Source organism: Teleopsis dalmanni, chromosome 2 (genome assembly GCF_002237135.1).
Source record: "Teleopsis dalmanni isolate 2A chromosome 2, ASM223713v2, whole genome shotgun sequence".
Taxonomy (NCBI): Eukaryota; Metazoa; Arthropoda; class Insecta; order Diptera; family Diopsidae; genus Teleopsis; species Teleopsis dalmanni.
The window spans coordinates 143,427,025-143,478,887 of record NC_051847.1 but is presented as its reverse complement, the minus strand read 5'-3'; the positions used below and the strand labels follow the sequence as shown (position 1 = coordinate 143,478,887).

The window sequence follows — 51,863 nt, the reverse complement described above, 5'->3', positions numbered from 1 at the left end:
TGTTGTTATGTAAAGTACTTTTTAAATATTAATTGCCTGGCAACTCTGGCCTGTCATTATTCTATATTCCTTTTGTAATTATTATTCATTATTCATTTTTAGTATAGTTAATAAAGCGAAGTAAAGAACATGTTAAAAATACATCGGACCGTGTTTCACTTTTGCTAAAAATATATAATAGGTTATGGGCCCAGCACGCTTCCACTGCGAAGTAAAAAGCACGTGCACATAAAAAGTAGATTTAATACGTGTATAAAAATGTCGGGAACGGTGATTCGAGTTGAACCGCTTAACGCGGAAAACTACGATACATGGAAATTACAAATGAAAGCTATTCTCATAAAAAACGATTTATGGTCATATGTCGAAGGTACTGCGTCGTGTCCAACGGGCGAAGGGGCTGCAAAATGGATCAGCTTTGATCAGAAAGCGTGTGCTGATATAATGTTATCAGTAAGTGCATCAGAATTAAGATTAATTGCAGAATGCACAAATTCAAACGAAATGTGGATGAAACTACAAGCCACATATTCATCAAAAGGGCCTGCGCGCAAGGCGACGTTGCTGAAAAAGGTTGCACTTTCGCGCATGAAGGAGGGTGAAAAGGTTAGAGAGCACCTCAACGATTTTTTTGAAGCCGTGGCAAAATTAAAGGAAATTGACGTCACCATCGGGGATGAGCTTCTGGCCATACTGCTCCTATATAGCCTACCCGATTCTTTTAATACTTTCAGGTGCGCGTTAGAAACGCGCGACGAGCTGCCAAAGCCAGACATACTTCGAGTGAAAATATTAGAAGAAGCTGAATCGCAAAGGACAAAAGAAGACAGACATAGTGATGAAAACTCTCTATACATAAATCGAAATAAAAGCCGAAACGCAAAACAAAACAAACGATACAGTGATTCTAAACGAAACAAACAATGTTTTAATTGTGGCAAAATCGGACATTTTGCACGTGAATGTAAAAATAAAGCAAAAGCTGAAAATAACACGCAATTGAAAAATTCGGAAAAATCTGTAAACAATAATTTTAGCTATCATGTTGAAGATGCATTTATTAGCTCAATAAAAGACAATTATTGGTGCCTAGATAGTGGATGTACTGCCCATTTAAGTGCAAACCGTGAATATTTTACAGACTTTCAAAAATCGAATAAAGTGCTTAACTTAGCAAACGACAACACAACAAATATAAACGGCGTCGGTAAAATGAAAATAACTGTAGACGTATACGGTCGTGATAATAACATTGATCTTAAAGAAGTTCTATATGTCGAGGACTTGCGTACAAGTCTACTTTCTGTATCAAAAATAGTAGACAGCGGATATGAAGTGCATTTTCGCCCTTCAGATGCAATCGTATTGGACAAATATCAGAAGGTTATAACTAGAGCGAAAAGATGTGGAAATTTTTTTATTGTTGAAAATAAAAATCATTTTGCACAAGTTGCTGAAGAAAAATGTGACATTGAAAAGTGGCACCAGAAAATGGGCCACATAAATGAAAACGATCTTAAAAAATTGGCTAGTAATAACCTAGTACACGGATTAAAATTAAATCCTAAACAAAAACTTCCGACTTGCGAAATTTGTATTAGTGAAAAACAAATACAAAAACCATTTCCTAAGAGTAAAGAAACTAGAACAAGTGATTTATTAGAGATCGTGCATAGTGATGTGTGCGGACCAATGAGAACAGCATCAAATTCGGATGCAAAATATTTCGTAACATTTATTGATGACAAATCACACTATTGTCATGTATATTTTATAAAACAAAAATCCGATGTATTAAATGTATTTAAGCAATACAAAAGAGCAGTAGAAACATTTACGGGTAAACGAATTAAGGCTTTACAATCAGACAATGGTAGAGAATACGTTAATTCTGAATTTAATTTATTCTTGAGGAAATTTGGTATACAAAGACGCTTAACTGCTCCATATACGCCGGAGCAAAATGGTATTGCTGAACGTAAAAACAGAACTCTAGTTGAAATGGCCCGTTGCATGATGAAACAAGCTGAAGTTCCGCCAAATTTTTGGGCAGAGGCCATAAATACAGCGTGCTATATTCGGAATAGGTGTCCTACAAAAGCATTGAATGGTGTAGTACCGCACAAGTTGTGGACTGGTAAAATGCCAACTATTGTACATTTTCAAGTATTTGGCTCTAAAGCATATGTCCTAAAAAAGGATAAGACTAGAGATAAATTCGATTCTAAGTCAGAACCTTACATGTTTGTTGGATATTCAAACGAAGCGAAAGCCTATCGGCTGTGGTCACCTACAAAACGAAATATAACAATAAGCCGTGATGTCGTGTTCGTAAACAAAAATATCTATCATAATAAATACGAAAACATTTATATTAACAATGAAAACGACTGCCAAAAAAATGATTATATCGATATTGCGTTCGAAAATTGTGAAAATCAGAAACTGTCGGTCAATCCGAAAATTGTAGAAAATACAGATACGCGAGAAGAAAACTCCATTCGTAGAAGAGGTCGTCCGAGACTTATTCGCACAAATTCACGCGGTAGGCCTCGAAAAGAATATTACACGTCAAATCGGAATGGTGAAGAATCATCCAACGAAGACGAAAATACAAGTTCAATAAGAAAAATTGCTGATAAAAACCATTCAGATGATGAACCTGACAACAACGTTTTTGAAGATTGTGAAATGGCGTTTCTCACTACATATCAAACTCCAGTAACGATTTTGGAGGCACTTGAAAGCGATGAAACAAATTCCTGGTCAAAAGCGCTAGAAGACGAAATGGTGGCACAACTAAAGAATAAAACATGGGAAGTGGTCGAAAGACCGAAATCACGAAAAGTTATTGGGAATAGATTCGTGCTTCGAACTAAAGATGACGAAAAACAGAAAGTACGATTAGTAGCGAAGGGTTTTGCACAACGACCAGGTGAAGACTTTCATGATACGTTTTCTCCAGTCGCTCGTTCAACATCTATAAGACTACTTGCGGCACTGGCAGCAAAAATGGATTTGGAGATCCATCAGATGGATGTCATTACAGCATACCTAAATGGAGAGCTCGAAGAGAGTGTCTTCATGGAAATTCCCGATTATCTTATACCATTCCTGAACAAAGTTGTTTCATCAAAACCAGTGGGAAAAACTTCAACAATATTGTGTGGAAAAGTTAAAGAAACAGCGCAGCATTGGTTAAAGGCGATTAAATCAAGTAAGTCACCTGTATGTTTATTAAAGAAAGCTCTTTATGGACTCCGTCAGTCTGGGCTATCATGGTACATGAAATTGACAAAGAAACTACAGAATATGGGTCTAAGTGCAGTACAACAGGATCCTTGTGTATTCACTAAGCGAGAAGGCAACGACATTGTTTTGATGACAATATATGTAGATGATTTACTAATAGCGTCCAATAATAAGTTTCGTATAAAAGAAATAAAGGCTGCACTTGCGAATGATTTCGAAATGAAGGATTTGGGAATAGTAAGTAATTGTCTTGGCATCGAGTTTCATCAAAATTTAAGCAAGCATCAAGTTTTTCTTTCACAAGAGAAGTATGCAAAAAGCATCATTGAAAAGTTCAATATGAAAGACTGTAAACCAGTGAAGACTCCCATAGAATTGAACATTAAGTTAACGAAACCAACAAAAATTGATGAAGGTGTTATGAAGATGTATCCCTATCAAAGCTTGATAGGAGCATTAATGTACTTAGCTGTTACAACTCGACCTGATATTGCGTTTGCTATAAACTTTCTTAGCCAGTTCAATTCAAATTATAACGTGGAACATTGGAAAGCAGCAAAACGAATTCTAAGATACCTTAAAGGTACAAGCAACTATGGTCTATTGTATGAGAAAAACAATGAAGAATTGTATTGTCTGGTTGACGCTGATTGGGGCGCTGACTTAAACGATAGACGTTCATATTCAGGGTATGCGTTCATTATATCAGGAGCAGCGATATGTTGGGAAGCTCGAAAGCAACGTACAGTAGCGCTTTCAAGCACTGAATCAGAATATATGGCCATATCTGAGGCCACAAAAGAAGCGTTATATCTAAAGGCAATCCTTGATGATGTTGGCATTACAAGTAAAACAATTGAAATCTTTAATGATAATCAAAGCGCTCAAAAATTAACGGAAAGCTTCAGGTATCATCCACGGACAAAGCACATTGATATTCGTTATCACTTTATTCGCAGCAAGGTTAACGACGGCACTGTTAAAATCAAATATATGCCAACAGAAGAAATGCCCGCAGACGTCCTTACCAAAGGACTCACTACAGAAAAGCATGTTAATTGCTTACGGAAATTAGGAATGAAATATTAAAGTCATATTTTATACATAATAAAAGCACTTTAAGAGGGGGTGTTGTTATGTAAAGTACTTTTCAAATATTAATTGCCTGGCAACTCTGGCCTGTCATTATTCTATATTCCTTTTGTAATTATTATTCATTATTCATTTTTAGTATAGTTAATAAAGCGAAGTAAAGAACATGTTAAAAATACATCGGACCGTGTTTCACTTTTGCTAAAAATATATAATAGTCCTTTATTTCTTTCTTTGCTATTCAAAATCCCTCTAAATTTTAATAAGGCTTCTTTGTCACCATACAAAGAAAGTCTAGCTTTACAGCAACACGAATACTTTATTCAATTATATATTTTATTTATAATAAAAAACAAATGTTTAAAAAAAATTCTTACCTGTTGTTTGTTTTGAATTTTGATTGTTTGTTTATGTTTACATTTTGTTTCTTGTGTCAAATATGTCAAATTTCGATCATTTCCAATGTTGCATTCGTGATATTTGGTATAATTTTGGTCGAATTCTGTTTACTATATTTTATAGTAAATAAAAAACCACGGAAGCTCTTTGTATCGTTAATGCAATTTACTCAGTAAATGAAGCTTACTAAGTACGTAGTGGAAACGTACTATTACTATAATAAGTTCAATCATATATTAAGAGTGCTGTCGTACTTTCACCAATACAAAATTCTAGAATACCATATTTACGTTACGAACTTTAGTGAACTAACTTTGCTAAAGTTGATTTCCAAACGTTTACATTGACATTTTACAGAGGGCAAAATCATAACTACTTTGAAATACTTTACATTAGTAGCAAATGTGATTTGCTAAAACACATTATCAGTAAATCATTTAAAAGAAAGAATTTCTTATTACTAAATATTGAATTATATTATTAATTTGTTAAATTAGTCAAAAAATCTCCTAAATAAAGTTAAAACTAATTTTTTTAAACTAATGCAATTATCATCTATATTTTCTAATTTGTTTCACACATCAAATTAATTTTGGATTCAATTCAACTGCTTTTGTTTTATTCATAAGCTGCGATCATTTTTGAATGATCAATGCTTTATTTAATAATTTAACATTTTATCGATTTAATGTGAGTTTAGTATGCTAAATAAATATTGTGAAGACATTTTTTTAATTTTTTTACTTCTATACTTTTCTAGACTTATTAAAATGCATTAGTTTATATGAATTAAATTAACTTTAGAATTTAATTACATATGTATTAGTATTAGAATTGTATTAGTAATAACTGATCTCAAAATTTTCATAATAGATTATGATAATACTAATCCAAATGCCCTATTTGAAAATATCAAATTCATTTACAAAATTGCAAAAGGTTAATAACAAATTGCATAAAGTATATAAAAAAATTAAGTAACACTAATTTAAATCCATAAAGTTAATTTATGTGCTAGAATATCAATGTTAATGATATATACAGCAAATGGCGTCAGGAAAGTATAAAAATTTTTTATAATTTAAAGTTCTGGTAACCCTGAGTAAATAAAAAGTGCTGATCGGCAGTTCTGCATTATTTTTAAAACAACAAAATCATTATTCGTTGAGCCGGTGATTTTCTTTGTTCATTGTGCAATTATATTCTATCGTGTTACTTTGTCGTTTAATATAATATATATTATATAAATATTAAATTTTAAAGAGGAAATTTGTATTTAAATATATAATTAATAAGTAATTTCAACAGACACTATTAAAACGGCAATAAAAATAAATTATTGCTGCGTAATTTTTTATAAATATATTGTGGATAAAATCATATAGTTTTTAAAACTTTTTATTGTATTTTAGCAGTATGAAGTTCATCATTTGTTGGGCGTCGCGTCGTTCGCTTATCACAATTTTATTTGTTTTAAGTATTGCTTGCAGTTTGAATAATTTTGCTACCGCGGAAAAAAACGCCAATCGTCGAAGTTTTATAAATCCTTATCCAAGATATAAATTATATAATGATGGCGATGATCCTGGAGAACCATTGTTTTTGACACAATATATTAATACACTACCGCCTGAACAGATTCGCAACATGTCACAGGTAAAAGGCTCGCAATTTCTTGGTGTAGAAAGTTACTCTGGCTACCTGACAGTTGACGTTAAATTCAATTCGAATATGTTTTTCTGGTATTTTCCTGCTTTGGAGAGTCCGGCTTATGCACCTGTTGTATTATGGTTACAAGGTGGACCAGGTGCTTCATCATTATTTGGACTTTTTACGGAGAATGGTCCTTTTGATATTGTATCAAATGGTCATTTGAAATTGCGGAATTATACTTGGTCACGTACACACAATCTAATTTTTATAGATAACCCTGTTGGTACCGGATTTAGCTTTACAGACCATGAAGAGGGTTATGCAAAAAATGAGAAAGATGTTGGCCGTAACTTACATGAAGCTGTTCAACAGCTCTATGAAATTTTTAATTGGAAGACTACGAATGGTTTTTGGGTTACAGGTGAATCGTATGCTGGCAAGTATGTACCAGCATTAGCATATCATATCAGTAAAGTACAAAACTCTATTGATACGCGCGTATTTATACCGTTAAAAGGAATTGCAATTGGTAATGGTCTATCTGACCCACAACATCAATTGAAGTATGGCGATTATTTATATCAACTGGGTTTGATTGATGACAATGGTTTGAGTCTATTCCATGAATATGAATTGAAAGGTATAAACTGCATTAAAAGACATGATATGAATTGTGCTTTCGATACATTTGATTATCTTATTAATGGAGATTTAACTAATGGTTCACTTTTTAAAAATCTTTCCGGTTTTGATTTTTACTTTAATTACCTTAAAACTAAAGACAATGGTATTGGTGAAGTTTTGGGAAAATTTTTGCAAACTACTGCAACTCGACGTGCCATTCATGTTGGTAACAAAACGTTTCATGATACTGACGTAGTAAATAAGGTTGAACTTCATTTAAAAGAAGATGTAATGGATACTGTTGCCCCTTGGATAGCAGACCTTTTACAACACTACACAGTATGCATTTACAATGGTCAATTGGATATTATTGTTGCTTATCCCTTAACACGAAATTACTTAAACCAACTAAAATTTCCAGGTTCTGACATATATAAAACTGCCAAACGAGAAATTTGGAAAGTTGGTGGAGAAATTGCTGGGTATGCAAAACATGCAGGCCATCTTATAGAAATAATGGTAAGAAATGCTGGGCATATGGCACCATCAGATCAGCCAGAATGGATGTTTTATTTAATTGATCATTTGACGCATTATAAGAAAAGTGGAGAAAGTACTAAAACATCAAATTAATTACTGTTAACTTTTAATGTTTGACAAACCATGGATTAGATTTATATATAAATATTGCTTTTTTTTTTAATTTATTCGGTTATTGTATTTACTTAACAGGTTAACTATAAATAAATTATTTTTAATTTGTTTAAATATGTTTACAATTAATTGTTCTATGTCACGGTTGGAGTTCTTTTTCTCTTTTCTCATTAATTTCATCTAAACCTTTAAAATTTCGTGCTACTAAAAAGTGTTCAGCAGAATCGGAACGACTTGATTGTGGCTTAACACGTTTTACTTTATCATAAAATCGAGATATATCTTTTTCAAGTTTCGCTACATCTCCGTTGTCCCATACTTTAACAACGAGGTTTGCACCTTTTGCAGACATAATTAAAGCAAACCGTAAAACAGAGTAACACAAATTGATTATATTTTCCTGATCCAACATGCGTATACCCGTCGCATTTGGCGCCATATCTGATAGAACACAATTTACTGCACGTCCTGCTAAGGTCTCTTTAAGCCGTTGTTGGGAAATTGGTTTTGTAAAATCCATACCACCAAATATGGTAGCTCCCTGCAAAATAAAAAATTAATTAAGTTTATTGATATATGTATTCTTAAATTATAAACCGGTATGCCATGGAAGTGTAACAAATCCATACTGTACACTGCACCTTTAGGTTGCTGTTGTTGAGAGCCAGTTGAATTAGATTTTGCTACTGCAATTTGAGTCCAACTTCCAGGCGCAGCTCCACAATCAATAACAACATCTCCTGGTTTTATAATTTTGTACTTTTCATTCATCTCGAGCAATTTAAATGCGCTACGGCAACGATAATTTAACATACGTGCTTTTTCTACGTATGGATCTGACAATTGTCGTGTTAGCCATTCTTGAGAACTTTTGCTTTTGCCTTTAAGATTTCTGGGTATTTGTTTCGCAAAAGGACGAACAAAGCTTATTTGTATATTGTGAATAATTTTTAATGAATTCATTTTTTGACTATAAATACTAATGTGAAAGAGGAGATCACAACAAAAACAATTCCATTGCAACAGCTGTTAAACAGTTGGTAAGATTCATATAATTTTAAGTGTTGCAAAGTATAGTAATTAATTAAAAAATAATTCCTTTTAGCAAACAATTCTTAACTACGTCAGTAGCTAAACCCAATTAAGAGAAGGCCGCATTGAATCACTTTGCAAAGATTTGTTGGAACTAAAAAATATAGTCCGCTAACGCGAATAGCTAACGTCGCATGTACTGTCTTTTAAGCAAAAGTAGTTAAAATTGGTATTTGCATCACATCAAATGCCATTATTATAGCAAATGGTTTTTATTTTCGGATGTTTAAATTATATGTAATAAATTATTTTCATAATTACAAAACGTTTAGTACGAGGGCGATTTGATAAGTCAGTGGCTTTTTGGTCTTTGATAGCCGTTTAAAGCAGACAACCTCGTGAATTTTTATGAAAATGGAAAAAAGTGAATTTCGTGTGCTGATTAAGCATTCGTGGCCAAAAAGCGTTTAGCATCAACTTAGCCTAACTCGCACACGACCTAAGTATTCAAAAACTTATTTAGGACGTGTGCGAGTTAGGCTAAGTTGATGCTAAACCAAATGGGAGATTTTTTAGGATTTTTTGCACTGCACATATTTAGCCATTTATCAACACGTATCGACACATCACTACATTATCGACACAACTTAGAATTTCCCTCATTTAGAACCCAACTTAGCCTAACTCGCACACGACCTAAATATTATTTGCTAACAATAGAATTGTAAGCTCTTTTACATGTATTAAACTGTGCTTATTTAAGTATGAACACTAAATTGTGGTCTGCAGACATGTATGGCTTAAAATTACACCTTGTTTCAAAGTGTATAGGAATACGTATACTTGGTTATCTTACATGCAGAATCGTCTATATCATGCTTTAATGTCGGTCTGGTATTATGCAGTTAAACATATATTTAAGTACAAATGTAATATGAGCGATTTCTGTAATGTGTTTTTCAACACTGTAAAATTATATGCATTCCTTATGAACTGTTTTGCAAAAAACGTCCTTCATTTTGTTAAGTAAGTTATTTTATTTGAAACCGAGTAATTAGAAGCCGAAATTTAAAATGTCGTTTGGTGATACAATGGGATACCTGATTTTTGGCAATCCAATAAGCCAAGGGCTAATAGGCGTTGTAAGCGGAATTGCCAAGAGTACTGTAAGTAGTAGTGTTTAGACTGATAAAAACATTGTTAATAAATGTATATTGTTTGTAGGGTATAACACCGAAGAACACGAATGTAAATAATGCTGTCGTGCCTGTTCTACCACCGCCAAAAGTAAATCTTCAAGATTTGATTGGTGGAAATTATAATTTTGTGCGTCTAGCCGGCATCAGTGGCGGTGCAGCTGTAATAATGGGTGCATATGGAAAAGCGATTATAGATCGCATGGAGGATCCAATGGACCAAAAAGAAGCTAGAACTCTTTTAAAAACAGCAAATCGTTTTCATTTTTTCCACACATTAGCTTTAATGACAATGCCGTTAGCAAGAAAGCCATATTTGGTAAGTATGATATGCCTTTATATTTATATATTCAAAATTTTATGAGTGTAATAGCTTAAAATTTATATAAAGTTATTCAAAGCTTAAAATGCATTTTAGGTATTTAATTAATTAATAATTATTTAATAATATTAAATATATACATTTTTTTATGTTTGCATCAATTTGATAAATATCAATTCAAAAAATTTATTTTAACTAACTTTTTTATATAATTACATTAAAACTCAAACTAAAACTTTATTTTGCATATAGTAATCAGTGTTACTTATTTTGAAAGATTGGTCATGTAGTACTCAATAGTTTTGCACTATTCCATTAAATTGTTGTTGTAACCAACAGTCTCAAAAAATACGGTGATTCCCCATTTACAATTTTATTGAAAAAGTTTTACCTTAACATCAATAAAAAAACTCTTTCATTGGTACTGATAACTATCTATCAGACACTGAGAAAAAGATAAAAACAACACAAGCATTCTAATTTTATAAGTATTTATGAACAAAACGGTTAATATTTGGTTAATATATTTCGATTAATATCTGCTCAAACAAAAATTATATCGTCAGCATTTTTAAAGTATATAGCAGTATTATTAGAAATATTCATGCTCTATTAATGGTTTATATTCTCCTTGAAAGGAGGAACTTTTACCTAGCTTTTACTAGAAATAAAACTAATAATACAGTAGAGGCTCAAAAATTAGAACCAGGAATTTCAGGAATTTGCGAAAAGTTTTAATTTCTATGAAAAATCATTAAAAAATTAATACTTTACATAAAAACTTTATTTTACAGTTGAAATCAATTCTTATTATGCATTATTGTATAAAATATTCAGTAATGTTTGTTTGTTTTTTAGATTTAGTTACATTTTTTACAATGTTATCGTTACGGTTATTGTTACTTTGTGAGCTATTCATTTCTTGTTTTGAACGCTGATGCATTTTTATCAGAATATACATCGTTCGTCTTTAACATTAGTCCATTAAGTGTACACTTTACTCATATAAAAACCATTTAAACAGATATGTTTCCATCAGAAAATATTCGGCATCAGGCAAAAAATTTTTTGTTTCCATTTCCTAAGTATAAGAAGCAGCAGCAATTATAGCACCCTTTTTGGATCTAATATAAGTGATAGCAGATTTTATCATATTGTTCTCCAAAGCTAAATAATTTGCTTGTACGCCCTTATCAAGCTTTTCTAATATCTCTGCTTTAGTTTTGCAAAAGCAATATATTTTTTATACTTATTTTATATTTTTTTTATAATTTTTACTTTTAATCAAAAGTGTTTATCTCAGTACATTTCAAGCAATTATAAAGTAATGCACGTCTCATTAAAGTGCGCATTTTGGGAATACCCTTTGTTCTTTTTGAAACAAAGTACGAACAATTACAGTTATCAACTTAAAAATTTATACAGAACTGTAAAAAAAAAACAGAAAAGAGAATTCGTTAAAAATTTGAATCAAAAGTACAACCCATATTAACATATTCCATCATCTTATCGAATATTCAAACCCCTAATTGGAAGCCTCAACTAATCGTCACATATGAACAACTTCGGAATAAACACACGGCCAATCTTGCAGTCTTGTCAACATCTTTGATGCTATTGGAATTATAGATAGAAATTGTATATGTTAATGTTGATTCTGAAGAAAATAATACCAAATATATATTGCAGACATATAAAATTTCATACATATAGAGGTAGACACTAAAGATTTTCCAGTTACTGACCAGGAAAACGATTGATATCTCCAAAAAGGTTTTCCTGGTAAAAAACAAAAGTTTTTATTTTTATACTTTTTAAACATTTATTTAAGCAGCTTTTTTTAGAGTTGCATGATTCGATTGTTAATTTTTTTATATAAAATATTAAATGTATCTTAATTGTTTTATATAAAATAATAAATATATCTTAATTGTTTTATATAATTTTACTTGATGTTTAAATTCATGTAATTATATATTAAATGAAAAACTTATTTTAATTTATATATATCTGTATTTCTATAATTTACAAATGAATGTATTTAGTAAAAATGTTTTATGCAAATTCAATTTTTTATTGTCTCATTTACCTTTTAGCATACATTTTTTTAATGTATAAATTTTTAATCATATATTATTTTTAATTTTAAGTCGAAACATTTTTAAAGCTTAGGTTTTTATTTAATGTTTGTATATATAAATAATATATATATTATTAACTTTAATGTATTAAAAAAATATTATTTGAACGGAATTTTCGACAACTTTTGTTACTTGTGCAAGTTTATTTAAAAAATAATAATATTCTTATATAAATCAACTTACTAATAATTTTTATTTATATTTTCTGATTATAATTATATAATTGACATGTTTTAATATTTTTTTTACAGTTAATGCTACACAATTTTTTAAGCAATTATTTAATTTTAATATTGTATATTTAGGTATATATATGTATATGTAATAATCTAGACTTTTCCTTTTTTAACAACCCTAAAAAGACTTTTATTTTATCTAATATTTATATATATATATATATATTGATATATATATAAATATATTTAAAAAATTACAAAATATTAAACATTGTTTTTTGTGTAAGTGAATTAATTACTGATTTTAAAGTAATTCATTTGTTTTTATCATAAAGCTAATACGTTAAGTTTGTTACAAAAATGTTTTTATAAAATTGATTTGAGTTTTTGAGCTTGGTTATAAAAAAAATAAATGCTTTTTCATAATAAGTTAAGGTCTGAATGTATATTAATGTATAAGTTTGAGTGATATTGTTATATTTTCAAATTAAACTAGAAATTCATATAAACTATTTTTTGACTTTTTAATAGACCGGCACTTTGATGGCAGTTGGCACATTTCTATTTGCTGGTCCAATGTATTATCGTGCCCTCACTGGTGATAAAGCATACGTGACTGCCTCCACAGTTGGAGGATTTTGTTTAATCGCATCATGGTTATCGTTAATATTTTAATTTTTTACTTTATAACTATTTAAGCTAAAAAATGAATATGCTTTATAAATAGTTTTAGTTAAAACCGAATTGTTATGTAATTAAAATAAATTAATTTATTGATAATTTCGTATATATTAGTATATCTTGTTATTTCATTTTAAAAATGTACTGATAGTATCAGTTAATGGAAGAGTTAATACTGAAAATTTACATATTAAAAATGTTTTTTTCTTATAAATTTATATAATTTTTGTTTTTTTAAATATATATATATAATTGATTTGTAAAAAGTGTTAATTTTCATAAACACTTTTTTTTATTGTCACACAAATAACTACTTTCATATTTTTCATCATTTTCATATGCGTTCTATACAATACAATGTGTATTTTATCAGTTGTATAAAAAAATTTTAAATAAATCTATATTTTAATTATTAAATCGTTTTATGTATTTTTTATATCTTAAACATAGATTATTGTCAACGTGGAACACATATTGCTAAATTCTTAAAGGAATTTTATATGTATCTATATATCTCATATTTGTTACTGTACAACATCGAGTTGAATTAGTTTATATTATTAAAATATAAGCTAATTTATATATAAAGCCATAAGAACATCGTATATGAATAAATCTTTATTTTATAATTATAAGTCCAATTTACTTTTTAGTATTTCTCACTTTATAAATTAAATAGGATATGAATTAAAGCATTTCAAAGCATTATGCATTTTAATTATGAATTAATATTAGCCCTAGTGAAGTTTAGCAAGTCAAATACTCGTACGGAATTAAACAATAACATAATAAGAGTAAAGGATGTGTAAAAAATGAGTTATTTGAAATTGTAGGAGATTAATAACTTGAATAGAAGTTATAAAAGCAAAGTCATAATATATACTTTCATCTTATAAATAAACAGTCATAGTTCTTAAATGTTCTGGAAAACATAACTGTTTCTGAATAGTATATAGTAAACATTAATTTGATATATAAGTTTTAAGACATGTTTATGTATATAAACGAATTTAAGTTGTATATAGTAATTTTTTTTTTCAAATACACTACTAAATACACTTCCTAATTTCAAAACATGTTTTCATACCATGCGAAAAACTATAAAGATAGACGTTGACTTTAGAAAGCATATATATATATATTGATCACTGATTGGTCCATTATTATTTTATAAAAGAATATTTATGTAGATAGAATTGCAAAAGATTGAACTTAGTTTTTAATCATGGTTAATAATTTTCCAGATATGTGGTAAAATTTGAACTTATATTTTGTATTCAAATTGTATATATAATATATATGATATAGCTTTAATCGTTGATACACAGTTCGTAAATAGTTTACTATATAAAATAATATACATTATGTAATACAATTATTTAAATTTTGATTAAGTGTTTTGGACATATCTTCGTTTTATAGAAATGTTATTTTTCTGAAGTGGATTAAACATTTCTTATAAACATTTTTTAGATTCTTTTATACATACATATCAAACTCTAATTATTGGATTATTTAATTTTTTTATTAATATATTTGTGATTTTAGAATACAATCATTTCGTTTTTGTACAAAAGCCGAATTTATTTCTGACTGTACCCGTTCAATATTTTAAAATGTACATTGGAATTACATATTTATATAAAATTTATATATAAAAATTTTAATTAACATTATTTTATTGTCAATGGAAACAAATTTCACTTTACGTTACTTCAATAAAAAGTACAAATAATAAGAATAACATTATTATAAGTAGGTTTGGCAGCACTGCTGTTTTAATAATATTCAAATATAATAATTATGAGTAATTGAAAATGAATATTTTATTAGAAAAATTTAAAAAATTTCCACCTCAGTTGATTTTAATTCAGTCAACTAAACTTTGGCCAGCAATTGAGTACTTGACTTGACGTAAATCAACTTTTGATTGATTTTTTCGGTATTGGTTCATTGTTAACATTTAAGTTATATCCTACTTACAAAATGCTATCCTTATATATTTTTAAAATTTAACAATAAGTATTTCATATACTTTTAGTATTTAACAAATTGTACATAGTTTACATTTTGATATATTTGTTTACAATTTTGATATATTTTAAAGGATATCCAGCAACAGGATCTGTTACTCAAAGTATTTATATTATTTTTTATTTTTTTGTATATTTTTCGATACTTTATTAGCCTAAGAATTTTTGCTGTGCTGTTTCAAAAAATAATGTTTTTTGAAATCTAGCATTAGCCGGGTGGTTTGTTATTGGTTCTAATATTTTAAGTATATAATCTTTGAACACTTTGGGTACAGAAAAATGTCAAGAATCTTTTTTCGCTTTTAAATTGTCTTCATGTGCCTGAAAGAAAATATTATAAAATATTTAAAACATTAAATAATTATTAATATTAAAATGTTAAAGTTATAATGTAACAATTTGAAAATAAAAAGATAAAATATGTAATTAGAGAAACGAATACATAATTGCTTTTAAAATATATTATTGAGATATTATTTTGTTTCGCCTTATAATACAATATGTATTAGTGTACAAATTCTAGACATAAACAAATGATTAGTTTCAATTTAAAAATATATATATAATATATATTAAAATATATAATATATATTAAAATATATATTATTAGCCTAACATATCGATCTAATGTATTTAAGTATCTCTTAAGCTTTTTCTCTGTTCTGTTTATTAATTATGTGGGGTATTGTATTTACCCTTAAGGATTTATCATTTATTACATTCATTGACCGTTATTAAAACCATATTTTATATCTTATTAAATAATATTTATTATCTTATAAAATAAACATTTTTAATAATGCGAAGTTTTTTTAAAGCTTTTTGAAATTATTTAAAATATTAATTTATAATTTTTTAATTTGCACCGGGCTTAAGTCATTTATATAACACACGTGAAAATGCTAAAAAAATTACAATTATTATTTGTGTTAAATATTTTTAATTGAAGTTTAAAAAATGTAATAAAAAGTTTTTAACAAAAATTAAAAAGTGTAATTTTTTTTAACATTTTTATGTATTAAATAAACAACCAAAGTCTGGTGAAAATTAAAAATCATATTGATAAAATTGGTTGTATTAACAATTATTTTTTATTTACCTAGTTTAGTTTTATATAAGATTATTGCCGATGCTTCGAAGTTTGTATTGCCTTCGTCTTCAACGCGGAGCATAAGAACTTATAGTATAGTACTTATATATAAGTATATTGAACCAAGTAAGAAATAAATTAATAATAAAAACTATAAATTAGTTCCAAAAACCCTTTTAAAATAATTCAGAATTATTTAATATTTTATGAAATAATATTTAATACATTATTAGATTTAAAAGCAAACTATAAATATAGAATTATGAGTCTTATATAAATTGAATAGTATCTATTATACACAGTTATTAATTTCAAAATAATTAATTTGAATTAATACAGTAAACTCTCAATAATATGCGCACTAAATAATTCGGATATCACAATAATCAAGGTACATTTTTCATAGCAATCTCTATAATGCATCGAAAAAATTACAATAATCCGGATACAAAACATTTTTATACCTATTCAGTACACAGTACCAGCAATATTTCCTACTTATAGAAGATTTTTAGCTTAACTTTAATATTTAATTTCTTTAAAAAATAAAGTTTCTTTTTTATACTTTTATTTACTCACCTTCTGTGCTACTTTTAGGAGATTATCAAATGTTGAATTTCCGGTTTGTTTAACCATATCGTAAAATATCTGTGATTTACTTTGTGTTAACAACTCAAATGGTGAACCGAATTCCACTACCTGTCCAGCATCCATGACCAACACTTTGTCTGAATCCATAACTGTATGAAGACGATGAGCAATTGTTAAAACTGTGCAATTTTTGAATTTATTTCTTATTGTTGTTTGGATGAGTGCATCAGTTTGTGGATCTACATTGGCTGTAGCTTCATCCAGTACCAAAATTCTATTTTCACGTAAAATAGCACGTGCCAGACAAACTAATTGACGTTGTCCAACACTAAAGTTACCACCACCTTCTGAAATTTTACTCTGTAAACCACTGGGAAGTTCAGCAATTACAGATTTTAATTTGACCTATATAAAAAGATAATATTATTTAAACAATTAATACATAATAAATTTTAATATGCAAACCTCTTCCAATGATTCCCATAATTTGGCATCAGAATATTCGTCGAATGGGTCTAAATTGTAACGCATAGTGCCAGAGAACAAAACCGGTTCCTGTGGTATAATTGAAATTTTACTGCGTAAATCATGTAAGCCCAGTTCATTTGTATCTCGACTATCAATTATAACCGATCCATCATTAAATGATAAACGGAAAAGGGCATTGATCAGTGATGATTTGCCTGCACCCGTACGTCCCACAATACCGACTTTTTCGCATGATTTTATTTCAAAATTAAGAGATTTAAGTACACATTCAGACTTTGGATCTGGGAAGTAACGTAAGCTGAGGTGATCGAACTTAATTTTACCCTGTTCTGGCCAGGTTTTTGGTGGTTTCTTATTTGGTTTTGATTCAAATTCACCTTCGGGTTCTATATGCTCATACTCAACCACACGTTCAACTGCTGTCATGTTATTTTCCAATTCAGCTGATTGGCGCATACCCCATTGAACCATACCAGTCAAACCCATAGCTTGCGTTATAGCTAAACCGACATCACCGCCATTTTCTGGTGAAAATATGAAGAAACTCAGTGTTATGATTGCAATATAAAGGACACAAAAGCAATCCAGCCAATAACCGAATGCACGACTCGTAGCCAAAAACATAAAATAGCCCGAACTGTGCACATCCTGGTAGTTATCGAATTCATGTATGAGTATTTGTTGTGCACCAAAAGCACGTATAGTCGCTAAGCCGTTCAGTGATGCGCCAAGATGTGAATAAATTGGTGAACGATCTATAAGTGAAACAAATATGTTTTTAAATATATTTGCTGTCAGATAAATTTATCAAAGCTTACTTGTTGCTTCCAAACGTTTAACATCGCGTGAAGTATTCAAATAAAATGCACGTAGAAAATAAAATATCACACCAAGTATTGCTGTAGCTAAAAGAAACCATGGATTGACTATTGATATAACAATAACAATGCCCGTTAATGCTAAAAATATTTGTAAACAGTCCATCATCACTGAAGGCAATACTTCATCAACTTGACCCAAATCTTTAGAAAAACGATTCAATATACGTCCAGAGGGATTAGTATTAAAGAAATACATAGACGCGCGCGTTATGCCGTTATACATGGCGTTGTGTAAACTAGTTGATGAACGCATAGCTAAATGGAAGAAGAGTACGCTGCGAGATAATGCAAAAATTATTGTAGCAACTATAATCCCAGAAAATATATAAATATCTACAGGGTCAGTATTTTCGCTCAAACGTTTATCAATCTGGTTACCAAAACGATCTTCGACACTTTGCGTATTGCCATTTTTGTTGACCCTATAATAAATTGTAAGTAATTTTTGTTAAATTTCAATTTAATAACAATATCACTTACCAATATGACAAAAAGTAGTCACCACCTGAAGCGAGAACCTGTGCTCCAACACAAAATAACATCATAATGCCAAATAATATATATGTTCCATCCGCAGCGAAATATTTTTTGTAAAGTTTTAAACCAATTTTACCCTCTACTCTTGTTTCCTGCACTTGCATTGGGGACTCACCAACAGCAGAATCCGCTACTGAACTCATAGAAGACACACTATTTTGTCTGGAACGTTGTTTGCTATTCTGACGCGATATATTTTTACGATCAGGCTTATCACCTTCACCAGCATCTTCTTTTTGTTCTGGTGCAGTTAACAACTTTGCAAAATCCAAACCTGTTTTACGCATTGATTCATATGTACCCACTGCACTTATTTTACCTTTTTCCATTATGACTATTAAGTCAGCTTGCTCGAGGAACTGCAATTGATGCGTGACTAATATTACAATTTCTTCACGTAGGAAGCCACGCATGCATTGATCAAACAAATGACGTCCGACATGTGTATCAACTGCACTCAGTGGATCATCTAGTAAATAGAAATGTGTTTTACGGTAAACAGCACGTGCTAAACTTATGCGTGCCTTTTGACCGCCGGATAACGAAGCTCCACGTTCACCGACAATTGTTTTATCACCAAATTGAAGCAATTCAAAATCACGTTCCAGTGCACAGTTCTTCACTACACTACGATAACGTTGTTTATCCATCGGTAAACCAAAAAGTATATTCTGTCGTACTGTGCCAGTAAAGAGCCAAGGATCTTGTGATGCATATGAAAACGTGCCATTCACATTTATTGAGCCTGATAAGGCGGGAAGTTCACCCAGTATAGCTTGTATCAAACTGTTAAATAACAGATTAGTCGTTTTTACTTCATTTCTTTATGATATATATTATATAGGAAACCCTAAACAGTAATTTTAAATACAACTTACCTTGATTTTCCGGATCCAACGGGACCAATTACTGCAACAAGTGTTTTTGGTTTAATTTTTAAGTCTATATTATCAAGCGTGTATTCTGTGATATTGGGATCCCATTTAGCTTTGAGTTTGCTGATAGTAATACCAGGCTCTCCTTGGATTTGAGCAGGAGTATTTAGCTTTGTTACACCATTAATAGGTTTTCCGTTCTCATGTAAGATCACGACAGTATGTTTATTATTGTCCTCATCTGTGCTTTGTGATTTATCATGTACATGAGTCTCTTCATGCATCATGTATTTCTGTATTCTTCTAAAGGATACTAAGGTTTCAGCGAATTGTGATATACCATTTGGGAAAAATACAGTCATGGTTATGCGTAAAATATTGTAATAAGCGGTAATAACGAAAGCTTTCTCAGCCGTTAAAAATTTACCCAGCAAAACATAACCGACCAAACTCGCGAAAACAGAAACGCGCGTTAAAAACATAATAAAAGACTGTAGTATACCGCGTATGTAATTGACGTAACGAATGGCACTCATTTCCTTCTTCCTTACGTACGCCACCATTTTCCCAAATGGTAATTCCCAAGCGTACATTTTAATTACTTGTATACCGGAAATAATCTCATTCATCATGCGTACACGCTCATCGGTCCGAAGTGCAGTACGCAAACGGAGTACAGATGTCTTTTTGCCTAAATATGCTTGCAGTGGTAAAAAGAGCAACATGAAAGCAACACCAAAAAGCGCTGAAACTCCAATCTGAAAAAGTCAAACAAAAGTCAAAAAAATATTTGAATTTATATTTATAGAATGTTATTTACTTCTCTAGACATCAAATAAGTAACTATTATAATTTCGAGTGGTCCAAGCCATAAATAATGCATATGTATCACAGATAAATCCAAACGCCCAACATCGTTTGATATTAAATTCACAACTTGGCCAGACGTGGTATCGCCCAACGCCGTTTTACTTAAACGCAAAGCCTTGCGATAAATCATACTGCACATGGCAATCCGAATTTTCATGCCCACATGAAGTATGCCCAGCATATAAGGATGCATTAACAGTACATTTACGCCACTGCATAATATTACACCGAGTGCATACAAATACGCAGTGGTAACATCTTTGTTTTCCTCTGAGTTTGCGTAGAATGAAACCAAGCCACCAAGAAATAGAGGTTGCGTTATACTATAAATGGATTAAGTAAATTAATATTTTTTTTAATGTTTATTATTTCAGCATATTTCGTTATACTTTACCGTAAGCCCACTTCGAGTAAAAATAATATGCAACCCATTAAAGCAAAACGCCAACCAAAGACTCGTAATGTAGCTTTTATTAAACTTGGCTTCTTGTGTTTACTCTCCTTGGTTGAAATTTCTTCTTCCCATGCTTTGCATAATTTATCACCGAGAAAGTCTAAAAAAAAATAATACATGATTATAGCCATCAACTAAAGATGAGATACCCTTTACACAAAATTTTAAACTTAATTGGGTGTTTGACTTTTACTTCAATGAGTTACACAAATCTTCATAAACCCTTTATACAAATAAAAGGATAATAATATAAGGTTTTTAATAAAAAGTTTTTTGATTCAGGTTCTACACTTGATTTTTTCAAAACAATTCTATGTTAATGATTATTTTTTGGTTTATTTTTCAATATGCCTATTTGTAGACTTAATTTAGGTAATATAAAATATTAGTTAAATATAAATCAACTACTTCTACTATTACATTAATACATACTAGACATATATGTTCATAACTACCTTAAATACCGCATTAACGTATTCTCCAATAACTTTTATTTTTTTTAACTTAGTGGCATATTTATATTACTAATCTGTTTGATATGTATTTAACATAATATCCGAGTACGTAGTCACACAGTCCATTAATTCCAATAGTAATATATTAACACTTCTTATATTTTATATTTTCAAAAATTTTTTTTATATTTTTTTTTTTATTTTTTTTTGCTAATACTGTTCTGTTATCTAATTTAGTTTAGTTTTGCATTAGTGTAATCTATATATTAGCATAGAACAGTGATTCTCCACCAATGGTCTACGGACCACATGTAGTCCGCGAGATTATTTAAAATGGTCCGTAAATAAAATTTAGCAGATATGGATACATAATTTGTAATTTGCCACTGAGACCTCACTTATCATATTACAAAATAAGCACAAAAAAAATTTTCAGGTATTATATACCTATTTTATAATCTATATATTATATATATCAACTTCTACATTATACCAGAGATGCATATTCAAATAATCATATAATTTATTATTCTTAAACTTTGTGGTTTCTAAAAAAAAAATTGGCAATTGTCCTAAGGATTTTGTATATATGAACTTCAACTATGAAAACCCTAAGAATAAAATTGATCTTACTTAATAATATTGAAAACATAAATATATTTAAATCAATTATAGCATCGAACTAACAGTAACAGCAATAAATAAGAACTATACTACTCTATCTATTAACACATACAGTTCATAGTAAGGTTGAAAGATTGGGCTAAATAAGACCCGCTAAACACTTGCAACAAAAAAAACAAGCGTGCACGAAAGTAACAACAAACACTAAAGCTTGAAAAGAGGCCAGTACACTTCTGCGTATTGATTCATATGGGTGTAATACAAAGAAAGTGTGGATCGGGTCTAAGATGATATATGAAGTGATAAATGCAGAACGAGTGCATATCATATTGTATATTCGCAATTTTACAGGAGAAGAAAAATCTGATTGAATACAATATGTATGATTTTTTAAGTACACAAGAGATCTTGCTTCCGAAATTACATTTTAGATCCCATTTTGCACAGAACAATTTTTGGCATTTTTTTAATTGTATTTAATAAATTAAATAAAAAGATAACAATATGCAAAAAGTCTCAATTGTATATTCGTTTTCCGAATCTTACTAATTGTCACCAACAGGCCAGTTGTAAATTTTATCCCAAAACTTATTATGTTCGATTACATATAGAATAAGTTTTAAGATAAAACCAGCTAATTTTTATCTAAAGTAACAATAAATACGTAGTATTCCTTTAGTTTTATGATTACTCGTAAAATAAAATCACTGTCCTTAGTTATTTGAAAGATTATTTTATCCCCTTTTTGGCACGACCAATGTCTAGTTCTCATGGAAAAATGTAAGGTAAAATTTTAAGTTATTTTCTTGAATGCCTCAAGATTTATCATGTTTTCTCTATTTTCTTATCATTGAATATTACTAAATCTGCAAATGCAAAGGGGAAACTCCTGGATTGTTATATTAGCTGACATTTTTGCTGTTAATACTCCCCACTTCTTCATTTATAGTACTGCTATGTTAGTTGCTAATTTGGCTGTTGTTTATTTAAATATACAGATATATTTAAATGGAGTTAAATATTAAAGGCATGCATGAGTGAAATGACGTACATAATATGATGATATATGATGTGTGATGATTATATGCCAAATTTTACATGATGTGATGTAAAATAAAATGAATTTAAAATTAATATTGTTTTTTTTTCATATGTATTTCATTCAAACATTAAAATATATTTGAGTATAGATAAGCAACTAAATCCACTTTCTACCGAGAACATTTTTAATATCACAATTGATTGCATAGGTAAATCATGGTGAGAATTTTTTTTTTTATACAAGTCATCAATTTAAAATAGTACTTCAAAATATTATAAAAAAAAATTTTTTAACAGTCTTTTTGAGTATTTTGTCAGTATAAGCATGTTTCATATGACTTGACATTTATTTCAATATCTTAAAAACAATTATGATTTGCAAATTTTTAGTCTTAACAATAGTGATAATCCATTTTAGTAAAATATTTTGGTAAACATTAATATTCCTTATAAATTTCAAGTAATTTTTTATCAGTCACGTACGTTATACGTTTTAATTTTTATTATAAAACGTGAGTGTAATAAAAATATTTGATATGCAATAAAAACTGCCAAAAAATAGTTATATTAATTATTAATAAAGCGCCAATTTACCCAATTGAAATATAAACATTTCCAACTTTAGTACAAAATACGTCACTAATTTTTTTAAAGTAATTACTTTAATAACAAAAACATTTATTTTTAGGAAAGAAACTTAAACAGTAATTGGTCGAATGCAATGCATAAACATTTCAATTTGAATTATCCTTTTGGAGGTAGTTGAAAAATAATTCTGCCTATTAGAAGTGGAAGACCACTTTCCATATGAAGCGATAACGCTAGTTAACGTTAAGGTCGTGTGCGAGTTAGGCTAAGTTGCGTTCTAAATGAGGGAAATTCTAAGTTGTGTCGATAATGTAGTGATGTGTCGATACGTGTTGAAAAATGGCAAAATGTGTGCAGTGCAAAAAATCCCAAAAAATCTCCCACTTGGTTTAGCATCAACTTAGCCTAACTCGCACACGACCTAAGTATTCAAAAACTTATTTAATTAACAATTAATTATGCAAAATTTTATAAATAAGTATCAACGTTCATTGTTCATGTTAATATAATTAACGCTTTTAAGAAACATGGTTAGACGATGCTTAAGACCTTATCGTGCTTAAGTTTAAAATAATGTATTGGTGACATAATTATGTATATAGGACGTGTGCGAGTTAGGCTAAGTTGATGCTAAACCAAATTGGAGATTTTTTGGGATTTTATGCACTGCACACATTTAGCCATTTATCAACACGTATCGACACATCACTACATTATCGGCTTATCTTAGAATTTCCCTCATTCAGAACGCAACTTAGCCTAACTCGCACACGTCCATATTTTCTTATTTTTATAATGTGACAAATATTATAGTAAAAAATATAGATCATTATATTCAAACTTCATTTGTTTTCAATTAAAAATAATAAAAATTTATATATACTGAACTTAGGTGTAAAAAGTTTTTACTAAAAACAGCAGTCTCCGACTACTGTACCAAAAAAAAAATTTAGCTCCCATCAGAAGAAATTTATTCAGATGAAAAGTTTTTTGTGATTGATTTAGTTAATAGCAAAGACTTGGAAAAAAACACTACCGATTATTTATATCTTCCTGTCAACTCATTACCTCATGACTTGCTTCAATAAATCAAGCACAAGTCACTCAATTTCTTGCCATGAAGCTTCTTGACTCCTAATCTAACTCACATAATTAACAAGACGTCTAGTTATTCTACTTTATAACTGTAGTCCTTACGACTCAAAAAGTAGATTAGAAAAATAATGTAATCTAATAATATAACCGCTTTCTTGGTTTCGTGATTTGCTAAATATTGTTATGTAGGACACGTCGCGCTAAAGATAACTGTTCCTTTTTATTGTAGAAGATAAACAATATATAATAGAAGTAGCACTCGAAAGAAGACGAGGTTCATGTAAGAGATGTGATTGCTTTTTTTTATTCGAATAACCTATATTGTTTAAATGTACGTTGAATATTTTGAATAAATATTTAAGAAAACGAACAACTATGTAGAAATTTATCCTTCTGCATATATTTGGCAATGACAATGGAATTATTTTATACTTATAGGTATTTAGAACCGAAGATCAGTTGAAGTTAAGCAATAACATCTTAGTTACTGTTTCAGATCAGTCATATCATATTACTGATACTCCCGTTGATGGTTTAAAAAAAAAAAACAACAAAAACATTTACTTAGTTTTACCGTCACAACCGTCGCACAGTGTGACAAAACACAAAATTAGGCGGTCATAATTCGATATTTTCGGAACCAGTAGAGATATTGATATGAAATTTTCCTAAAATATAGTTTTTGAGTTGATCTTTCTTTTAAATCTAAATTGAGCCCAATCGGCCTACCGGAACTACCCGAAATTTTTGCCCAAACATGGGGATTTTACTGTGGTCCCAAGATTACTTAAAAACTATGATAGGTAGAAAGCTGAATTTTGGTGTCCGGGAAACTTACGTTATTATCTAGATTTCAACATTTTTTTAAGGTTTTCCGCCCACTGCCACACCCACCCCCCATACAAAATTTTCATTATAAATCATTTATTATCGTTAAAAACACTTTTTGCACTTATTGGACTACACATATACGTGACTTACATAGCAACACAACATTACGCAAAAAATGGGTGTGATCCGCCCATTAGTTCCTCAGTTATTTGCAGTTTTATGCAATTTTAGCGAAATTACGATTTTACAAAAATTGAACCAACTTTAAACCTTTATAGCTTTTTTACTATTTATTCAAAAATGATCATTTTTCATTTTTTTTGAAGCTTAGGATATTGTTATTCATTATGTGTAAAAAAAATTTCAATTTTAATTATCAAAAAAATTTTATTAGCGAAATTGCACAAAAAGTCAGCATTTTTTTCATGGCCATTTTCACTTCTATCTACGATACCCAAAAAATGTATCCGAGTTTTTTCATGAAATTTTTCCTATTAATAGCCAAATAGTTACACTTTACAATAAAACAAAAATTGGCCTGCGCACTCTATGTTTTACACCTATTTCAGGCCTCAGAAACCAGCGAAAAATTACGAAAAATATTATCTACAATAAACCCCATTTATTTCAACAACAAATTCAATGAGTAATAACAAAAAGACATTTATAATTTTATAAATATTTAATTTATTTATATTTCAAATTTCAACTAAATCGGTTGAAGAATAACGAAGTTATAACACATTATGTTCAGACGCCTGACCGGAAGTATGATCACAGCGTTTAACCTTGAATGTACAGCTATTCAATTTTACACAAGCAAGTAATGCGTATTTGAAATATGAACACTTCCAGTCAGGCGTCTGAACATAATGTGTTATAACTTCGTTATTCTTCAACCGATTTAGTTGAAATTTGAAATATAAATAAATTAAATATTTATAAAATTATAAATGTCTTTTTGTTATTACTTATTGAATTTGTTGTTGAAATAAATGGGGTTTATTGAAGGTCATATTTTTCGTAATTTTTCGCTGGTTTCTGAGGCCTGAAATAGGTGTAAAACATAGAGTGCGCAGGCCAATTTTTGTTTTATTGTAAAGTGTAACTATTTGGCTATTAATAGGAAAAATTTCATGAAAAAACTCGGATACATTTTTTGGGTATCGTAGATAGAAGTGAAAATGGCCATGAAAAAAATGCTGATTTTTTGTGCAATTTCGCTAATAAAATTTTTTTGATAATTAAAATTGAAATTTTTTTTACACATAATGAATAACAATATCCTAAGCTTCAAAAAAAATGAAAAATGATCATTTTTGAATAAATAGTAAAAAAGCTATAAAGGTTTAAAGTTGGTTCAATTTTTGTAAAATCGTAATTTCGCTAAAATTGCATAAAACTGCAAATAACTGAGGAACTAATGGGCGGATCACACCCATTTTTTGCGTAATGTTGTGTTGCTATGTAAGTCACGTATATGTGTAGTCCAATAAGTGCAAAAAGTGTTTTTAACGATAATAAATGATTTATAATGAAAATTTTGTATGGGGGGTGGGTGTGGCAGTGGGCGGAAAACCTTAAAAAAATGTTGAAATCTAGATAATAACGTAAGTTTCCCGGACACCAAAATTCAGCTTTCTACCTATCATAGTTTTTAAGTAATCTTGGGACCACAGTAAAATCCCCATGTTTGGGCAAAAATTTCGGGTAGTTCCGGTAGGCCGATTGGGCTCAATTTAGATTTAAAAGAAAGATCAACTCAAAAACTATATTTTAGGAAAATTTCATATCAATATCTCTACTGGTTCCGAAAATATCGAATTATGACCGCCTAATTTTGTGTTTTGTCACACTGTGCGTCGGTTGCAACCTATATAGAAATTGTTCTAGCATAAGGTAGGTTTAATGAAAAATGAGATACTTAATAAGTGTGGCTGCTGACTTTCACTTAAAGTAAGCGATGACTATGCAATATTGGAACATAATGTTAAATATATTTTAAAGTTATTAAGCATTTTTTCCTGAATCAAGACAACGTTTAACTTGTGCTTTTTATATCATTCCAAAATAAAAGTTGATTTTCTCTACAAATGAGCTACATTTCTATTCACTGTTTCTATTTGAAAGTAAATAAACTATTACAGTTTTTGAAAGTAAACGCAAATCTAGTTAGCTAAAATATTATGTATGGTACATAGTTTCCGTAAAATTAAGGGCAGTTAGGTAAAGAATTAGGCAAGTTTCTACCATTTCGTTACGCCTATTTGGGAGAATGTATAGCGCTTAAGTTCAAAACAAGAATTTTCAATCACTTTTTGACGCCGTATAAATTTTATAATATTGTGGTCCTACCAACATATGGTACTTATTCTTTAACAAAATACTATTACTTTATTAATATTTGAACGAACTTATCTTTGTCAATTAACTAATACTAAAGCTATTATTTAGTATATAATTTAATAATATTCATAATAATATTTATTCCTTATCAATACTTAAATATTTTGCTAATACATATGGTTCATACTTTTACAATCGGACCGGCTTTGACCTCATCATCTCCAATTTAGTTGACCTATAGGATTTTGAACATTTGCATTTTAGACCAATTTTTAAATGACCAAATCAAGCTCTATACACATTCAAGTATTTTAAAAAAAATTAATTAAAAACATACTTCACATCAAGTGATATTTCCTCTTAAATGAAACTCCGAGAAGTATGCTACCAAAATATTTGTTTTTTTCATTAGGTCAAGTGCATGGATAGTTAATTTTTTATTTTTAAGAATAATACAATATTCTTGGAATTAATTTCATTAAAAATTAATTCAAATCTGAATAAAATATGAAAAATAAATATTTTCAATGATATATTTTTTAAAATTTAATTTAACTGGAATTAAGAGCGTATATGCAACAAAAATAAAATTTTTAAGCAAAATTTATTAATTACCTAATAAAAAATAAATAAAAAATTTAATAAAAACTAATAAGAAATACTTAATATTAGAAATAAAAAATCAAAATTATTTTTGGTAAGTTTTTTACCAATTTTTACATTACATATACGTAACGTGTAAAGTGGATTTTTCCACGTAATGTGTTAAATTATTTTTTAAAAAACAAATTAAAAAAAATTATCATTCTGAAAATTTTAATTATTAAGTAGAATAGAAGTAGATTATTTATTATGGTATATTTTTCAAAATTTTATTTAACAGGAATTTAGTGCGTATACGTATTATATGAGATACACATAATAAATTAAATTAATTAAATTAATTTTCTTTAATGCTTCTAAAAATAATCCCAACGGGAAAATTTCGTTTTTTAATAAAATTTCATAATGATTTGAAATCAATATTGAAAATGATTTTGTTTTAAAAATGAACGATTAATATTAGTACTTCAATATAAACAAATTTGAATTGTTTATATTATTATGGTAACGACCAACGCAAAAAATTTAAGTCGTTATAATTAACAGAGCTTAAGATATTATAATTTAAAAATATTATAATTTAAAAAAATTTAAATCTAATTCTCAAAATACTATTAGTCATAAGATATTACTAGTCCTAAGATAAAAAAAATTTTAGTCTAATCACAGATTTCGAAAATTTCGTTAATTTCTGTCAAAATCATTTTCGCTAGTAAAAGATATATGTATATAAAAGAAATATATAAAAGAAATATGCAAATTTTACGTAAAGTTTAAAGTTATATATAATTTTTTTAACCGTGTTGTATTATGACTACCATAGACGTATATTTTGCATTGTCACTTATACCTTTGAACTAATATTATACGAGTAACAGAGTAATACCAGCTTCCATTAAATTTTTATCACATTAATATCTGGTAATAAATCATTGTTGTGTACATAAGTCTATTATTATAATTTTGCAGGAAGAAGAAGATTGTCTTTCGCAAAAACACAATGATTTTATTTTGCAGTGCCATCATATCATCTTATCAAATTATTCTCTATCAGCGTTTTAATGTCTGACACGTACATTTTTTTTAATTTTATTATAAAGATATTCTATTAAATCCACACATTCGAATATGTACCATACATTTTTATGGGCGTATAATGACTCTTCAAATTTATTCAAAACGGAATAACTACAATTATTATCTTAAGAGATGTTATCTAATCGAAATGAAAACCAATATTTCGTATAAATATTTGTAAAGATACTTCAGGTAAATAAAAATAATAATCTTTAAAAAATATTTTTGATTATTATTGAACTTTAGACTTTTGTTAAGAAGAGAAAAATGATGAAATAAAATATACATAATTTCATAATTAAGTGAAAACTAATAAATATGTTGCAACATCCACTAAATTTAAATTAGTGGATTTTGAGTTTCTATTTCTTAATGGATATATTATTATTTTTGAAATATCTAATGTTATAAATCTAAAAAGTTTTTAATAATTGTTCAAAATTTAACATCAACCTTTAATAAATAAATTTATAACATTATTTAGAGCGTATATTATTTAGAATAAAAATGAAAATAACAGAATTCTGAGCTTGCACTGAAGCAGTGTAACCATAGCAGATCTTCTGCTCAAGCAACTGATATTATTCGAATCAAACGCATACACACTTTTAAATAAATGTCTTTCGTTAAGATTTTTCTAATATCAGATGTAGATAAGATTTACATATTAGTATTCCTATCTTACATTAAATCAAATCTGGGTAGTACAGAATGATACTAGAATCCTCATCCTCTTCCAAACAGAGACGACATCTCAGACTAACCCATCTTATCGATATAATAACAGTAAAGATTGTCACACTTATTTTCTTATCTTATTCTAAATCAAATCCGAGTAATAAAGATTGAGACTAGAAGTCTCAACCATCTTATCGATATAGTAACCCAAATAAAGATGTCCTGAGGGGTAGTCTGCTAGCAGCCTTAGCTCTGTCATATTTAAGACAAACATCTTTTTGTAAGAAATAAAAATACCATTTTAATCTGGCGGTCATCTAAAGTTTCACCTTCTTGAGATCATAATCAGAATTTTAGTTGTGCATAAACTAATTCCATTATAAGGTGACAGTTCATAAATTTTTATTGTTAAATCAGTTCTACAGACATTTTCTGTAGATTCATAACGGATCCAAAATATGTATGCACCTATTACTCGAAAGAATATATGGAAAACTACAGCATAAACCAATATATCGTTTTTAAGGTATATTAAAGTATAAATAATCGGCTCTCAAAATGTGTCACAAATTATTGTCAATATTTGTTAATTTATAATATGGTTTCTGAGAATAATGTGTATTACGTATTATTAACTACAAAGTCTGTTGTTTTTTATAACAACAGTTTTTGTATTAACTAACAATCATTGATTGACTATGCTAGAGGCTTACTTTTTAAACGATCTTGTTCAGCTTCAGGACCCCCACATTTTATGGTTTGCCAAAGGTTCAAGGTGGTTTATGGGGTAATAGGCCTAGGTGAATGCTCAGAATCGTTAGTATAACCTAACGTTACCTACAATCATTTGTCAAGATATTGTAAAACAATAAAGTTAACTGTAAGTTAACCTGTAAATGCTCGCGCGTCACTGTAATATTATTCCATTGCTTCAACGATGGTTTGTTATTACAAACGAACTGCATACATGTTGTCATAGCAAAAGGAAAACCATCACATCTAATGACTTCTTCCAGGACTATAAACGAATTGATTCCAATATCTAGAAAATAGTTTACTTACTAGGTAAGCAGTGATATTGAGGTAGACTGTTTGAAATTTGTTTACCTTATTTGAAAGACAAAATCGTTTAACACATATAGCTTCTGGAGTTATATTTATATATCTGTATAACCTGGTAAATTGAGGGCATTATAATGAACGTTAGATGACTTTGAGTAAAAATTGTTTTTTTTTGTGTCCTCTAAATCTGAACTAACCCAATACTGTAAATTGTTCTTAAATTACAAAAAAAATATCGAACTACTGTTCTCTGTTTGATATTTAGAAATTAATGATCAAAAATAGTTTGGTAGATACCATTTGTAATCTAATATTCAGTTATATAAAAAATCCCCTAGCAGAAGGTGTATTCAAGGAAACTAATATATAAAACTTTTTATTACTATGAAAATAAAGCACTTTATGATAATGGATGTTGTTTATTTTGACTGATAAAATTTATAAAAATTGTTCAATAGGTACAGTTTTAAAGATTAAGTAATATGCAAAATCTTGAATTGAAGAGAGGGAGAGGTCTCAATAGCTTTTGGTATGTTCGAATATATTAGTTTTTATTCTGTGAATGTGCAGTATAGATATAGATTTTTGCATAAAAAAGTTTTTTTATTATTATATACTTTTTAAAACTAATATTTGGATAGTCAAGAGCAGGATAGTGATATTTAATGTGTAATATTAATATATTTTATAAAAAGAAAACAAATTGTTAAAAATAAATTAATAAACGTTATAATGATAAAAACTCAATTTAATTAAATAAACAGTATGTAAATTTGTGATACTTTTTTGTATTCTATGATCTGTGTTAATATTTACATATTCATTTTAGTTTATTATAACACAATGAAATTTAATGTGTTTTGTTATCTCTCTGTTGTTACCTGATTTAATAGAATTAGTAATTTTTTAAAATTACATACATACTATATTTTGTAAATTAATTTCATAGATTATAGAGTTTAAACTAAATATGTATTCGTTAATGATTGTAGTTTTAGTTTTCCACGTTAAAAAATTTCATTACAAAATTATAAAATGCAAGGTAAAATAAATTTATCTAACTCATTTTTTATACTACAATTAAATTTTTTTGATTTTAATTATAACTAAAACTAATTACGAATTATTTAATAAAAATGTTAAATCACGTTTAAAATGCTATTCCAAAATTAAAAAACCTGTATTAAATTTAACCTTAGAGTTAATTTTTAAAAATTACTAGAATTAGAATAGAATAGAATAGAATAGAATAGAATAGAATAGAATAGAATAGAATAGAATAGAATAGAATAGAATAGAATAGAATAGAATAGAATAGAATAGAATAGAATAGAATAGAATAGGTAGAATTAAAAAGGTTGAAATAAAAGTTAACCTTTATAGAAATTATTTTTAATAAATTCTTTTTCAGATGATTTCTAAAACGCTACATATCCTCCAAACCGGAGCTGTTTAGACCAGATGCGATCGCGGGCCAATGCAAATCACTGTACAGATTAAAGGGCCGAAGAAACAAATACATACGTTCATAGTTGTTTTTGATTAAAATAAAAATAAGGTTATAATGTTAAATTTAGTTTTATTAATTTATCAATTTAAATTTATTTGGTATACCATAAAAATAAAAAAAGGTACTTTTACCAGTAGACCAAAAGAAAATTTGCGTAATTGTAGTAGATTAAAAACATGCACAAATATTACCCGCGGGCCGCATGTAGCCTGCCGGCTTTGAACAGCCCTGCTCTAAACTATTATCAGAAATGATCAGTTTAATGACGAGAACTGTTAGCAACAGTCAAATCTAACTTTTAGCTTTTATAAATATATTATATGATTGAGTAGTTAATTACTACACAAATATTATACTCTAGTTTCTATAGTTCAATTATAACAAGTTTGTTACAGACTTACCTGATCTATGTTCCTGTAAAGCTCGATAGAGATCATTTTGATCTAAAGTTTTTTTTCGGCCCTTAAAAAATGTGGGCATTGTAAAACTAAAAAGAAATAAATTTTAAAAAAATTAATAATAATAATAAAATAATTATTTCAAGCATTATTTTTCGAAAAAATAAATAAATGGCGAGAAGCGCTTAAAATGTTTTTGTAATAATTACATTAATTATAATTTATAAGCGAATTAAATTGCTGTGTACAAGCGCTAATATACAATATATAGTTTCAGTTATGGCCTTGATCATATAATATATATGTATATATTTTTACAATTGTTTTATAGAAAAAAAAAATAGATTTTTTAACTTACCAAAACATAAGCGTTGAGAGTGGATTCGCACGCTCGCGGGGATTTTCCGGCAGTTCATCCGCTTTTATTGATTGCATTTTGTATATATGTTGAATGTATGTTTAAAGGGGGTACGAAAGGTTGATAAAAGTGTTTTTATAGCACTATATTATTGCTATTTTATTTTGAATTTAATGTTGACTCTGCAATTTAAAAAATATAAAAATAACTTAATAAATTTTTAAAAATTAATAACAGATAATGCAAATAATTCAACAAATTTTTAAAAAATGAATATTTTTAGATGATGTGCATAATATGTGAAGAAAATATAGATATTTTCTTTAGATATTACATTTAATGAGTAATACTAAAATTAGTTTACTACAAAAATATATTTATATTTGTATATTCCTTTAAGAAGCTATGTGCATTCAAATTGTATTGAGTGCCTTGTCTTCAATATTAAAACTTGTTGAGTTAACTTGAGAGAAGCACTTTAAATAATACTGTACATATTTACAATATTTGTATGTAAATAAAATCTTAAATTAAGAACCTTTAGACTTTATTGACATATAACATTTCTACATACAATAAACTCACTCTATATAAAGTAGAGCTTATAAAATAAACATTATAATTATTAATATAAACAACCGCCTATTTAGCTATTTATTTTGACATTTATTAAATATGTTACAAATTAAAACCAGTTTCTAAAAACCATATGTATGATAAAAGTAAATAGCTCAACGATAATTCTATATGACTGAAACCTTAAAAAGAAAATTTTAATGAGCCATATTTCTACTCATATTTAAGATTTTGAAAAATGTATAATTTTATTAACGTTAATATTTTTTTGGCCGAGAATGTCGCGTTTTATGAAGAAAACAAACTATTTAAAAGTTAGAAAGGTTCGAATAGAAATGAAAAGACAACAACAAAAATTTTAGTTAATTTATTAAAGTCGAGAGTACGCGGCTAATTAAAAAAAAACAAATATTTCCTAAGACCACTGATGATGAGTACTTGGCAATACTCGAAATAGCATTGTATGGTCAGTCAAACTTCAAACCTTGTCTTTTCATTTCTATTCGAGCGCCTCTAATGTATAATTTTAATTCAAATATTATAATATAAAATGTTGTTGTGATATAAGAAAAGAAACTAGGAAATTCAAAAATCTTAAAAATTATTATTCCTCATGGGAAGCTTATATGGGTTACACAATTTTTATAAATTGAGGGGTTCATGCTGCAATTGGGCATTTAGAGATAAGTATATGTCAACGATTTTATGTTCTATATAAACCTAGTATTTCAAACAAATCCTTACATTTTAAGATAAAAAATATTGCTACTCATATCATAATTAATAATATTCTTAGTACAATAGTACTAAGTATAGTACATACTACTTTGCACCCACAATATTACCGTTTATATTTAAGTTATATTATTCTTAATATTAATATTAGGTAATATTTAATTTTTGCAATAACCCACATTACTATGTTGTTTATTAACACTATTTTATTTTAAAATTAAATAAGTAAATGAAATTTTTCTATACATTCATGGGCTAACTTTTATGTCTTTCTAAGCTCTGTAAGAAAAACATTGGCGTGAAACTGTCAAATTATCTCAACAATCAATACCAGATTTCATTTCACCAGTCTGGTTTTGAACTACTAAACTATAATTTTCTCTCACTCACTCAGAGGAAAAACAAAATAAGCTATACTGAGACAATCTAACAGGGCTATCACAATCAAATTAACTTATCGAGACCTTCAGCACATAATTATTTAAGAATTGTATGCAAGCAAAAAAAATACAACTTGAGAATTATTACACAAATTTTGATAGGGCACTGTGGATTAAAATATTATCTTACGGAATTACGAACTTACTCTACTGGAGACCTCAAACCACGTGCTAGGAGTTTACCGGCAATTATGCAAAACAAAAAGAATATCGAGGTGTATATATTATATCAGATGAAGATGCAAGACTACAATACTACAACTTATTAAGGGAGTTTAGGTAAAGTTATTAGGGCGATTCCTAGAAAATCACTTAGGCCTATTTGCCTATGTGTTACCGTATCAAACGAGTTCAACTTAAAGAAATCTTCTGAATTCATGAAGTGCACAGAATAGATCTCTAAATTGCAGTGCTAGTTTTCCAAACGATAAAAATAAAAACAAAATGAAAAAAAGCATTCCATGACTTTCTGAGTCATTGTTGAGTAAGAAAGTTCAACAGTCTCATATAACAATAAAAACTAATAATTACTACTTCAAAATATATACTCAGTTCTGGAATACTATAAGCAAATCGCAGTTTTTAGGGTGACATTTACGTTATTAATATTCCGTAATTTTGATGTAAATGTTTGGTTTTGATTAATCTTTGTCTCATTCCTAAAGTAATTTTCTTCACACTTCAACGTTTACAAAATGATATGGTAATTTTAAACTATCTAGATAGACAGTCTGGCTGCCATTTATCTTTAGGAATAAAATGACAATCCATTGAAATTGCAATAATTTCTGAAATAAACATTGACATTGCAATGTTACTTCGTAAAACATTCTTTTAGATAAAAAATAATATAATTCAAGAAAGTTGAATGAAATCTCACGCTGTTATTTTACAACGTATTAATTAATTAAGACTCAATCGTTTGTAACACTGAAGCACAAATTTTTTTTATACAGCAGTATGATTAAACTATCTTGGACTTATGCTTTCTAGTAAAGACCATAGTCAAAAAGATGTATAAGAAACAAAAATATTTTTAAGAAAACGCCAGATTGGCAAAGAAAACTTTAATCCTTTGCCTAGAAAACTTGTCTGTGTACCTAAAATCCACTAAGAAAGCTGGTTTTTTTCTTACTATTTTTTTTTAAATTGTATATTTTATTTAGGCAAATTACATATTTTAGAGGTCTTGTAGTATACAGAAGCCACACTGCAAAGGGAAGTAGTTTCCAACATTTATTTAATAATATGAGTTATAAACTAAATTATTTGGGTTAGCAACTGCTTATATAAATATTGTTTTATTTGGTTATTCCCACACAAAAGACTTTTATACTATTATTATTGAAGAAGAAAGGATACTGCACTGCGACCTAAAAGATCTATTATGGCTCTTAGTTGGATTAGAGTGTGTCTCAAAGTTCGATTTCTTTAATGAAAGACAATATAGAGCCTATATTTCCTAGTCTTGGATCCTTATGATCCATGAAATACCCTCGTACGTGTTTCTTCCGCTTGTGTGTCACTGCCGGGCACTCCCAAAGCACATGGTATGCAGTATTTCTCTCTTCTCTACATTATCTACTTTTGTTCTAACAATGTACTACATACTACATCAATTTATTTGTAAACGCGATAGAAATCTTTAAACCAATATGTATCAACACAAAACGTACTGTGGACTGCAAAAATGTTTTAGACTATTTATCTATTAATTTTTTCTATTTTAATTTTATAATCAATAGTTTCGACAGCTATTGATTGAAACCATTACTTTTAATACTAATTGTACATAATAAATTATCACTTTATATAACTTAGATTTATGAAAAGTTTTATATGATCACGAGCTAATTTACAGAGACTAAGCACTATTAAGCACTATATATAGATAAAACTAATAATTACAATTATATTTTTTATTTGAAAAATACTTTCCTGTATGAATAGATAAAATTTTAATATATTTTCTTTTCTGAAAATTGATACATTTTTTTTCACAAATAAATAATAAAATTAGCTTTATTTATGATTATTACTCATATTACTTGTACGTAAAAAATCATTTAAAAAAAATATGTTGGAAAGGGTCCAGTAAAACTTTTTCATGCATAACATATTTTTATTTTTTATATATGAATATTCCATACATTTTTAGGAGCTATGAGAACTTATATTCTTTTTTGTTAATAACAAATAATTTTTTATGACGGCCCGAGTTGACATTCATTCAACACATAATCTTATCGAAATTGTATGTTTTATACGTATTTACTGATAACACACGATATATTTTTTGTTATAGACGAATTTGAAACATTTGATGGAATTGTATTTAAGCTCAAAAGTTCACATGGTAAATCAAAGTTTATACTTTCATTTCGTATAATACACGTTTTGAATATACATATAAACACAAACTCATGGTTTTAGACTCACTTGGAAATTATAGTCAGCTAACATTATAAACAATATATATGTATTTGAAAAACATACTAGGTTGGTCACATAATGTTTGTTTAAATTGCTTTTCAAAAAACCAGCTCCGATGTATGATTGGTAATGTAGATGCGCTTATGTTAAATAATTTCCCAATAACATCTTTACTTCGGTAAGTATATAAATGGTTATAATAAGAAATATTTTTTAACTTGTTTTTATTTATACATACAATAAGATATTACCAATATGAACAAGTAATTAAAAACGTTCTCAGATTTATAGAAGTTTAGGTCGAATATTACCCTATCATACTTATATCATCATATATTAATATTATATATAAAATAATAAATATAAAAACAATAATAATAATAATATATAATACAGTCGTGTGCGAGTTCAAGTAAATTAAGGTAAATTGAAATTTCTTAGGGATTTTTTACAACTGCACTTATGTTTATATTTATTTAATGCACTTATTTATTATTTTTGGTTAAAAAATTTTTAATTTATTTATTTATTTATTAAACATCTTTTAAAATTTTCACAATGGTAACATCTAATTCTCCTAATTTTTACCCAATTTACCCTACTCGAAATTCTGGTAAATACCAACATTCGCTGCCATACCGACATAGTTTACTATTTCCCACAATTTACTGTTAATTTTCGAAATTGAAAAGTACAGAAATATAGTGAGGTTGATATGCAGACCTACAATAGCGCCTGTTTGCTATACATATGTTCCCCATTTACACTACTTATATATCAAATATTAATATAAAATTGATTTGTGATATAATTATAAAATTTTTTGTTGAATATTGACTCTATATTATTTGGAAGATATATGCACCAACTAATTTCTTTAAATAAACAACAATATAAATAATAGAATTTCAGTCTTAAGAATTTATGAAAAAGAGACTGACGTCTCTACGGGACATCTCAATGAGAATTTTAGAATTCCCTTTTTCGGAAAGTGGCCAGATTGCATACAGATGTCTGCATATCGCTGAGTCTTCCATCTTTTGTTTAAGATTTCTGTACAGAAAGAGTTTAGTAATAATTTAAAAGATGTTAGCGATATGCCCAAATTGTCTAGGTGTTCCAAGTAAGGTCCTGAAGCACCCTTTCTGGCTAGCTCGTCTGCCCTGCAATTACCGAAAATATCCCTATGGCCGGGAACCCAGATTAGCGAAATATTGAGCTGCGTCGACATTTCGTTTAGATGTGTAGCAGTCAAAAACCGTCCTAGATGTAAATTGGACTGAACTCAAGGACTTTAAAGCAGATTGACTGCCTGATAGTATGTATATATTCCTGCCCAAAAATAAGTTACACGCTAAGAGTTTTATTATTGACTGCAAAAAATAATAGTTATTTTTGAGTTTTTCGTTTTTAAGGCGCGAAAAATAATAATTTTTAAAAAATATGATACAAAGTAATTTTAATTATTATTTTTTGAGTTTTATTATAAATTCCAAATATAATTAAAGTGTGCATCATATAATATATGAATGTTGTTAAAATAATAACTACATACTTAAATAAGAATTTAGACAACGATATGTTCCTAGTTTTTTTCTTGAAATTTTTTAAATCACATTTATTTGCAGATCTAGAATTTCATAGAATTCCGATGTCTACTAATAAGGAATTAAAAGAATTTACTACAATGTTTTAATTCAATTCAGTAAAGAGAATCAATTGATATTGATACATACATTTATATAGTTTAATATAAATACTATTATATCAAATAAACACTTTTTAAAGTCTTGTTAAAATATGTTTTAATCAAAGTAATGAACTAATAGGAAATTAAGGAAAAAATAATTATGATCATTTTTAAAAATTACGTTTAGCAATACATAATATTACAATCATATAGTATTCAATAATGTTAGAAACGAACCAGTATATCCTGGACTGGGGATCGCTTCTATTACTGAAAAAATGAAAAATGAAAAAAAAATTTATATGTTTTAGTTGGTGGTTTAGTTTCATTATACTAAAAAGTCGTAGATTTTAGATCAAAACCAGTCGGTTTATAACTGCTCCCAGATCGGTTTTAAAGCGAATGAAATTTAATAAATATAAATTTTATATTCTTAATTTTTAAAAACGTATGAAGTTAATTATAATTGCTTATGAAGTTATTTTCAAAAGTTTCTAATGAAAAACTATTAATTAAATATTAGAGTAATCTCAAAAAATAAGTAAGTCAGCAAAGTAATAAATTTTTGTAAGGGTATTCACGACCTCGCGTAACACATTCATTAATTGAATAATATAGTTATTGTGCAAGGCGACAACAACATGAATCATTTTGAGTACATATATTTTGTGGTTGGTAGTACACAGTGTTATTATGTTAGTCGAGATCCTAAATAGTTTTTATGTATATTTGATTTTGTAAATTACAATTATCATGCTAAAAGCAGAACTTCCAGCCACTAGAATAAAAAAATACTCTTAAAGTTGCTTAGTGAGATTTTATTTTTTTATGTTAAAAATTGGTTTGATTTATGATTTGAACATCCTACTTTTAGCTGTTAATAATATTGATACAGTAGAAAGGTTTGTTTGATCTGAACCTTGCAAAGTTTAACGACTCCAAAATTTGATAAATCTAAAATGATAAAATCTCAGTCTTGTCAGAACAAATGGAAAATATTTAGTTCCTCTGTTTTTAAATCACTCATTATCTGATTTGAATTGTTCAATTACAACATTACTGAGATACCTTAAGACTGAGCATTTTTTAGTATTTTGTTAAACATTAGTACATTTTTTTACAAAAAGTAAAAATGTAGCATTTTCTTGCTTTTATTTGTCATTTTTATTACTTTATCGCGATAGAATTATAAAACGCAGGCATTTATCATTTTATCACTTTACCACTTCACATTGTAAGCTAACTATCCTAATATAATTAGTTGTAAAAACAGATTTATTGAAATTTCGCTATAAAGTTTAATATGAGTAAAATAAATAATAATGTTATATACAAAGATATAAACACTTTAGCAAATACAAAATATCATCTTGATATAAACTTTTTAATATAGATAATTATCTCTCTTGTAAACCAAATAGCTATCATTTAAGGTATTAGTATTAGGCTTAGTTGTATCTTTTTAAAGATATAAATATATTTTATGTTATATATATTAATATTATAATAATTTTGTAAATATGTTATATTCACAATAATATAATTTTCAAAGATTCCTGCAGGAAAACTATTAATTAAATATTAGAGTAATCTCAAAAAACAAGTAAGTCAGCAAAGTAATAAATTTCCCAATATCTTTCATTATTAATAATTTACGATCATTATTAATAATTAATAATATATTTAGTTTTTATATTTTTTACCGGGCTTAGGTCGTTTAGTAATGTGTTATCACTATATGAAAATTTTTTTTTAAATAAAATAAAAAATTACATTTTTTTAACAGTGTTAAATATTTAGTTATATTTAATTTTTATTAAAAAAATTTATTTCTTATTATTATTTATTAAAAGACCTAAACCCGGTAAAATATATAAAAACTAAATAAATATTGGTCGTAATAACAATTTATTAATAATTAATAATTTATTAATAATACGAATTTGTAAATTAATAATTTTCGTATTTAATCTTTGTATTGCAAAAATAATTATTAATTATAATTATTAAATATAAATATAATATAAATATAATATTAAATATAATAATGATTATATTATTGTTATAATTAAAAAATAATATATTACACTTTACATTGTGACCGAAAAGTTTCCGGAAATTTTAAATAAAACGCAAAATTCTTAATCTTCATCAATATTTATTTTCTCCTTCAAAATATGCTCCATTAGAAGCGATACACAAATGCCAACGTTTCTTCCAATCATCAAAACATTTTTTATAGGCGCTTTCCGGTATGGCTTTGAGTTTCCTCTGCGAATTCTGTTTTACGTCTTCTATGGATTCAAAACGCGTTCCTCTGAGTGGTAATTTGAGTTTGGGAAACAGGAAAAAGTCACACGGTGCAAGATCAGGTGAATACGGGGGCTGTTCGATGGTATTTATTGAATGTTTGGCCTTAAAATCGTTGATAATGTTGGCTCGGTGCGAGGGAGCATTATCGTCATGAAAAATCCATGAATTATCCTTCCACAATTGAGGCCGTTTACGGCGGATATTTTCACGCAAACGTCTTAAAACAGTCAAATAATAGGCTTTATTGACTGTTTGTCCTTCAGGGACGAATTCATGATGCACCACACCACGAATATCGAAGAAAACAATCAGCATTGCCTTGATTTTCGAGCGACTTTGGCGTGGTTTTTTCGGTTTCGGCTCGTCTTTTCCTCTCCATTCCGATGATTGTTGGCTTGTTTGCATGTCGTACTCGTAGACCCATGTCTCGTCACCCGTTATGATGCGTTCCATGAAAGTTGGATCGGAATTGGCACGATCAAGCATGTCTAACGAGACCTGTCCACGATGGTGTTTTTGGAACAAATTGAGGTGAATCGGAAAAAGCCGAGCGTTGACACGTCGCATACACAAATTGTCCACCAAAATCAAACGAGCCATCTCACGACCGATGCCTAGCTCTCGTGCTATCTCTCTAACACTCACATGAGGATTTTTGAACACGATTTCCTTTGCCTTTTCAATGTTTTCGTCGGTGGTAGAGGTCGAAGGTCGTCCAGAACGCGGCATGTCTTCGACGGTCGTACGACAGTCCTGAAAGGCTTTGTACCACTCATAAACTTGAGTTTTCGATAAAACTGATTCCCCATAAGCCTTTTGTAGCATTCGCAACGATTCTGCACACGAAATTTCGTTCGAAACACAAAATTTGATGCAAACTCTTTGTTCAATATTTTTTTCCATTGTTTTTTTCGCAACGCACTACTGAGGTGAACTGGTTTCAACAGCTGCCGTAAACGAACAGTCTGACAGATCGCGCTCATTTTTGGCATAGTAATTAAGGACAGTGCTGCCAAACTACATAAACTTAAAATATCGAAAAATATACAGCGCGCGAATTTTAAATGAGAATTTCCGAAAACTTTTCGGTCACAATGTATAATAGATGTAAAAAAAAACTCTATAATAATAAGTAAAGTTTTTATAAAGCATACAATTATATCACATTACAAAGACTTCATATAATTTAGTTATGACAAAATATTGTCAATCGGATATCAAATTTTTTCGTATATACATATATTATTAACACATTATTTTTATATAATAAGTTTATGTCTATTTTTCTAGATTATTGCATATGTTTATTTATTTAATAAAACATATTAAGTGAAGAACCTTAGCTTCATTCTTACATTACCGCTCGTGTCAAAATAAAACTTCACAAATAGCTGATTTAACAAATATTTTCTTATAGACTTCTAACTTTTCAGTTCAGTTACAATTTAGAGAGTTAAATTATTCACTTAGGTCAAGACGGTCGTTCACACTATTTTTAAATTAATGTATAACAGAGTACAGAGATTTCAATTTATACTTTTAACACTAGAAAGTTATTTATTGAATACCAATTTTTTTTCAATTTAATTTGCACTCCGCAGAATTAATTTGTAGCGTTTTATGAATTTGAATTCTGCAAATTCATGCTGTTCAAATAATATAATTCAAATAAGTTTCGGATATTGTGAAATTCGGTACACCACGCGAGAATATATAAATACATATAACACAAGGGCAAACATCTTATTTGATATTGGATTAAAGATACAAGATATTCTTCGTGAAATGGTAAAAGCAAAGTAAAAAAAATAAAATTAGATTAAATTTATTTCTAATTGTCAAATGACACACGCCAATATATTTTTATATGACACTTTTATAGCACTACACCGTTTGGTACGGCTATCTAAACCAAAGCGTGTACGTCTTACTGCATAGAATACGCGTTTACCGAAAACTGTACCGATCTAACACAATGCTCAACACGTTCTGAGACTAATTCCATTTTGATTCTCTTGCTAAGCAAAAATTTTCACATTAACTATATATACGTATCTGTACACGTATCTATGTACGTTGGAAAGTGTTTTTTTATGGTTACTGCAAAGCTCTTATCGTGCTAAAGGCAGAACTTCCAGTCACTAGAATAAAAAATACTCTTAAGGTTGCTTAGCGAGATTTTATATTTCTTTTTATTTATATTATTCAGAGCGTAAAATATGCTCTGCCGGTTTTTTTATATATGTTTATAAAAGAATTATTTGTTACAAATTTGTTTTGATTTTGGTAATACCCTACATTTGGCTGTTGATAATATTGATACAATAGAAAACTTTGTTCGAGGGAAACCTTGTGAAGAGCAACGACTCTAGTGTTTGATATGTTAAATCCTCAGTCTTATCAGTGGTATTGTAAAGAATTTAGAGCAGAGTGTTTATATAGAACAGACATTATCGGATTTGAATTGTCCAAAATAAATATTCTGTTTTACAAGTAGTTAGTCATAGAAACGATTTTAAACTTCATATATTAACTTGGTGTGTTTTTGTTTTATATTTGATTCAAACCTTTTTTTAATAATTTAATCAATTAAAAAGTAGTAAATTTAACCATTAAAAATAAATTCAGATTTTTCTTTCATCTGCTTCAAAACAATACATACAAATATATTGAAAACACATTCTAAGCAAACCATATGTAAATATTTTATATTATAAATAACTATCTTAATTGTACATGTAGTTAGACTGCAAACCTCTTCTTAATGTTTTTAAGAATTAAATGTACTTCAAATAAACCAAGATCTTTGTGAAAGATCTGTTTATCAATACCATTTAAGGCTATCTGTTTATTTTGTTGCTACAATACTCATATAATGACAGTCTTGTTATATTGTTCGTATCATATGACATATATTTGACTTAACTCGGTCTGTAATTAATACAGATATTTCAAAACGTGTCTTTGGTGTCTTTAGAGTGCCAAAAAAGTGGCCTTTTCTCATTTCCCAACTGTTTTAAGTTCATTTGATACTGATAAGATTGTAAACCGAAATCCTTTTTCTCGAGATATTTACTTATTATACAACATCAGAACATGGATTAAAAAACAATCTAAGCAGCGTATTTGAGTCAGCAACAAAAAAAATTGTCTGGTTTGTCAGTTTAACTTTGTAGATCTTGAACTCAGACGAATTACTTAGATAACACACGCTGCCATTTGCAAGTTCTGCGAAAGACGGAGCGAAATATCCGTACAGCACCTTATGTGCTACAGACCTGCGATCACCAGAAAAGAAAAACGTTACATACATACATATTTTCATATTTTCGTTGAGCCTAATGTGGACTAAGATGTTGAGCCAAGAGAAATTTTTAAGCTGATTAATACCTTAGTTTGCTCAAGTGCGTTTTTTTTCTGTATATTTTAATTATAAATAAACAATTGAGTGTTAATAGTTTCAAATTAAAGATTATTGATAATACATTAAGCCGAAAAAAGTAGAAGACTTTGAGTTATGCTATTAATAATTAATAAAACAAAATTGAAGGAAGGCTCGGTATAGGAAGGAAACAAATGTCTTGGCTATGAAATATTTGAAAGTGAACTGACATAAGCACAAGTAAAAAATATTACACCAATAAAATTTCAAAAATAATTAAAATTAATTAACTTAATTTTGTAATGTAAATTAAATTTTTTATGAGTTCCCTTACGCTATATTAAAAAAAAATTATATGTAGAAAAGAAAAGATACATGGTCAGCTTAAAATTGCATTCAAAATTTCACGGACGTAGCCAAAAAACGTTGGCCCCTCTCGAAAAGTGTGACCAAAATGAAATTTTTTGATGAAAAATGGGTCTATGGATCTCGATTCGACGAACTTGTTAAATGTTAAATATTTGTATAAAATTATTCTTGCTCATCAATTTATACAAAGAGAGATGTCTCCAATTTATTTTACTACTTCATCATATACACACAAAACTATAAATATTGACCCAAATATCAATATAAAAAGATATGATGAATTGACTATATGCATAAACGCTCTTTCTTATTCATATTTTGCATTTATATAGGTATATAATGTACATATATTTTTTCACGCAACTGTTTTTGATTGTTTAATAGAAAGATTGTACTGTACATTTAAACTAATGTAAAGGATGTGTAGATCAGATACTTATTTTATAGACTATACTATTAAAGATATATATGTTATAAACAGGCACCATATTCAAATCAAAATAATTGGGTATGCTGACAATATAATGTTGATTATCGACTCGCAGAAAGATTTATAGAAACTTTTGAGTACAACCCAAAATTGAATTCGAATAAATGATATTACATGGCTGTGTACAAAAATTACCTCGAAGTAGACTGAGTTTAAAGGTATGAGCTCAGGAAATACTTTATAATAAATTTAATTAAAACTACAATTAAATTAACAATGTGATTATACTTAAAAATTCAAAACATGAAATGAAAAAGTAAGGAATATTTTAAATAAGTTCAAGTAATACCGCGCGCAGATGACAATCACATGCTCTTTCTGAATATAACTGAGGATTGTTATTGATATAGTTCGAATGTTAAATATTACGTTTTTCCTAAATTGTTTTGGTGTAGGGGCATAATAAGTAACATCAATTCATGAAGCTGACGTCATCACAATTTCAGAAATAGTGTGTATAAACAAACAAAAGCAAAGTTTAAATACGGTAAAGTGATGATAACTCGTATAATAGTCTTAGGAAACCTAAAAAAAATAAAAAGTTGAAAAAATAGTTAAATGCTAGAATCTATCATTAAAGTCAAATGTATAGTAAATCCCGGTTTTCTAAGAAGAATTTCCTAAATGTACAGCACATAGATAGTGTAGTATCGATATTTTAGAAAATATTTGGCAACGAATAGAATATGAATTATGTACTTTAAAAAGTATTTCAAATGAAAAAAAAATTAATTTATGAATATTGTAGCAATATTGACCAATTTTGCCAATTAGCGTTGACGAAATTTAAAAAAAAATAGATCTTCAACTACATATTAAAAATATAAATTACTCAGTCAGTGCCCAGGACTATTGAAACAGTTCCCAGTGCAAACAAAATAAGTTCACAAAAATATCACTATAAAGAAATAGTTATAATACATTATTTCAGTGTTCTGTAGTAAAATATTGTACTATATTATATTATATTAATATATACAATAAAAACATAGAATCTTTCTACATATTATAAGTACAGTAGTCCCACCTATAACGCGTTTTCATATTACGCGATTTCAATCCCCCGTATAACACGGACATTCCTCAATATAAGGCAAGGACTTGTACCTGCTTCGCGTACCTTTGCACATGTGTATACGGGGTATACGGGAATACCCTTATAACACGTTTTTCTATAACGCGGAACCAATCTACCGCGTTATAGGGGGATTACTATATATCAATAATTATCTTATAAACGTTTTTCCGGCAAAATCCAAAATTTTTGCATGGAATGCAAGAATAATAAATGTATCTGAAATCTGAATCAGCTCTGAAATCAATTTTTAAGTAAATTAATATTTAATCCATATTACATACGCAGGAGTATGTGAATTTGTAGCTTATTTAAATTAAAATGAATTATTGAATATATCGCTTTATATCTACATTTCAATTGTTTATAAAATACGGAAAAGATTTACAATTCCAAAAACGCTTGAGAAAATGCTGTGCTCTCATAAGTCCCAAAGCTGCACCGTAAGTATACAGCAAGGCACAAACGTATTATACACAATAAATAAAAATATAGCAACTGCTAGTAAAGAAAATTTTTGAATTTGACTTTTGATGTTATTAATTTCACTTAATTCTGAGCAATACGCAATTATACTCACATAATAATAACTATAGTTTTTATTTGTTCTCTTATAGTGCCATTAATACAAATTATATATTGCACAATAAAAATATACACAAAAATTCCAGCGAGCGAGCGAATCCACTTTTTTCTACGTTTTCGCAGCGTTTTATATATTAATTTATTAATATATTGTGTAAATAAATATTTAATTTATTAATTCATTTAATTTAGAATAAAGCCATTGTCACTAATTGTATTAGAATTTCGTTGAAAAAAATATATATGCAAAAATATATATATACTATATTTTCATTTTGGCAGTAATCAAAACAAAAACCACAAAACGTCAAAAATACCACGTGTTGTTGTTGTACTTTCACTTTCTTTGCACATTTGTTTTGATACAAGCAACGGTGCTGCCACCACCCAAAAATTATAAAATAAACATACACATTTAAAAATTTAATTTTTATTAGAAATATTTATAACATTATATATCAATATTTTATTTAATACAACAAATATGCTTACAAGTTAATATAAATTTATAAAGGCACAATTTCTTTTAAATTTACTAATGTTACACATACAAATATAATGCATATATGACACAATACATAAATACACTGAAAAAAATTTTACATGCAAATTACAAAGAAAATTTAAATCGCTATGCACATTTTACATATTTATACATTAAATTTGTATAAGATTTAGTTTCAAGCAATTTTCTTAACTTCATATATATAATTTATATATATATATATTTATATTACAATTAAAATGAATGGGTATATTATAAAATTTTAAATAAAATTGTTTTTCTTAGAATTAACAGTACAAAACTTGACAGCAATTTATATATTTAGTCTTAAATTGTGTAAATATAAGTGACAATTATGCTAATATTACTAATTACCATAATTGGCGGGCACTTAAAATTCGTTTAAAATTCTTCAATAAGAATTTGTACTTCAAATTTGGATTTTGTGAGATTCTATTCCTCTTTTAAGGATTTTTCATGCGCCTGTAATAAAAAAAAAAGTTTGAGGAGTAGTTTATTATTTATTGTAAACAAGTAAAAAACAATATTTTTAAAGTGGAAGAGCTTCAACTTTTATTTCGAGCGTTATTTTTAGTATATTTCTATACGTATTTCGGCAAATTCGCTTTTACTTTCATCAGAAGAATTCTTAATATTATATAGGAAAATTCTCCTTCTCAAAATTATAAACAAAATTACAATGGTTTACTCTTTTAAGTAGTGTAAACACTTGATTAAATTGAAACTGTTGAAAATATCAGCCCCAAAAAGATACATACGTATATATAAACATACATATATAAACCTGCAGTTCAATGTGATACCATAAGAGAAGAGAGATTAATGTATTGTAAATAGTTGAAAAATATTGCTTAACTCAAAGAATTATTGTAGGAAGCATTATAAAAGCATTATAAAAAATAAAAAAAAATATCTGTAGAAAACCTCTACATTTATATATAAGGGCATAAATGTTGTAAATGCTATAGTCTCAATAAATAAAATAATGTTTTCCTATGTAAAACCGATCGATTATACTAAGTATAATCGATTTTATTATACTAAGTGGATTGATAAATACCCGGTCTAAATAATAAAAAAAGCATTTTATTTTGGAAAATTATATTTTATGCTTCAATATGGGAACGATTTTCTACATTTGGACACTCTTTTAAATAATACGATTTATCAAGTCCTCCAAAATATACCTCAGTATATTTCCATTCCACTTCATCATTTGATGCACATCTCTTTCCCTGGAACCATCTTTTCAAGTTTGGAAACAAGAAATAGTCACTGTGTAGTATATCTACATATTACAAACAAAATAATTATTTGTTAATGGTAATATGATGATATACGTTACTGGCACATGCCAAAAGCAAAGACATTGGTCACACACTTACCATGTGAAGAAGCGCAAAAGAAAAGTAATTTGATTCTTTTGTTTTGCGCAAATGAAATTCGTAAAGTGCATTAACTTGCATTGGAATTTCATTATTTAGTATTTCGGGTAATTATTAAATAATAATAATAAATTCATATTTTTAAATTAATTGAAATGCATATTAAGCATTTTTATATGAAAATTACTAGGCGAACATAATATTCAGGTAGGTTAGTGTTTAAGTTAGAATAAGTATATATACTGTACAAATTTAATAAAAGATTCAGATTCAAACAGAACATTGAGTCTCGCCTATCATTATATTCAAGTTGCCTAGTTGCAACCTAGTTTTATTCGCCTCGTTGCGAACAAGAAAGGCGCCTCGCTGCGCTAGGAAAAACTTATAATACAATACATAAAACCAAATCTTATTACAACTGAAAGCCAAATGTGGAGAATTCGTAATAAGCTATTCGTACCGTAAGTCATTTAATTTTGTCATGGTTTTCAGTGATGTGAGAGTAGGTACGTTATGCTGCAAAAACAAAATTTTATCTTCCAAAAATTTAGTCGTTTTTCTTGATTTTCTCATTCAATCCAAAAATAGATTTAATAATATGCAATAGTGGTCTGATGTTATTGTTTTTCTTTCTTGAATCAAAAAATACGGAAGGCAAAACTTTTTCAGCCGATTGTTGAGTTCGTACCCGTTTGGGAGCACTACTTCCGCGCTCTACCTATTCTCTGGCTTGTTGTTTTCCCTTAGGTGTGAAGTAATGAATCCATGTTTCATCAATTGTCACTACTGGACTCTATTCGCTAGGTTATGCTAGATTAGCATAAACATTTCCAAACAATATTTTGAATGACGAAGTCGTTGTCGTTTTTGATCAACGCGGCAACCATCTTGCCGAGAGCCTTTCATACTCAAATATTTATGTAAAATATTCGATATACGTTCATATGATATGTTTCTCATCTCTACTATCTCACACAATTTAATTTTTGGAATATCTAACACAATATCATGGATTTTTTAAATGTTTCTTTTAGTTGTCACCTCTTTTGGATCACGTTTAAATTCAGCTTTCTAATATTTTATTGTTGTCAATGATGGTGCAAGGTTGCCGTAAACAGAATCCATTCCCAATTTGATTGCATCATTGGTCATTCCTTTCAAATGGAGGAATTATATTACTGACTAATATTCAATTCTTTCCATTTTATAAGAAATCATCAAGGTAAACTATTTCAATTATTTGCAAAAAGGCTAACCGAACATCTAATGAAGCCAAAACTTTTATAACTGTCGTCTAATACTTGTCAGATATACATGATATTATTGATTTTATTCACCTGTTGTGAAGTCAGATAATTATCAATCCACTTAGTACTAATACTTATTGTTATGTTAATAATTTTGAAGTTATAATTATTTAATCCTGCTACTATTGAGTTTTGTCTATTTATACAAAAGATACTGTAAGACAATACTTTGCTAAAAAAATCAAAAATAAATAATAAAATTATTTAATATCATGTGGTCATTTTGAGAGTAATGTTTAATATAAATCAAACTTACTTTTTGCGCAACTTTTAATAAATTATCGAATGTGGTTTTGCCAGTTTGTTTAACCATGCCGTAAAAAATTTGCGTTTCACTTTCAGTCAATAATTCGTATGGTGTACCAAACTCCACTACTCGCCCGGCATCCATTACTAGAACCTTGTCAGAATCCATGACAGTATGCAAACGATGAGCAATCGTTAAAACAGTACAATTCATAAATTTATTTCTTATAGTTGTTTGTATGAGAGCATCAGTTTGTGGATCCACATTAGCTGTTGCCTCATCCATTACTAATATTTTATTTTCTCTTAGTATAGCACGAGCTAAGCACACCAATTGTCGTTGTCCAACACTAAAGTTACCACCACCTTCTGAAATTTTACTCTGTAAACCACTGGGAAGTTCAGCAATTAAAGACTTTAATTTGACCTAGAATAAAAGATATTAATTTTATTTTAGAAACTAATGTTTTCATACAAAAACCTCTTCTAGCGATTCCCATAGTTTGGCATCTGAATATTCATCGAATGGATCTAAATTATAACGCATAGTGCCAGAAAACAAAACGGGTTCTTGTGGTATAATTGAGATTTTACTGCGCAAAT

General features: G+C 28.3%; 5 protein-coding genes across 5 annotated transcripts; 2 read left to right on the top strand and 3 right to left on the bottom strand.

The window, feature by feature from the left end:
* Nucleotides 1-5,890: 5,890 nt before the first annotated feature.
* LOC119683290 (venom serine carboxypeptidase-like) lies at nucleotides 5,891-7,777 on the top strand. The gene has a single exon (XM_038096935.1). It carries the CDS (start codon nucleotides 6,160-6,162, stop codon nucleotides 7,651-7,653), a length of 1,494 nt encoding a protein of 497 aa, XP_037952863.1. The 5' UTR covers nucleotides 5,891-6,159; the 3' UTR covers nucleotides 7,654-7,777.
* LOC119683291 (rRNA methyltransferase 2, mitochondrial-like) lies at nucleotides 7,733-8,688 on the bottom strand. Its single transcript, XM_038096936.1, has 2 exons — nucleotides 8,272-8,688; nucleotides 7,733-8,215 (listed from the first exon to the last, which is right to left on the bottom strand). The coding sequence occupies exons 1-2, from the start codon at nucleotides 8,635-8,637 to the stop codon at nucleotides 7,814-7,816; spliced, it is 768 nt and encodes a 255-aa protein (XP_037952864.1). The 5' UTR covers nucleotides 8,638-8,688; the 3' UTR covers nucleotides 7,733-7,813.
* A 1,001-nt stretch (nucleotides 8,689-9,689) lies between these two features.
* LOC119683292 (transmembrane protein 256 homolog) lies at nucleotides 9,690-13,280 on the top strand. Its single transcript, XM_038096937.1, has 3 exons — nucleotides 9,690-9,872; nucleotides 9,931-10,221; nucleotides 13,073-13,280. The coding sequence occupies exons 1-3, from the start codon at nucleotides 9,780-9,782 to the stop codon at nucleotides 13,214-13,216; spliced, it is 528 nt and encodes a 175-aa protein (XP_037952865.1). The 5' UTR covers nucleotides 9,690-9,779; the 3' UTR covers nucleotides 13,217-13,280.
* A 1,661-nt stretch (nucleotides 13,281-14,941) lies between these two features.
* Nucleotides 14,942-33,884, bottom strand: LOC119683289 (probable multidrug resistance-associated protein lethal(2)03659). Its single transcript, XM_038096934.1, has 10 exons — nucleotides 33,709-33,884; nucleotides 33,354-33,439; nucleotides 20,983-21,142; nucleotides 20,539-20,911; nucleotides 19,722-20,476; nucleotides 18,787-19,629; nucleotides 18,244-18,728; nucleotides 17,402-18,180; nucleotides 16,925-17,341; nucleotides 14,942-15,576 (listed from the first exon to the last, which is right to left on the bottom strand). Exons 1-10 carry the CDS (start codon nucleotides 33,783-33,785, stop codon nucleotides 15,538-15,540), a joined length of 4,014 nt encoding a protein of 1,337 aa, XP_037952862.1. The 5' UTR covers nucleotides 33,786-33,884; the 3' UTR covers nucleotides 14,942-15,537.
* Nucleotides 33,885-48,540: 14,656 nt separating this feature from the next.
* On the bottom strand, nucleotides 48,541-51,861 carry LOC119675878 (probable multidrug resistance-associated protein lethal(2)03659; the record flags this gene model as incomplete). Its single annotated transcript, XM_038087095.1, has 3 exons — nucleotides 48,541-48,784; nucleotides 51,271-51,687; nucleotides 51,742-51,861. Coding segments are annotated over 3 exons (567 nt in total), but the record flags the coding sequence as incomplete, so codon positions are not given.
* Between the last annotated feature and the right edge of the window lie 2 nt (nucleotides 51,862-51,863).

Coding starts and splice junctions, on each gene's coding strand:
- LOC119683289 (XM_038096934.1), bottom strand. CDS start 33,785: ATGCAATCAATAAAAGCGGATGAACTGCCGGAAAATCCCCGCGAGCGT. Junction 33,440..33,708: donor CTCTCAACGCTTATGTTTTG/GTAAGTTAAAAA, acceptor ATTTCTTTTTAG/TTTTACAATGCCCACATTTT. Junction 17,342..17,401: donor TATGGGAATCATTGGAAGAG/GTTTGCATATTA, acceptor CTTTTTATATAG/GTCAAATTAAAATCTGTAAT.
- LOC119683292 (XM_038096937.1), top strand. CDS start 9,780: ATGTCGTTTGGTGATACAATGGGATACCTGATTTTTGGCAATCCAATA. Junction 9,873..9,930: donor GCGGAATTGCCAAGAGTACT/GTAAGTAGTAGT, acceptor TATTGTTTGTAG/GGTATAACACCGAAGAACAC. Junction 10,222..13,072: donor TAGCAAGAAAGCCATATTTG/GTAAGTATGATA, acceptor ACTTTTTAATAG/ACCGGCACTTTGATGGCAGT.
- LOC119683290 (XM_038096935.1), top strand. CDS start 6,160: ATGAAGTTCATCATTTGTTGGGCGTCGCGTCGTTCGCTTATCACAATT.
- LOC119683291 (XM_038096936.1), bottom strand. CDS start 8,637: ATGAATTCATTAAAAATTATTCACAATATACAAATAAGCTTTGTTCGT. Junction 8,216..8,271: donor TACACTTCCATGGCATACCG/GTTTATAATTTA, acceptor TTTATTTTGCAG/GGAGCTACCATATTTGGTGG.